The sequence below is a fragment of the Dipodomys ordii genome, unplaced genomic scaffold (genome assembly GCF_000151885.1).
Source record: "Dipodomys ordii isolate 6190 unplaced genomic scaffold, Dord_2.0 Scaffold123, whole genome shotgun sequence".
Classification (NCBI taxonomy): Eukaryota; Metazoa; Chordata; class Mammalia; order Rodentia; family Heteromyidae; genus Dipodomys; species Dipodomys ordii.
Genome location: NW_012267339.1, coordinates 2506134 through 2578222, shown reverse-complemented (window position 1 = coordinate 2578222; position 72089 = coordinate 2506134). Strand labels below are relative to the sequence as shown.

The window sequence follows — 72089 nt, the reverse complement described above, 5'->3', positions numbered from 1 at the left end:
AATGGCGAGGAAGTGACAGATCTGAATCCCTTAGTCTGTGTTTCTAGACAGACATTGGAGAGTAGGTGTGGAGCCATCCCTTAGCAAATGTTGGTAGCTTGGATTTGTATTTTCACGGTGTGTCTGCAAATTACCACTTGCAGTAATTTAGGGGAGAGTAAACTGAAAAATTGGAAATAATTTTGGATGAAAAGACAATAGTCATATGGTGAGAATCTTTGAATTATTTTACAAGATCTTCACACTACAGCCAATTGACAAAAGCCACACCTCTTAAATGAAGCAATCAGATTGAGGTTGGTGCCAGATGGGATTAATAGACAATATAGTTCCAAGTATTGGTGGGGAATATGGAAATATTGAAACATGAACATCCACAGGTCATGTGGTCCACAGATACAACATCTTAAAGTCAATGTAACAGTATTTAGATACCTAATTAATACCCAGCAATTTTCCTCTTGGATACTATATGTATGCGTGATTGCACACACATACCCACACACACAAACACACACACACACACACCACACACACACACACACACACACACACACACACTGGGTGCTTAGACTTAGTGGAGCCAGAAGATAGAAGAAGCAATTGTCACAAGAAGAGTCCTTTGCTGAGTACTGGACTCCCTGTGATTAAGTAGTTTATAAATTTAGAAATTTGAAAATAATAGTTATAATTTTCTTTCTGTGTTTACTAAATTGACCTAGTAATATTTTTTCTAAGGTATTTCTTTGATTTTGATTGTTTTCTTCAGATTGTGTTCCTCCCTTTAGCATTTTTTGTAATGCTGTATTAGTGATTATGAATTCCTTTAAGGTTTTGGTTTCAGCATCTAATGTGAATGATAACTTTGCTGGATAGATCAGCTTGGGTTGGCAGGTGTTGATCTTCAGTTCTTGGATTATACCATTCCAGGCTCTCCTTATGTTGAAGATTTGTGTGGAGAGGTCAGCAGTGATTCTGATTTTCTTTCCATTGTTATATAACTCCTTCTTTAATTTTGCTACATTTAAAATAAATTCCTTGTTATTCACATCTAATGTTTTTATTTTTACTATGTCTAGAAGTGTTTCTTTTTGAATCCAGACTACTGAGAGTTCTATCTGCTTCTGTTCTGCAGGTGAGATTTTACCTCTCAAAAGTGGGGAAGTTCTCACATATTATTCTATTGAATAGGTTTTCAATAGAAAACTATTAAATTATTTTCCCTCAATGATCCCAATTATGCATGATAATTATGCATGATAATGATGCCAATTAGCAGACTTTGCTAATGCCTGGACTTCTATTTGGTAGGTTCAGAATGTTTTTTCCATATTTTTGACTTTTTTGTTCTAACTCCTCTGTTTTATCCTCAGCTTCTGAAATTCAATTTTCCATTTCACTTCTTCTGTTACCTATGGATTCCACTATGGTTTGCATTGTAGAAATTGAACCTTTTGTGGTTTGGAGATCACTTCTAGTACTGTCCATTTCATCTGGGAGTCTTGTATTTTCTGTGTTACTTCTTCTTTATGCTCTTGAAGTTGATTTTGCATTTCCCCTTTTATTTTGTCAACCATTTCTGTCATCATTTGTTTAATGGTTCTTTTGTCTTCCCTCTCCTCTTCATTTTCACTGGAGTTCTTCCCTTGGATTGTTGTTGGCTGTTGGATTTGGTTTATTATTTTGATTGCTCATGAATCTTGTAATCTTTCATTGTGATTTAGACATTTGATTGAGAGCTTGACTGGGCCATGGTCCCAGCTTGGTCTGTTTGCGCCTGACAAGTGGCAGCCTTCACTTGGCCTGGACTAATTCACACTGGGTAGGCTAGCCTACACTGGGTCCCTGGGCCAGCAAATGCCTGTGTGTGTGTGCTTGGCCCTGAGCTAGTTGGGGAAGCTTGGTCAGGTTTGAGCAGGGAATGGAAAGGTTAGATTCAAGTCTCCAAGACGGACGTGCACCGGGTCACCCCCACTGCCAGACTGTTCCAATCTCAAGGCTGCTCCCGCGGTCAGGTTATTCCAGCCATTGGACTGCTTCTGTTGCCTGGTTTGCGAGGCTACTCCAGGGGCTGGCTGTTCCTGCCTCACAGATCATAGGCCTCTCCAGCTTCCTTGCCACTCCCACTGCTGAGCTGCTGGGCACTCTCACAGTTCCTTGGTGTTAGGTTGAACGGTGGTGCCATGGAAGTTCTCCAGGGCTGAGTATCAGGGTGGTTCACTGCTGGTCTCTGTCTCTCTGTGCACTGTCTGTGCTGTCAGAGTTCTCAGAGTCAAAAAGTTACAGTCTGCTGGTGGGGTTTTGGAGGCCAACGCAGCTGCCAGGAAGCTTTCCCGGGATGGGGACTAGGGGAGAGATTTTTGTAATTTTTTGTCCTTATGTGTAGAAGTTATGAGGGTTCTTTTTTTCCTCTCAGTTTCCATGACTCTCTGCTTCTTTATATATTTGATGTTGTCAATCTTTTGGGGAAAAATGCATGTGAGGAATCCCAATCTCTGTTTGGTTAGAGAGAGCTGGAGCAATTCCCTATTGTTTGACTGCCATCTTACTCCTCCTACAAAATACGGAAAATCAAGAAAATTGCAGGAAACATGACACATCTCTCTATAATAATCCTACGCTTTAATGGACTCAATTATCCAATCAAAAGAATCAGAATAGCAGGTTGGATCAAAAACCAAGGTCCATCCAATGTTTACATTATGCTTGGGGTTATTTTTGAATTGATTAAAGCTTCCACTAATTATGATATATGTATGTTGGAACTATGTCAAAATTAAACAATAGGATATTAATTAGACCAAAGAAGGAGGAATTTTAAGTGTGACAAACAAATCTCAGATACATAGAAAATGACTTCCTCATCTTGAGAATGCACACTCTTAGCAGAAGCTTTAATGGAAGGCACAGTTAATGACATTTATTCATCACATACCATCAGAGGTCACAGTTAGAGATAAGCACTTGATCTAAAAACTCAAGAATGTAAGCCTTTTATACTTAGCCTTTTATGTAGCTATCATTAAGACTTCTTACTATACACTATGGCTGGTCACAGACTGGCCCTTGTAATTGCTGTTCTGTGACCCACATCTAGTTCCATCATATGTTTTGTTAGTCATGCTTCAATCCCCTGTCTGTTTTTCCTGCCCCAAATCCTGCTCTTCTGTGTTTGTCATAGATTTATAGAAAAAAAGTCCAAGGAGTTTTATACTTCTCTGCTCAATTGACTAAAACTTTGTCAACTGAAACACGTTGATCTAGTATCAAAGCACAAACTAAGCATGCATCTGTGCTACTTATTTCTGATTGGAGTGGGTTCATCATGCTCAAGGTAGCTTGGGCAATAGCCTCCAGCTGCCTACATTTTTGCAATAGTTTAGATACTTACTCTTTTACTGTGGCCACATTTTTTACATCTTTTTCTCAGAGGTGGAGAGGATAAGTACAGTTTCCATAAAATGAATTGCACCAAGAAGGACATTCAGACTTTCCCAGTGTTTGAAATCATGTTGGACAATGGTGAATGTAGTCTTGCTCCTCAAGTGCCATATGACTGGCTAGGTTTTCTTGAGAATTGGGGGAGCAGCACACATTCTGATTATCCCTTACCTTGACCCTGATACCTGTCAAGCTTCATAATCAGTTACAGTAGCACAGTAATTAAATGTGCAGTAGTTGAAAAGAGTTGTATAACATCTGATATAAGTCAAATTCTGTTTCCTTAAAAAAGTCTTTTCTTAAGGACTTTACATATCAAGTAACTTTGACTGTCAGTGGTTGATGAGCCAGAAGATCAATATTGGTCAAGTTCACAGAGAAGGATGTGTGGTGACCAGAGTAAGAACTTTTGCTTTCCCTGAAGTCAGAAAGGTTCCACTGGAGTAATTCTGGAACATTCTGTTAAACTCAAGTCAAATAAAAATTGTTCCTATGCACAGAAGGGTGCAAGACTTCTTGGAGTCACCTTTGCATAAGTCACTTTCCTTTTATACTTTGGTAATATTCCTGTCAAGTGCAGAAAGAGTAGGCTGGGTTGACAGTGAAAGTACAACCCTTAGCAGGAACACAAATAAAAAGAAAAAAATAGAATGTGGGTGGCAATTGAATGATGAACTAGATCTTTATAAAAAGCCATGACTTTGTCAAAGATAATAGGTGCCATTTAGAGCTTGTTAATTGTTCCTCATTAAAATAAAAATTGCAAAAGAATTGTCAAGTTAAAAAAACTGAACTTTTTCTTTTCTCTCAAAATACTAACGTGCTAAAATTAGTAACTTACAAAAAGGTCTTATTTCTTTTTCTTCAATCTTATCCTAAAATTTACTCTTGTCAAAGTGATTTTTCTTTATTCCTTTTCTTACCTCCATTTCCATTATGCTATAGTACATGGAGTGTTAAAATTCATATTAGAACTACATATTATGAATCAAAAGAGAACCAATACATATATTTTTTTTCCTTCAGCCAACCATCACTTTCTCCTTCAACTACTGTTTCTTTATGAAGTGTCCCACAAAAGGTTCATGTGTTGAAATCTTGGTTTCTAGCTAGTGTATTTAATTACTGAGAGGTGATTGCATCGTGAGACAGCCTCTTCAGTACATGGTGTTGGCAAAATTGGTTAAACATCTGTAGAAAACTAAAGCTAGATCCCCATACATCACCCTGCACCAGAATCAACTCCAAATGGATAAAAGACTTCGAAATAAAAGCAGACACCCTGAAAACATTACAGGAAAGAATAGGAGAAACTCTAGGCTCCTTGGCAGAGGCTGAAATTTTCTTAATAAAAACCCAGAAACACAACAAATCAAAGAAAGGTTGGACAAATGGGATTGCATGAAACTGCAGAGCTTCTGCATGGCAAAGGACATAGCTAGCAAGATCAATAGAAAGTCCACAGACTGGGAGAAGATCTTAATTAGCCATACAACGGACAAGGGCCTCATATCTAAAATATACTTAGAACTCAAAAAATTAAGTCCCCCAACAACAAATCCTCAAAAAAGCAACTGTCCGATAAATAAGTGGGCTAAAGACTTAAAAAGAGACTTCTCTGAAGAGGAAATAAGAATGGCCAATAGACACATGAAGAAATACTCAACTTCCCTAGCCATAAAAGAAATGCAAATCAAAACAACATTGCTATTCCACCTCAGCCCAGTTAGAATGGCTATAATCAAGAAATCTAGTAAGAACAGATGCTGTAGGGGATGTGGCCAAAAGGAAACCCTACTGCATTGTCGGTGGGAATGTAAACTTACTACTTTGGAAAGCAGTATGGAGGTTCATCAAAAGAATCCACATAGGGCTCCCTTATGACCCAGCAATCCCACTTTTAGGCATTTACCAAACGATCACAAAAAGGCCATATTAAAGCTACCAATGCAACTATGTTTATTGCAGCACTATTCACCATAGCTAAGATATGGAAACAACTCAGATGCCCCAAAGTAAAGAATGGACAAAGAAAATGTGATATATAGATACAATGGAATTCTATGCCTCCATCAGAAAGAATGACATTGCCCCATAGGAAATGGAAAGACTTGGAAAAAACCATATTAAGTGAGTAAGCCAGACTCAAAGAAACATCGGCTCCATGGTTTTTCTTATCTGCAATAACTAGTATATGTCTAGGACAAGCAGAAGAGATCAAAAGTTATGTACATATGATCATATAAGATGATGTTAAGTGAAATGAACCCCAAGATAGAGACTTTAATCTTTCTTGCTGTTCTTTTTAATGTATTTATGTTGTACTATGTGATTTATTTTGTTTCTTTGTATGTTTCCCCCATGGTACAAGCCCTGTTGTCACTGTATTTGATTCCAGTGTCCTGCATCTTGTATATACATTTTTCTAATTTAAGGAGGGGAAGGGAAATAACAAAATGATAAAATAAGGATACAGTGTGACCCATTGTAACAATGAGATGTACAACAAGACACTATGTTGAAAATGAACTTTACAACTTTGTGGGGGAGGAGGGAGGAGTTGGAGAAGTGGTGAAGAAAGGGAGGGGAGGGGAAAAACAAAGACGGGGGTAACAATGGTCGATAAGACATGGACTCATTACCTTGCTCATGTACCTGTAACCCCTCTGTACAGTTTCTTTACAATAAAATATATGTTTAAAATTTTAAAAATTCATATTAAATGTACATATTATGAATAAAAAATAAATAAGTATATATTATTTTCTTTAGCCAACCATCACTTTCTCCTCCAACTATTGTTTCTTTATGAAGTATCCCACAAAAAGCTCATGTTTTAAAATTTTGGTTTTTAGCTAGTGTACTTAATCACTGAAAGGTGATTGGATCATGAGTGTTCTGATCTAACCAAAATATTAATTTATGCCATTATGCATTATTATGCATAAATTATGCATTATTGGAAGGTGATGACAACGCTTGGATGTAAGACCTATTTGGAGGATCCAGGCGTGTTATTTGGGACTTTGTCTTGTCCTAGACCCCTTCCCTTGAACCCTCTGATTCTTGTCCACCATGAGATGAGCAACCATAATCCACCATGCCTTTTTGCCATGATGTTAAGCCTTGCTACAGACCTGGAAACTCTGAGCCAAATGACAATGAACTGAAAATGGACTGTCTCATTTTGTACCAGTAAGTTTTCATAGGAATGAAAGCCTAACTTATAAAACTATCCAGCTAATTCTCTTGTGCTATTCTTATAACTAAAAAAGGTGATTCAATTTTCTGATAAAGAAAAGCAGATCATCAAATTTAAGACAAGTTCAAATTTAGGACAATTTAATTTCCTGCAGAAGAGTGGATCAGTAGCCTAGACTGTATCTTGTTCAAAATCTATTAACGTCATATAACTGCTGTATAAAATATGGATGAATTTAGATATGTCAAAATCATTTTCCTTTTTTGGTACTTTTTGAAGTTTAGCTGAAACAACTTTTTAAACTTAAAATTCATATATCATTACTGACTCACATTTATATCCCATATCCTATTGTTTTTAGACTGTATTAGTACAAACTACCCTGGTAGTTTTCTAAACATATTTAAAAATTATCTCTTGGAGAGATAATAGTTACACTGACCTCTTGAGATATTAATGCCCAGTTGAGTATTTAATATACTGTTCTCTACATAAAGTACTGCTTGCTACAAAATGATGTACTTTAAAAGTCATCATTGCACACACACACACACACACACACACACACACACACACACACAGGGGTACATGTGGATGTGATACCATGCAAAAAACTTAAAACACAAGTCAATCTTAACTCCAAAATCTTTACTGCCTGTTATCCTCCAAACTTCTTTTATAGTTACCGGTGTTTTAATTTACAGCCTCACACCGTTTGGTTTGCTGATTCTGCCAATATTCTACTACTTGAGCCATATCACAAGCTTTCTTTTTTTTCTGGGTATTTAGAAAATGGAGTCTCATAGGCTTTTCTGCCAAGGCTGTCTTTGAACAACAGTTCTCTGGATCGAAGGCTCCTGAATAGCTAGATTACAAGAGTGAGCCACCAACACTTCGTCTGGCTGCTGTGGTTATTTTAAGGTGGAGTTTGCTTTTTTTTATTCTTCTAGCTCAGCCTTGGCTTCAGCCGTCTTAGTTGTCCTTTTCTACATTGATGGGGACTGCAGACATGTGCCTCTGCACCTAGCCATTGTGCATCTCCTGTAGCTGGGATAACAAGCAAGGTAGGCCTATAATATAACAAGGTAGGCCTATAATAAACTCTAGACATCTCTTCCCAAGTAGTTAGGATTAGAGACTTAAACCACCAGTGCAATCCTCTTTGAGAGATGAGGTTTCTTTGACAGACAAATAGGTCTTCTTGCCAGATCCTGAACTTGAATTTTAGGCACTTCCTAAAACTTTCAGTATCTTCAGGCTCTGCCTTTCCAGTTGATTGCAGGACACAATTTCTTTAGGGATTACCCTGTCCACTTGCAGGCAGAGTCTAATATATAAGGAACAGAGGGCTCAGGAGCTGGATAGCCTCTGCTGATGTATGGATTTTTTACATAAAAGAAAGGAAATGTCTTCAGTTATATTACTGTAACTCAATTAATTCTGAACTGTATGTCATCACAATGTTGAGTTTATCTGTGGTGTCTGTCCAAAGCAAGACAACATTATTTTTATAATATGTATATATATTTATATATACATACACACATATAGTAAATATGTTATAAATATGCATGCCATATATATGTAAATATATTTTGTAAATATACATGTTGTATATGTACACAGTATTGTAAAAACCTTTGAAGGTTATATGTATATACTATACATTATAAATATAATATGTAATATATATAATATATACTATTTGAGCCACACCACCATATAGATAATATGTAGATAGCATATATCATATTATATATATGTATAATTTTCCCTTGCATATTTCAGTATTATTTCCTTGTTAACTATGATATGTTATTTAGCAATTATATTTTGAGCTGTTTTGTTCCATGTTGTAAACTCCTCTTATGTCTTAACAGGCCTCTATTTTTCAAGATTTTGGAAATTTTCCTCTATTTGTCAACTTTAGTTAACATATTCTCCTATCCTAGTAGCCCCATGATTCTCAGTTAGGTTTTTTTAATGGATTCTTGAAGTTCTTGTGAATTCCTTTCATGTATCTTTGATCTTATTTTTTTCTGTATTTTATCTTATTCTTCCTATTATTTCGAATTTATCTTTTGTTGAAGTAGCTTTTACTTTATTTTTTATTTCTTGCATTTCAATTTGATCGTATTTTCATATTCTATTCATTTATTGAGATTCTTTTCATTTTACATTGATATATTTACTTATTTGTGAATGTTTTCTTTGAACCCTAAACTGTCTAAATGTATTTTCTTTGAGCTCTTTTAGTAGATTAGATGTTCTTTTAGCATGCTTGATATTCATTTAGCTTTCTATCTATCTTCTCATTGGATTACTTTGTTAGCTTGTATCCTCTTTGATTTTATGAAAATGCTTATAAACATCCTTTTTCATTTTATTAAACATCCTGATCATTTCTTTGAGTTCCATGTGAAAAGTTTCCTTCACTTCAGTGTCACTCTGATTCTTAACTGTGATGTTAGTGGTGTCTGGTGATAGATGTATTTCCTAATATTCTCAGCTTCTTCATGTTTCTGAGACGGGTTTTGAAGGGAAATTGTGTACTAGGCCTTATTCATCTGAAATCTTCCCTTTTGGCTAGTCTCTACATTTTCACAGAGTTGGGTATTAGCTGGTTTGATGTGCTGCTTCTGTCCCTACAATTGCTTGGGGCTGTACCTCAATTCTAACATTTATTTACCCAAACTTCAACCAGATTTTAACAAAGAGAGGATATGGTTATTAATTATGCCAGCACAACCAACAATTACGCTTTCAGGACTTTAAGATATTTTTATTATACTGCTGGGAGGTTACAAAGATAAGAATAGTAGATATAGGGCTGGGAAGGTGGGTCAGTGGTAGAGCGCTTGCCTTACATGCATGAGGCCCTGGGTTCTATTCCTCAGCACCACATAAGTAGAAAAAAATAAAGCCAGATGTGGCGCTGTGGCTCAAGTAGTAGAGCACTAGCCTTGAGGTGACAGCGCCCAGGCCCAGAGTTCAGGCCCACAACCGAACCCCACCCCCCTCAAAGAAAAAAAATAGTAGATATAGAACTTAACTATTGAGAGAAGAGGAATGGTAGATGCTAGTAGGTACCAAACACCACATGTATATGAACAGATTTTGTGGAGCAGAAATTACAGAGGAACAGTAACTTTGAGAGTGATAGCCCACATATAAAAACAAAGCCAGGACTTGAGGGGCTAAATGAGGTTGGAGGAGATGGAGGAGCGTGTGAAAAGGGTGAACATTGATCAAGATGCATTGTAGCTGGGTAACGCCTGTAATCCTAGCTACTCAGGAGGCTGAGATCAGAGGAACACGGGTCAAAGCCAGCCTGGGCAGGAAAGTCCATGAGACTCTTATCTCCAATAAACCACTAGAAAACCAGAAGTGGTGCTGTGACTCAAGTGGTAGAGTGCTTGCCTTGAACCTAAGAGCTGAGGGATAGCGCCCAAGCCCAGCGTTCAAGCCCTACGACCAACATTTAAAAAAATGCATTGTAATTATAAACTGACATTTGAATTGAAACTTCTTTGTACATCTAGTTAATGATAATAAAATTAAAATAAAATAGCATAATAGAGAATGTAAAAAGTAATAACCCAGAGAAAGAGGGAGTTAAAACAATCCATTAGTGAAGCACAAGAGGAAAAAATAAAGAATGAAAGGGAAAAATAAAAACGAAAATAAATTTTTTTCTTTGTTATCAAGATGAGATTTGCTCTCAGCTCTGTTCTATGCTCCAAGAGGCTTAGCTCCTTCTGAACCAGAATGATGGAAGGGTTGAACATTAATCAAGATGCATTGTAATTATAAACTGACAGGTTGAATTGAAACTTCTTTGTACAACTAAAGATAATAAAATTAACATAAAATAACATATTAAAGAATGAAAAAAGTGATAGCCCAGAGAAAGAAGGAATTAAAATAATCAGGTGGAAAAACTAAGATAAGAAAAAAGAGAGAAAAAAGAAGTAAAATCATCTTTCCGAGTTATCAAGGATGACATTTGCTCTTAGCTCTGTTGTATCCTCCAAAAGGCTCAATTCTTCCTGAAGCAGATCCTGGAGGAATCTGGGGTAAGCAAGTGTAAACAGTAACCAACTATGAGAGGGAGAAACAGAACTCTTGCTTTCCCTATTCTAGTTACTCGTAAGTTGTCTTGGTGGTTCTCTAGAATAAGACAGATGGGAGAAAAATCTCTAGCTTTTTTGCCTCTGTGTCACTCTTAATTCGGACATTTTCTTTAGAGATTGTGGTAAGAGGTTTTATTTTTCATTATGAAGTACTGGGAACTTTTTCCCAGTGCTTTTAGCTGGAGAAATGCACCTAGAATCCTTTAATGATCACCTTGAGATTGCCTCTTGAGATCATACCTCCCAGCCTGGCCACCTGTGATTTAGCTACTGTGTAATAAGGGACTCTGTCTTATCTGGTGTTGAGATATGACACTGCACTTTCCTTGTGAGACCACAGGTACTATGTCTCTCCCAGGTCAAGGACTCTGCCTTGCCTCATTCCACTGATTCTCTCTTGTGACAGGGACATCTGCTAGGTTCTTCTGAGTCACTAATACACAAAATATTCAAGAATAACTTAATGCTATGCAAATATTCCCAATGAGTAGAAATGGTCTTCTGCACACAGGCAACAGCATTCAATTGACAGCCAAAGTAAACTTCCTGAAAGAAAGTATGTTTTCTTGAAATTTTTGCCTTTGCTTTTTAAAGTAATTGCACCATTTGAGTCTCCCTTGAATCTCTCATATTTCAGTTCATAAATTTGTGTAAACTTGCATACCAATCAAACTTATAAGTTTATATGTTAATTTGAGCTTCCATATACAAGAGAAAATATGCATTCTTTGTCTCTCTAAACTTGATTACTTCAGTTAACATAATTTTCCAAGTCTTTTCATGTCTTCACAATTGATATTATTCTTTCTAAGGAATGGATGAATAAAATTCCATTGTATATATATATATATATATATATATGTATATATATAATATTTTCTTGACCTATTTGTCCTTTGAGGGGCATTTGGACTGATTTCATACCCTGGCTATGGTGAATAGTGCTGTAATAAATATGGTAGTGCTGGTGGCTTTACTATATCCTGTCTTGGTTTATAATCGTTTGGAGAAATACCCAGGAGTAGAATTGCTGCATCATAGAGTAGCACATGGAAACAGATACTTGAAAGGGGTGATATGGGGTCCAAGAGAGAGGTAAAGATGAACAAAGAAAAGAAGAGTGGTGAAAAAAGTAAAGAATTCAAAATATATCCTACAAAATTAAGAAAATTCAGGGAAGGACTGGGTAGGGAGAGATTATGAGAATGTTGAAAGGGGCAACACTACTGAAGATGCATTGTATTCATAACTGCTTTGTTAAATGACAACTTCTTTGTACAACTTCTTAAATAATAAAAAATATATATAAAGCCAAGAAAAAAAAAAGTATGCTCCTATTGTTTTCAGCCCTTCAGTTCCAAACAGCATTCTCTGCTGCCCTCTAGAGGGTAATGAGCCATTAGAGAGACTGATGGAAAACAAAATAGGTAAGCAAAGGAGAAATTATTTTCCCTTTTCAGTGACAAAGAAAATAGAGCATAGTGTTTGGTGAGTGAATAATAGATTTAAACAAAATGAAATTAAAAGTCTTGAAATACGTATCCATGTATCCAAATTCATTTATAAAATTTAAAGACTATGTGTGTCTTAATTCGAACTGGTAAAGTGTTATTTTTACATTTTAATTGCTGGACGGGGCTTTTCATTTGGCATGTATCAAGGTTCATGAAAGACAAAAATGTATTATCATATTTTTCTTGTAGAGCCTTTTGTTTTCTTATGATGTGAGCTGTCCATGACTTAGCTTTAATATTAGGTTATCAATGATTTGCAAATTTTCATTTTATGAATGATCTATCCAGTATTCCAAATCCTCTTACTCCTTTGTTGTAATTCATTTTTCCAACAATTCTAGTAAGTGGCTATTATAATCCTGTGTTTATAATGAAAAGACTTGGCTATGGAAAGATTAGGTGACTTCATCAATATCCCAGTACTGGTGGTTGTTTGGAAAGTCAAGCTAGGTTGGATAAACTTGCAAACAGACAAATGAAGTTCAACTCTTTTTCTTAATGATTTTTATTGTAAAAATAGTGTACAGAGGGCTTACAGTTACATGAGTAAGGTAATGAGTACATTTTTTACTGAGTGTTGTTACCTCCTCCTTTGTTTTTCCCTCTTCCCTCCCTACCTCCCCAACTCCTCCCTCCCTCCCCGTTATAAAGTTTGTTTTCAACATAGTGTCTTGTACATCTCATTGTTACAATGGGTAAACCTGTATCCTTATTTCAGCCTTTTGTTATTTCCCTTCCCCTCTCAAATTAAAAAGATGTATATACAAGATGTAGGGCACCAACATCAAATATAGTGAAAACAGGGGTTATACCGTGGGGGAAGCAGATACAAAAGAAGCAAAAAAAAATTACATAGTACATTTTAAAGAAGTGTTCATCTTTCTACATACATCATTCTATCACACCATCATAGTCCTTGGGGAGAACAGTGATTTCTCTTTTAAATAGATTGACAAGAACGTAAAATCTGTTTGATATTCTTGCCATTCCTCTAAACTCTATTCGTTTGAAGGGTACCATCATCAACCCATCAACCACCAACTCGTCATTACCTCTCTCTTTGGCTAGATACACCCCATTCACTTTGGCTCATCCATGACAAGGTACTTTTAGTTTTGCTTCTGAATAATTCCATAGCCACTATATTGCCCTTACTTGAACAAGTCTATGCACCAAATACAAAAATGCCAGTTTTAGCTGGGTGCCAGTGGCACACGCATGTGCAAACCCTAGCTATTTAGGAGTCTGAGAACTGAGGATCCAGGTTTGAAGCCAGGCTGAGCAGGAAAGCCCATGAGACTCTTCTCTCCAAGTAACTAGCAAAGCAAAGCAAAACAAAACAAAAACAAAACAAACAAACAAAAAAAAAAAACAGATGCAGAGCTGGGGCTCATGTGGTAGAGTGGTAGCCTACAATAAAAGAAGCTCTGGGACACACACACACCACCACCATCACCACCACCACCACCACCAACAATAACAGCAACAACAAACCCTCCAGTCTTTCCTCCAAACACAAATTTAATAATGGCATTTTAAAGGCATCTCATCTCTAATCATATCATTGTCCTCTTTCCCTTTAAATACAATTCTTAGAGATTTCATCTAAAAGACTGTCTCCTTCCCTTCAGTCAAAAAATAGTCAAGTAGTTGTATCCAGTGAAAGAATTATTTTAACCTTCTAGGGTAAGAAAGCAGACATACAGATGAAAATACACAATATATTGCAAATATTGTGGGTCAATAGTGTAGGCAGTGTGTATCCTAAAAAAATCCAAGAAATTTCCAGATTAAGATTTAAGAAGACAAGTAAAAGCCTGCAAGCAGTACTGTCTTCCACACAGAGCAAGGCACAGAGTTACAAACTTAGCCACAACAGATAATCTTGTAAATGTGACAATACTTTAAAAATTGTCCTCACAATCTCTTCCCCCTCACTTATTTTTGTATACTAATTACACAGTGTAGGATTTCATTTTATTTCCATACATGCTTCTGAATCCTTTTCAAGTGGGTTTCAATCATATGTGCTTCCCTCCCATGTACTCTCTTTTGCTCCTCCCACAACCATTGGTTCTTTCCCCAAATAATCTCCCATTTACGTTCCATTGCATTTTTCTTTAAATTCACTGTCTATGAAAGAAATCATGCAGTAGTTGTTTTCTAAGGTATGCAGACAATGAATAGCAATTAAGTGAATTTCTCAGCAGTAAAGCAATTAGTATTTGTAAAAGGTCCTTCTGGCAGTAATTTATGAGTTTAGATGGAAAACAGACAGAAAATTCTAACAATTTTTCAATTTGAGGATGGTGAGTACCTGAACTAGATAAAATAGACATTTAGAAACAATGGAGATATAAAAACTGGAATGTAAGTTATTCAGAAGCAGAGATCTTTTGCTCATGATGTATCCTGTGTTAGTCAGCTTTATGCTGCTATCATAAAATATCTGAGACAACTGATGTAATAAATAAAAATTGATGTAGGGCGCTGGTGGCTCATGCCTGTAATCCTAGCTACTTGGGAGGCTGAGATCTGAGGATAACGGTTCAAAGCCACCCGGGCAGGCAAGTCCGTGAGACTCTGATATCCAATAAATCACTAGAAAACCGAAGGTGCCTCTTTGGCTCAAGTGGTAGATCCCTTGCCTTGAGCTGAAGAACTGAGGGACAGCGCTCAGGCCCAGAGTTCAAGACCCACGATAGACCAAAAAAAAAAAAAGATGTTATGTTTTCAATCCACAGTCTCCTGGCCCTGTTGCTTTTGGGATTGTCATGAGGTAGCAGATGATGGGAGACTGTATAACAGATGGGAAGCAATGTTCATGAGAGAGAAAGGGCTCCAGACCCAGAATCCAAATCATGGACACATCTTGAATGAGCCAATGATTTCTACTAGGCCTCTTCTTCTTAAGTAGTACTAAGCCATTTGAGATCCTTGGGGAACAGCCCAGATCCCAACTATAGCATAGCCCCCAATCACCAAGGACAGTGACTACCAAGAATAATGTCTTCATTCTGGAGACTGATGCAAGAGAATTGTAAGTGCTAAATGAGTCTGAGCCAACAAACGCAAGAGACTATGATCTCCCATTAACAAGCAAAAAAAACCTGAAAGTGAAGTTGTGGTTCAAGTGGTAGAGTGCCAACCTTGAGAAGAAAAAAGTGAGAGAATAAGCCCCAGTACTGTCATGCATATACATATGCACGTGTGTGCACAGACTCACAAGCATTTAATAATGTTAATAATTAATAATTCCTAAAAGAAGTAACATACAACTATAACAATAAAGAATTAAAATTTATAATATGTAAGATTATAACATGCTTCTGCAATATGGCATTAAAAAATTACATGTTAGTATCATTGTATTGAAAAAACTGTCTAGAGACAAGTGGAAAAAATAATTTATTGTCAATTCTTTTATACATCAACATGGGACATTTATACATTTATGGAATAGACTGATAGGAAACACTAAATTTAGGGACAGACATTTTCACATATAAGTATACTATATTTTTCTGAAGATAGATATTAATAAATTATTAGTGACATTATAAGAGCAATAGGCCTTTTCTTCCAATAACACATTCTATGTTGAAATTATACTGACTTTCCTGAACATGATGCCCTGGATAAAATCTCATTCTAAGCTAAGGAAAGGAAGCTCATTTCTGGAAATAGAAGGTCAAGAATGGCTCTAATAACAGTATCCTGGCAGTGCATTTCCAGCCTTATTGAAAGCCCTAATGTCTACCCTAAGCTAATGTAGTCACTCAACATGAAACAGTAAATTTCAGTAAGAGCTGTGAGTAGCTAAGAAAATTTATGTCATTACTTTATTTTGTTGTTGTTACAGTCATGGGACTTAAACTCAGGATCTAGGTGCTCTCCCTGAGCTTCTTTGCTCAAGTCTAGTGCTCCATTTTTGGTGTTTTTGGTGGCTAACTAGAGATAAGAGTCCTACAGAATTTCCTGTCTGTACAAGCTTCCAACTACAATCTTCACATCTCAGCCTTCTGAGTAGCTAAGATTACAAACATGAGTCACCAGTGCCCAGTGAAATGTAAATTTTATTACAATATAAATGATAGCACTTCAAACAAATTATGATTGCTACATGACTTGAATCCAATGATTTAATCATCATAATGTGTATTATATTTTCAAAAGAAAATTAGCATACTTTAAAATAGTCACTCTTTCCTTAGCATGGTATTAATTCTTACTTTGGAAGTCTGAAAATAAATATCATCTTTTCCTAAAACTTAGATTCACTCCATTACAAAATGATTTCTATAATGATATACACCAAATATGATATAAAGTTTGTTCTAGGTTATAGTCATTAAAATATACATATACATATATATGGAGCATTAAACAGATTTGGTGAAGCATGATTATATACATACACACACAGCAAAATACTCTTCCATTTTATTTAAATTCAACAAATATTTATTGGATGCCTACCACTTGCAGGCATCAACAGTTAAGGTTATCCTTGCAGTAGATTTTAAGACACATGAAATGCACATCATCCACATTAAAAGCCAAACTTTACATAATATATGAAAATCTTAAAAATAATCAAAGCAAAGTGAATACTGAACAATGGATAGTATGAAATTGACTTAAGAGTACAGGGAAAAAAATCAAAGAGGACAGTCAAAAAAATCAGAATCTTATCCTTGGCTTGGTGTCTGGAGATCACAGAATCTTCATCTGCAGGCCTCCATCCCAAGGGAAGAGGTTCAGTTATCATCCTGATTTATTTCCTTAAAAGAGTGGAAGGAATGTGGTTTTAATTTGCAATGATCATAAAATTTACAGTGTCCCCTAAATACAGACTTCCCTCACAATGCTGTCTGTAGGCACAGCCAGCTTCTATAACTCATATGTATTAAAATTATGGGTCAAATTATCCTTAGGACCACCCAACTAAGATGGTCTACATTTACATCTCATTGGTAAACATGTCAAGCTCCTGGGTAAACTGCTGAAAGTAAAACCAACTGAAAGAAGACAAATATTTAAAAAGCTAGCATTCCATTCCCTTCAAGACTGGATTATACAAAAAGAAATATGATCTAGTCTCATCTCTGAAGAACCAGGGGGTCAACAAGAGAACAAATGTCCCTGATTTCTGATATGACTCCCCACACCCCATAGGGAACAGAATCCAACCAGCCATGATCTTGGGGAAGAGGCCAGTATAAGTGGGAGAATGTCCTCAGGACAAAGCGTTCTGGCTAGAGTTAGAGCCACAGTATTCTAAGAATCTAAGGGACTTCCTTCAAGAACTGTTTTGATTCTTTCAAATTATAAATCACTCATCTCACTAGAAGAAACCCCCAAGGGACTTGGCTTTGAATCTGTTCCCATGGGGAGACACTGCAACCCTAAGAAATGTCTTAGGCTTGATGGCTAAGGAAAATGCCCATTAACTGCAGCCCTTCCTTGATGGGTCTGGGGATCTCAGAACCAGTTGAGGGAGTAGCGGAGAAAAGGGCTGAGCTTGTTCCTCTCAGTCCACTTACCTCAGTCATTTTTGAGCTGGGTTACAGAGAAAGAGCAAAACTCAGGTATGATCTATCTACCGTTTTGCTTTGAATTTCATTACCAAGACTGGCAGCCATAAAATGTTCCTTAAAAGTATGCATTGTAACTAGATCATTCAAGCTGCAATTATTTCCACCAAGTTACTGAAGAGTTAATTTCTGAAAGAATTCTTTCCAAATGAAGTCTGTGTTCATTGATTATGGTGGACTCCCTATTTTCTATTCTCTTAGAAATGAGAATTACACTGAGATTAGTCATACCTCTGTCCCTGTGCTTTTTCTGGATAAGAACCAGACTTGCATTGGTTCTTTTTTGCCCTTCATGGACACAGGGCCTCTGTGCTCCAACTGAAATTGGGGATCTGAATTTTCTGGAGACATAAGGCACCTAAAAGACAGGACAGAAGGAATATAGACAGAAATAGAGTAAGGTTGTATAGAGACTGGAAACATTAAAAACATATTGCAGTCTTATTTAAAGGCATTAATGCTTTAGAAACAATGGTCATGCCATGTAAGGATTTCTTATCTAATCATTTAAAACAGAAACAATAACAGTCTAAAAAAACCCAAAAACATCCAGTTAACTCACATCAAAGCATGTTTTCACCACAACTCAGTAAATACAGGACTGTTTCTCTTACCTGTATGTGTATTCAGACACATTAATTTTCCCCTTTTCTCCTGTGGTTTCTGTTCTGCTAGTGAGGTTGACAGTGTTTCCAAAGAGACAGTATCGAGGCATTCTCTGTCCTATGACGCCGGTCACCACCTCCCCAGTGTGTATCCCTATTGTTATCTGCAGAGACCAGAACTTGACTTCAATAAATGTCAACTTACTTACATCTGACATTTTGCTTTCTTTATGTTACAGAATAATGTAGATATGATACAAAACAGAATAACTATGTATGAAAACCACACACCTACTCTTGACTACTCTCCATACCCTTACCAAACTTCTGTCTCCCAAGAGAAATATTTAAAGATGATGATGATTATTATTACTGTTAACTATTAAAGATGTGATTGGAACACCTTGTATGAGATGCAGGAAAGTGGTTAATAAAACAAAAAGGGAAAGAGGTTTGATCTTGTCTTTAGGGCCACGGCACAGGCTAATTTCAAATACATATTTCCCATTTCTATGAAATAGTGAGCTCAACAAAATATCTTGGTCTTTACTCTCAAAATACCCTTCCTTGTTTGTATTAATGATTTACCTGGACAAGGATATGAGTCAGTTCTCCACAAAGGATTTCTATTAATATTATGATATCTTTATACTACCTTTTTATGTACAAACCTGAACAGATTCACCATCTACTTGAACCTGGCCAGCAATTTCCATCATGTCTAAGGCCAAGTGGCAAATGGACCGTGCGTGGTGGATGCATGGCTCGGGCAAACCACTCACTGTCATGTACTTGTCACCAACAGTCTCCACCTAATGCAACACACACATGTACATGTTCAATGGTTAGCATATAAATGATTTTTTCAATTATTCCACTAGTAAAAACTATCTCTCCCAATCCAAATGCATTGAACTCTGACAAAATAAACCCTTATAAATTATTTACAAATTATACATTCTGATCTATGGTCAGGAGCAAGTCTAATTATAGATTTTCTTCTAATACACAATGAGTTTCCCATCTGAGATCCCTGAAAATTTAACAGAATAATTGAATACTGCATTTGTCACTAAAAGAGTGATGGTACAAAACTAATTGGCTAAACCAGGTATCAGTGGCTCACATCTGTAATCCTAGCTACTCAGGAGGCTGAGATATGAGGTGAGGATTGTGGTTTGAACCAGCACAGATGAGAAAGTCTGTGAGACTCTTATCTCCAAGTAAACAGCAAAAAAGCCCAAAATGTAGCTATACTACAAGGGGTAGGGAGGTAGCCTTGAGCACAATGGTTTAGGAAGGACACCCATGACCTGAGTTCAAGCTCCAAGACCAGCACACACACACTCATATATAAAACTGTCAATGCCCAAAGTTCAGTGATTTCTCATGGTTACTCACCATTTATTTTCATGAAATTTTCAGCAAGTGCTACACTGTACCTCAGAAAATGACCACAAAATAAATGATCCTGTGAAATTTTATCACATGCCTGGAGATGGTTAACATTCTGGCCTTATAAAACAATATTCCACTGACTTCATTTGCTAATATTAAATCTGTTTCTACTTGAAACCAATGGCAAAAATACTTATAAATGTTTAGCTGTCAGTTGTTGTTATGTCAAAGTACACTTCAGTCCTAGGACCTTTCTCACGCTCCATGATTTCTTTATGGTGCAAAGCATTTATAGATTTCAGTAAAAGTGTCTTTTGCAGGCACCCACATGAATGCCATGTTTATAGTAAGTATGATTAAACAGTCTGCACAGATTTGGTAACCTAAGTGCAAAGAAGCTGCTGAGCATTCCACTTTAATCAGAGAAGCATCAGCTCCATGAAATGCTTGTTTGGGTTACAAGGAGAAGAAGGTAATTATTTAAAGAAATAGTAAGTCATGATTCATGGAGACTCATTGTACTCAGATGCAGCTATAGTCTGAAAACCATGGTAGCAGAACTTGTAGAAAGTAAACAGAATCTCAGACCCCAAACAGCATTGCCTTGGGTGCTCCAGGACTTGCCTTATAAACAAATGGGTTTTTCCGTGAATCAGTCAGTGTGTCAAATCTGGTGTAGAGATCATTGAGAAGGTTGACAATCTTCATGGCTCCTTCACCAGAGGCATGCTTGCTGCAGAACACATTGAAGCCCACAATGCCACTGAAGAGGATGGTCACATTGTCATATCTTTTGGCAGGCACTGGACGCTTATGTCTCAGCTCATTGGCAACAGATGGAGGAAGGACAGAATACAGCAGTCTGTGGGGATTGTGAGAAAGATGCTGTAAGACATGTTGGGCAAACCTTGGATGCTTTTGCTGTCATAGAGAATCAGTGACATCCTAAAAATAATCAAATATCAGCTCTTATGTGAGTGAAAGGTGACATTAAACACATAAACCATTTGTTCATTTTGATCATATGCTTCCTAGATTTAAGACAATCCAAAATAAAGACAATCCAAACCAAATAAATATTAGCTAAATAAACAAACAAAGAGAAAATAAAAATCAGAAAGGACTAGCAACAGAAAATAATGTCTGTACTTATAGTTCTGTGTTTGCCCTTGCTATGATGATGGTGACCATTTGACAATTGTCATTATCAGCACCTGGAATGTTGTGTGATATAGTGTAATCTTGGAAACCTCTCAGGACTCAAAAGAAATTATCGCAATTTTTGTCAAGTCATAGCAAATGAAGTTGAATTGCTTTCCAGTCATCCCTACCTCATACTCCATGGGAAAGGCAGACAAAACAAAACAGATAGGGATTGGTCCAGATGAGAAAATATTTTATTTGTGTCCATAGATGATACTAAAACTACCACCATGGCATGAGGGTCATGCCAGGAGACTAGTTCAGTCTGTATATAGAGACCAAATCAGAACAGAATCAGAGATCTCTTGGCTCAACAAGAAGGATCTGGAAGAAATGGAGCTTTCTTGTTTGTTTCTTTCTTAAAGTCTAGAGGTAAATTTTAGATAGTTGCAATGGAAGCTCAAACTCTTTTCCAAACCATAGTGAATTTTTTCCAATGTTCATTTTTAAATTCTAAGCATAACACAGTTTGTAAAATGTTGAAGCTATACTTGATTATTAACTGTAAACAATAGAACTATTCAACTTTAAAGAAAACTAATAGTTTCACCTTGAAATACTATCTACCAAAAAACAAAACCAAAAAATTCAGTTCGGGACTGAGAAGGTGGCTGAGTGGTAAGAGAGCTTGCTTACCATCCATGGAGCCCTGGGTTCGATTCCTCAGTACCACATATACAGAAAAAAGCAGGAAGTAGTGCTGTGGTTCAAGTGGTACAGTGCTAGCCTTGAGCAAAAGAAGCTTGAGGACAGTGCCCAGGGCCCTGAGTTCAAGCCCAGGAACAGAAAAAACAAAAACAAAAAGCCTCAATTCAAGTCTATCAATATAAAATTAATCTAAGATTTCCTAAAGCACAATATCTATAAACAGAATAAGTAGACTCAGAAAGTCAAATCAACTTTGAGGAAACCAAAGTCCTATGATACGCCCTTCTCATCTACCTGATAAAAAAAGTCCTAGTAACTCCCAAGGTTGGACTACTGGTCTATTAAGAGATAAACATACTCTGCTACATCTACTTCCCAAGTGCATAATACAGGGTATGGACACCTTGTTCAAGCAGGGCCCTAGAACAGAGCTTCTGGCCCCAAACTTCCACATCAAGGACCAGATGCCCCAGGGGGCACAGAGCCTCTGCCATCTCTGCCAGCTTGCAGTAGATGGAGACCTCTGAATACCGATGTACCAGTGGTTGGCCACAGCCACTGCAGCTGCGATGTGAGAAGAGATAGTGAGTTGCAAGGCCTTCAGCAGAGATGGCCGAGGCTTCCGCCCAGCCTTTTCCAAGGCCACCGTCCAGATAGCTGGAGCCTGTGTCTGACAAAGGGTCCTATGCAGCACTTCCTTCACACTTGTACTAGGAGCCTCAGGGCTGGTCACAGAGCTCACAGGTGCCAAGGCTCTGGATATGGGAGGTCTACAGATCATGCTCCCTGGAGTTACACCTGCCTGCTCTTTGGAATACCTGGTCCTTCAGCCCCCCAACTTCAGGAGACCACACTCTCCCTTTCTGCCCACAGTCCCCAGCCACATCTGTAGCCCTGTACTAATCCACTGGGCACCATGGACTGCCACGCCTCTGCCAAGAAAGACAGATAAAGCAGTGCCTGATACCCAGAGGATAACAAGAGCCCACCAGCTTCCAATGTCCCCAGAGCTGTTGAAACTGGAGTCATTATCCCTGAGCACATGATTGGCTTCAACTTTAAGTGTATGGTCTGACAGCTTCAATATTTACGTTGTTTGTTGTTATCTATTGGTATTGGTGCCTTTTTCTAAGGTTGTTTGATTCTCTATTTGACATTTTACATTTGAAAAAAAAATCTTAATGAGACCAATATATGGTACATTGACAGCTTCTCCCAGTTCTACTAAAAAAAGAAACTAAATTAATGGAAAAATGTTAAAAAGCAAAAGAAGAAAATTTAGGGAGAGGGGAGGTGAGTTAGTTAAAAGTTGTTTCTGTATGGAATATAAAATAAATGCATATTTACCCAATTTATAGTGCTAAGTCTCTAAAGTATTAGTTATCTTTTAACTACTGTTATAGTGTGAACTAGAACTGTCCTCCAAAGGCCAGTGTTGGGAGCTTGCTTGTTAGCCAATGGTGGTATTGGGAGGTGGTAGAGCCTAGAAGAGGTATGGCCTAATGGGAGGAAGCTAGGCAATTGGGTAGAAGATAGTCCCCTTGAAGAGAGTGTTGGGATATAGATATCTTCCTGACTACTTAACATCCATCATGATGTGAGCAGCCTCATCCATCACACTCAGTTATGTTCTGCAAGCAACTGGAAGAAGTGACTATGGACTTAGATTATGAGCCCCAAAAACAACATTAAAAAAAACTTTCCCTGCTTTTAAGTTGATGATCTTGGCAGCTTATCATAGTCATAGAAAATGACCAACACAGCTATAAATAGAGACACCAGCCAATACTGAACCACAATACAAAAGCAAAAGCAAAAGGAAACCTACATGGTTTTCTCCATCTCCAACCAGAGCAGGATTTTGAGTAACATAAACTGACAAAACCTACATGACATTGAAGTTCTTAAATGCAGTCCCACAAGCTCCATATGGAGTCTGATTTTTCATGAAACAAACACACACTTTGTTTTGTTTCCAAGAAATGGTAGATGTCAAATTATCTGCTCCGATTCTTTCCAAAATCTTCCAAGCACATGGTGAACAGTTCAATCTAGTTGTAGCTTAGAATTATGGGGGGAAGTAAAATGACCTCAAAGGAAGGAATAGACCTGCTTTCAACGTAATTATGAAAAGAATCCCAGTATGTGATTTAAACAATTATAGTTAAAGATAGTCGTGTACTATTGTGTCCTCTAATTCAACTATGCTATTTAGAAAGTTAATTCATGAGTTGAATGCACAGCACCTGTTCAGAGGTATCTACTCATGTGTTAAAATTGACCTTAAAATTAAATGGTATTAAAATAAAAAATGAACAGCCAAGATCCTGGTTAAAATCTCTTAAGGAAGTCAGGAATTTACTGCCTTTAGTTAATATTTGGAAGCAAGCCAACTGCTATCAGAATGCAAAAAGTCATAGATGCCTTTCTAATCTGAGTATCAATCTTGGCTACAGTAGAATTGTGATATACCAGGAATAGAAGCCAGACCTCATCTTTAATCACATTCTTACGTGTCGGTCTTTTTCTTTTCATCTTCTAGAGCTCTTAATGTGAGCTGCAGCCTGTCCGTGAGGATTTCCAGTTCCTGTGTCAGTTTGTATTCCTCCCTAAACTGCTCTCCCAAAAGAACGAGGTCACGCGTGGCATCGTGTAGAGGGATGTCACTCAGGTACAGTCCTCTCCTTGTCAAGTCGTCAAGGTTCATCACACTGCCACACAGAGAAATGAGTCAAAGTCAGGCCCAATTCGTCCACATGACCAGTCCTGTCCTAATTACTGCCAGGAGTTAGTCCTGCTATAGACTACCATATAGAAGGTCACACTGAAGACTTAATAATTCAATTAATACAATTACTTTGTTCTATGACACATTCAACAATCTATCAAAATGCAGTAAACTTGAAATACGTTTTTATTAAGTTGTACTTTAAGGAGCCATTTGCTTAAACTGAAAGATACAATTAGAAATTACCCCATGAAACCAGCTCTGGTGCTTATTATGAGGCTGTTATTTCTTTCATTTTCTCATATTTTCCTTATCAAAAAGAAAAATTAATTTTACTGTCTTAAGAAGAATATTGTTCTCTTGAGAAAACAGATTTTTTTTGGTCCATATGATTTTTATGATGGTTGTTTTTCCCATTTAGAAACAATAATTAAAAGTGTACAAGTAGCATAGAGGTTCCTTAAAAGACTCCACATAGTGCTCCATTATAACCCAGCAATTCCACTTCGGGCATTTACCCGAATGATCCTAACAAGACCATACTTAAGCTACCAGCACAACTATGTTTATTACAGCATTATTCACCATAGCTAAGATATGGAACCAACCCAGATGCCCCTCAGTAAATGAATGGATCAAGAAAATGTATATATATATATATATATATACACAATGGAATTCTATGCCTCCATCAGAAAGAATGACATTGCCCCATTTGTTAGGAAATGGAAAGACTTGAAAAAAATTATATTAAGTGAGGTAAGCCAGGCCCAAAGAAACATAGGTACCATGGTTTCCCTTATTTGCAATAACTAGTATATGTCTGAGACAAGCAGAAAAGGTCAGATAAGATGATCTTAAGTGAAATGAACCCCAAGATAAGGACACAAGTGTTTTCTTTGTTCTTGCTATTGTTTCTAAGGTGATTTTTTTGTTGCTTCGTATGTCCCTCCCCTAAAGTATAACCCATCTTTTCACTGTATTTGATGTCGGTATAATTTGTGGAAGGGAAGGGAAAAAACAAATTGTTTAAATAGGGATACAGGTAGACCCATTACAACAATGAGAAGTACAAGATTCTATGTCGAGAAACAAACTTTACAACTTTGTTGGGGGTGGGGGAAAGTGTGGTCATGGAGATGGGAGGGCAGGGAAGGTAGGGGAAAAACAAAGGAGGAGGCAACAAGAAATGTACTCATTAATTATAAGAAATGTACTCATTACCTTGTTCATGTAACTGTAACCCCTCTGTACAGTATTTTCACAATAAAAAAAGTGTACAAAGGGGCTGAATTGTAGCTCAAGTGGTAGAGTGCTTGTCTAGCATGCACAAAGCCCTGAGTTCATACCACACCAGAAACAGAGATGGGGGGAGAGAGTAGGAGGGAAGGAAAGAAGGAAGGGAGGGAAGGAGGAAGGAAGGAAAGAAGGGAGGGAAGGAAGAAGGAAAGAAGGAAGGAAGGAAGAAAGGAAGGAAGGAAAGAAGGAGGAAGGAAGGAAGGAGGAAGGAAGGAAAGAAAGAAGGAAGAAAGGAAGGAAGGAAGGAAGGAAGGAAGGAAGGAAGGAAGGAAGGAAGGAAGGAAGGAAGGGAGGGAAGGAAGAAGGAAAGAAGGAAGGAAGGAAGAAAGGAAGGAAGGAAGGAAGGAAGGAAGGAAGGAAGGAAGGAAGGAAGGAAGGAAGGAAGGAAGGAAGGAAGGAAGGAAGGAAGGCAAGTATATTTAGTCACTGGTGTTAGTGGCTCATTACTGTGATCCTGGGAACTGTTCAAAACTAGTCCTGACAGAAAACTCTCTAAGATTCCACCTCCAAAATAACCAGCAAAACCAGGCTGGAGACAACTAAGATTGTAGAGTACCAACTGAGCAATAGTGAGCTCCGAGTGGTAAAGAGCCTGTCTAGCTAACATGAGTCAATCCCAGTACCAAGAAAAAATATGAGGGTGTTGTTATTAATCATCTTTGATTTCAACAGTATTTTGTATACTTAAGTATTTCTGATATATGTGGGTTTTGTGTGTATGAGTGTGTGTGTGTGCTTGCATGTACGCATGCTATTCTTAATTCTGGCTCTCGCCTGTCTATTCTTGTTTTCTCTCACTAACTTTTCTTGTTGGTTTGACACATTATTTGACCCACTGAGTTCTATTTATCTTTGTAACTTAAGTCATTTTGGAACCAAAATTATAATGTCCATTGGCTCTGTGAAAGTTCTGATAAGTATAAAGTTGATTGTTAAATATATGTCACTAGTTAAAATTTCTTAAGGTTTTATTATTGCTCTTTAATTCTTTAAATGAAAACTAATAATTTCTGTTAAGAATTAATACTTGTTCTAGAAGGGTAAAATTTGGTTATGATTTTACTAAAAATTTTGTATTAACAAAAGATTTCTATTCAAGATATTCTCAGAAATGTTCATAACTCAAAGGAAAATTTAGTATGCCAAAATATAAAAATAAAATAATTGAAAATTTTATTGACAAAACACACTATATTTTTAGATTTTGTTAAAACAAACATGAAACCTAAAGCCCTCTTGTAGGAATAAATCGATCTGGACAGAAACTAGTTTATTTGCTAAATTATAGGCAAGGTAAGTTCACATAAGGAGAAAAACAAAAAGAAATTAAAAGCCTAAAATGGAAATAAGTAGTGAAAATTTTCATAAAATGTATGATACTTAATTGAATTATAAACATTTCATTGCTCTAAAAATTTCTTATTGTTTTAATAAAGTATGAATGCAAGTATTTTTTGCTGGTAGTAGGTGGGATTTGAACTCAGGACCTAATACTTGCTTGCCTATTTGACTAGTGCTCTACCACATGATCCAGGCCTCCAGTACTGCTTTTTCCTAGTTGATTGGAGATGAAGTTTCATGAACTTTTCTGCCTCAGTTTTAAACCAGGGTCTTCTTTCATGTCTCAGCCTCCTGAGTAGCATGAATCACTGGTATCCAGCTATGAGTCCTTGATTTCAACTAATTATCTTGGAATTATTTATTTTGCAAGTAAAACTTCTTTTATTTGCACTTTTGCATTATTTAACATGAGTTCAATTCTTTCTACAACCATAATCAGACACTATGACAATCTATTGGATCCTGTCTGCATGCAGCAATCAATAATACACTTGAAACTGTCTGAGTCTCTCTCCAAAAAAGCCTGTGTCTAATGGAAAGTTTTCAGTCTACAAAATCTCAACCTGAAAAGGGGAAGAAAATATCTGATAGCAGAGGTATTTCTAAATTTCACAGAGTACTAATGTTTTAAAATTTGTACAATTCATAATTTTGTTTCTATTAATTTTATAATACATTTTTATCAGGAAATGTGTCACTGTGGTTCTTATAAAAGGCAATTTTATAATATATACCATATCCTAATGAAAATAAATATTTTTAATACTAAGTGGCCCAAATCCAAAAATGATTAGAGTTGTCTGTAACTTTTTCTGACATCCTATAGTAAAGTTCATTTCAGGTACTAACTGTACCTGTGTATTTATGCTATCAGTCCAGGTGTTTTCAAAATTGTTTTTCCAGACAATGCTTCTTTTAAAGATATAAAAATACCAACTTGGTTAATAGTACATTAGTCAACCCTCATAAGTTCTTCAAAAATAGATTATGAGGTGACATACATATGCATGATTTCTCGAGTTTATTAACATATGTTTGTTGAGCTCATTGCTGTCATGGAGCATTATAAAGCAAGGGTTGGAAAACCTAATTTTACATCAGCATATGCAAGCATAGGGAATAAAATTTTATTATCAATGCATTCTGTATACATATGGTAAATCTTATGCTAAATCCCATTAATATACACAATTAAGATATGTGAATAAAAATATAAAAAATTACATGTTGCTGAATTTATTTAAATTAAGATGTAGACATTAATTAAAATGAATTCCAAAATTATTACCTTGGTGAACAAAGGAAAAGTATGCTATCTGCTTCAGGTAAGTAGATCATTTGACCTTTGAGGCGTAAGCAGCTGATCTCTGTCCCAGTCAGTTCACCTTCACATTCTAGTTTCTCTACATCCAGCAGTCCTTCCTTGAAAAGGTAAGACAGTGTTGATTAGTGCTTTCTTCTACCCGACCATTGAGCAGCAAGGAAACAGCAGACTGCTCACCAATCTCCAGAGAAGTCAGGGTACCAATTAGACCAGGAGGGGGAGTTTCTCCAGGCAATTAACAGTTTCTCCCTTTCAACATCAGGGAGAAACAAATATGCCAGGAACTTCTCCTTTCATTCAGAAGGGCATGCTTCTGGTCATGTATTTAAGTTTCTGTCCCCCTTGACTTTCCAAAAGGACTGCAACATATATTACTGGGTTCCAACAAAAATAAACAGGCTAACCTTCACAGAGCAGCTGACAGTAGTCAGAATCAGGAAGTTGTACACTTAGAAGATTGATTTTGCTAAAATTATCCTAGGAACACAAACTATGAGATGAGGAAGCCATCCAAATTACCAACAAGATTATTTTATCATTCTTCTATTCCCACAAAAAATGGCACCAAGAATAATAAACAACTTAAGGAAGACTAAATCAGCAGCATAGGGTAAAGTTAAAGTCTTTGTTAGTGCTTTGAGTTCTAAAATAAGCATTGAGGCTGAGTGGGGAGCAGAAGGTGTTGGTTTTACTATGTGAATCTCAGATGTACCAGCAAGACACTCTAAAACTTACTTTAGGTCATTCAGACTCAACTTGACTGAAGTCCAAGCTCCTCAGCCAAGCTACAGAGCCAGAGCATTGCCTTTTAAAAGCCATCATTTTTGAGAATTGTTTTTATCACCCTATAACCTTTCCGTCTCGTTGAACATGACAGTTGATACTTTTTCTTCCTCTCCTTTTCTAATTTCTAACACACCTTACTTATTCATATTTAACTTTTAAAAAAAGGCCTTGATTACCTTGCTTCTCAACACAAACACTGTATTGATGTGTGAAAGGATCCCATGGAAACTAATGTCAATATGAGGACGAACCAGAGAGAAGACAGAGAGAAGACTGCAGTTCCCAGGCTGGAGCTAAAGTGGAGGTAAAGAATAACGGGCACTTCATTAATTAAAGTGACTGTTATAATTTGAGGTTCACAAGTAGGTTAAGCAAATCTATATTAAAAATAGAAAAGGTACTCCATGAACTTAGATTTTCTTTATGCCATACAGTGATTACTTGGACATCAAATTACTGCAAAAGGCCAGGTGCCAGTGACTCACACTTGTAATCCTACATACGTGTTAGGCTGATAGCTGGAGACCCCAGTTCAAAGCCATTCCAGGCAGGAAAGTCAGAGAGACTCTTCCTTCCAATTAACCAGCAAAAATTCAGAAGTGGAAATTAATTCAAACCCTGATATCGACACATGCATACACACACACACACACACACACACACAATCACACACAAAAACATACACAAACACAAACTCAAACACATACATACACAAAACAGTTATATAGGCAAGAAACTTTATACATCTACAGTTACCTGAAATTCAAAGGTAAACTAATACAAAGAAAATAAACATTTTTCAAAAGAAGAAAGAATAAAATATGAAAATATATGTTAAATGCCTATGCCTTAAATTTAATTTAAATATAAAAACAACTGCAGACACTTCCTTCATCAAAAGAAGGTTGGTAATAACAGCCATGAGTGACATTAATTGGTTGCTTATGATGGTGGGCCAGGCACTGGACTAGGGGTTCTTCGTGTGTTCTCTGCTTGGGTCAGATCAGAGGGAAGAAGGGCAGAGGCAGAGTGATTCAAATACTTGGGAGCAGTGACAGTATAGCACCACTCTTCTGCTGACAGATTTACGGATTTCCAATTTGGAAGAATCCCGAATTCCAAGTAAAAAGTGCCTCTATCGACATGCCTCCTAAAGCATTTAGTGGATGAAAAGAAAAGTATGGTTTTAGGAATAAAAATCTAATGTCTGCTGTAACCATATTTGGTCCTTTGTTGCTTTTTCTACCAATTATCTCTATCGCTTTTCACTCTTTAGTGCCTTTCTTCTCCCTGAAAATGTCCATTTCTGATTATCTAAGCAGTTTTCAGAAGGTAGTGTGGTAGAGATTTACTCTCTACATGAATTCAGAAGTTAGAGCTGGTTGCTATTACAAAAGTTTTCCTTTGCTCATGAAAAGAAGTCTGTCATTCTCATAAATCTCTTTTCTCTGTAATGATTAAAGTGGAAATAGACAAAAAGTGTCCTGGGTAAGGTATGGAAAGTCTAAGCACAGTGAGGTTAAAATCCTGGCAATGTGATGTGTGATGTCACCTGGTACACACTCAGAGGGTGGAGTCCATGAAAGGTCGGGTGTGACAAGTGTTAGATTCTGTGGGTATGTGTAGTGTTTTACCTGGGGGAGCACTCGGTATATGGCATTGCCACACTGAGTGACTACTAGGTCCCGGTCAAAGATGATGTGAAACGGAAAAGCTTTGCAGAAGGTATATGGGCTGATACGTGACTCCTGGGTGCCATTTTCTTCAAATCTGTCAAGGTCCTCATAAAAATCCTCTTCTTTTGACTCCTTTTCTTCAATTAAAAATTGAGTATGATCACATTCTTCATTTCTTTGCTGAATAACCTGAATGTCAAAGGGAGGAAGCTATGTTAACTGTTGTATTTCAGTTTACTTAAAATACCTAAATAAGCTGGGCACTGGTAGTTCACACTTGTAAACTCACAAGGCAGAGATCTTGGGTTCGCCATTCAAGGCCAGCCCAAGCAGGAAAGTCCATGAGACTCTTATTTCCAATTAAGAACCAGAAAACCAGAAGTTGAGCTGTGGCTCTAGTGGCAGAGTACTAGCTTGAACAAAAAGTCCCAGAGACAGCACCCAGGCTCTGTATTCAAGTCCCAAGACCAACACCCACGCACACACACACACACACACACACACACACACACACACACACACACACCTATATATAACTGGGAGATAACAAGGGAAGAGGTGGCAGTTTCCAGAAAGAAATGAAATTAATCTGACTTATGAAACTGTAAGCCCACTTACATCATCATTACAATAACAGTAAATAAATTTTTAAAAAGAATTTGTTATGAGAATTACATTCGAAAGCTAAAATTACAATTAGAATCTGTATAAATCACTATACATGCCCCAAATAGAAAAGTATTTGTATCCATTGACCTATGAAATGAAAAGATGGAAATTTTTATAAATTGCCAACCTGGCCTTTTGGTTAGAAACAGTGGAAAAGCACTCCCTCAGCATGAGGCACACTTATTCAATGAGTAATATATAAAGCACAAGTATCACTTCCTAGTGTGCAAATAAGAGCTATTAAGACAATAGAAATTAAAATATAGAGATGAATACATTAAAACTTCTGTGATGTCATTTTTAATACATCACTTGTCAAGAATTTAAAAAATCAAGCCAAGTAGTGTCTCAAGCCTATAATTCCAGCTACTTGGAATGCAGAGATGAGGGTAAGTGAGGAAAAAAAGAGTTTGCGAGACTCTGTCTCCCTAAATGACTGGTTGTAATGGTATACACCTGTCATTCCAGCTACAGAGGAAGCCCAGTGGGTGAGTGCAGAGGTGCTGTGATCCCAGTGAAAAAGGAAAGTATAAATAGGAGGATCATGGTCCAGCCTAGCAGGGGTTTGTATCAAGACCCTATATCAACAATATGCAACACAGAGAGGACTAGCATCATAGCTCGTGTGGTAGAGCTCCTGCTTAGCAAGCACAAGGTCCTCCAAAACCCTTAGTACTATCAATCACAAAAAAAAGAAGAAGAAGAAGAAGAAAGTACTGCCTCCTAGGTAGCCAAAATAGAGGTTCTTTGTATTCACTGTGTCTCAAGCTTAGGGACACTGCAAAATGGTACTGTGGACTGAACTAAACACATAAAGCAGCTTACTGGGAGACCATATGATCAACGATAGGAAAACATTGTGATACTTCTTGTTAGACAATTGTAATATATGAAGTACATTGAAATTACCACTCAAAACTAACGACATTTGTTAAGATGCTAAACTAAGCTACTTTTGCGAAACTACCTTGATTTTTTTCTTTTTTTGGGGGGGGGCGTCCGGTTGTGGGGCCTGAACTCTGGGCCTAGGCGCTGTCCCTCAGCTCTTCAGCTCAAGGCTAGAGCTCTACCACTTGAGTCACAGCCCCACTTCTGGCTTTTTTTCTTTTTGCTTATGTGGTGCTGAGGAATCGAACCCAGGGCCTCATGCATGCAAGGCACTCTACCACTCAGCCACCTTCCCAGCCCCAACTACCTTGATTTTTTAAGCCACTTTTTCCACTGATCAAACAATCTAACTATATTTCAGTGCAGACAAAAATATGCACAATGAAAGAAAAAAGAAATCTGAAAAATCTTTTCTAACTTGACATGAATTTTCTGTTTGGCTATACACTGGATGGTTCTCTTGCATGCCTCAACCAACACCTCAACCAATCATATGTTCTTTTGCTTCCCAGCTGGCGAGCTCTCACATGGAAAGCAAAATAAATCTCCCCTTGCCTCAAGCAATGTATAATTAAAAGTCTTCTGCCCTCCTTGTAAAAAAAAACACCCTACATAGTACATTCCAACACCAAATATAAAATATTGCTTGGGATTTTACCAGTCTGGCTTATACATGCTTCTTATGAATGCCATTACCAGCTATAACTCCAGAAAAATTCAGACAGTAGCATTTGCAATATCAAAAATGTCATCAGTGTTCAAGACAGCTTCTATCCTTGATCCTTACCTTCATGTCTATTTCAGTGCCATGTATTTGTTGAGCAACAGTTTTGATGATCCCAATGACAATATCCTGCAGTCCTTCTCTCTCTGAGTAGTAGTGCAGAATAAGTCCTTTGCCCTTCTCCGCATCAGTACACCTGAAGGAAGGTGCACGCATGCCTGGGTAGATGGTAGCAAGGTGATCGTGCAGAGCATCAAGGTTCTGCAGTAAAAAGGAGAGAATGACGAATAAATGATACTTCCATAATAACAGCACAGTTCTGCAATGCAAGAGATGGAAACAGTCTTTAATCTGAATTTACTGGGTGGGTCAGCAGAGTAAACACATACATAACATAGCATTTACTGGGATCTGTTAGGCAAGTACTGTAGAGAAGTTGAAGGGAAACTAACATAATTAAGACAGAGCATTTGAAGAAAAGACAAACAACAAACAAGTGGCACATAAAAAGAAATGCTTTCCACAGAACAAAGAAGATAGTTATGTGTGAAAGCAAAAGCAAGTGTACATACAGAGGTTTAGGACAGGAGTATGTATAGGTTGTGTTAAGTAAAGAATGCCCCAAGTGACCTCCTCTAAGTAACCTCCTTCTTTTTTATCTACTACTATCAATTTATGTTTAACTACATTGAAGTAAAAAAAAGTATTATTTGTGGATAAATTAAAAAATACATTTTACAAATTAAAGTAGTATAATATCTTCCTATTCATCAAGGTAAAGAGTTATGGAAACTCAGGAAATAACTTTAATCGAAGTGTTAGAGAAGTATACCACTCACTTAGAACATGCAAATTTCTTAACATCTTGTACTATATAATAAAATGTAAAACTCGTTTGTATAAAGAGGCCACAATAAGGATCTAAACTACATATTTAATTTGGTTCAATATGATGCTGTAAGTAGCACTTAGTTTGCAGTTTGTCAGTGTATCAGTGTGGTCATGAAGGCTGATACTTTGATTCAAAAACAAGTTTCAATGACCTTCTCAATTGGATAAATCTGATTTCTTTTATATTGCCTCTATCACACTGCTTTTTGTTTTCTTTTTTTTTTCAAATTCTATCTCTTAAAATCTAGTCAGGTTAGTCCCTAACCAAACCATCAACTTATCCTGATTGCCTCTAGCAGCTTCTATGACATGTAGATGTAATCCAAGATGATGACACCAAGCATTGGAGAGTTTATATGAACCACAGATATTATATTTCTTTTTACTTGGTTGATCGTATGAGGGTCTATTCCTATGACAAGTTCTTCACTGAGAAGAAAAAAACTGAGGGCTGCTGTCCACAAACCCCTAGATTACTTGTCATTCTACTGAATTGTGAAAAATCTTGTGAGAGAAAATTTCCTGAAAAAATGTAATTGTCAACAAAGTTGTATTTTTTTCTCCATTTTCCATAAAGTCAAAATTGAACTTTAGCTACATTAAAGACATTTTTCTATTATAGTCCAGTCTGATTCCTGGATTGTATGTAGCTCATTAAAAAGAAAGAAAATGGTCTCAAATAGGTAATTTTTTCAGTATTTCTTTAAAAAAAAGCTTAAATATTTAAAGATGTCATATGTCCATAAACACTTGTAGTTGTTTCCATTTTCTATCCTTGGTATTATCAGCCAGTTTCCCATGAAGTCAAGACAATGACATGCAGCAATGCTAAATGGCATCATTTGTGGTTACCTTGGACCTAATGGAGGTCAGATTCTGCAACTGATCACTCCAACTTGTATATGCTGGATCATTAAAGATGCAGGTACTACACCATAGAGTGGTTTGAACCATTTGCTTTAATGATTGAACTGAGGACTGAACTCAGGGCCTATATACTCTACCACTTGAGTCATGCCCCCAGTCAATTTGCTTTTTGTTTTAGAGATAAAGTATCATTAACTTTGCCTTAGTAAAGTTACTTCTACCTCTTTGAGTAGCTGAGATTATAGGTATGAACCACAAGGCCTAGCCTTAGAGTTATTTAATATGAATAAAAATGTGAATAGTATTAGAATGTTAAAATTGATAATAAAATATTCCTTACATCGTAAAGGCAAGTGGGAAACTAAAAATGCTGAATAAGAATGTTCGAGTTGTATGGATTTTTTTTTGTGGTCACCAACTCTACAGAGATCAGCTGTTTTATTGAATTTGCTACTAATTAATTGGACAAGTAAAGTGCTTTTCTGAAGCATGAAAGATTTAGCACCACTTAATGTCATATTGATTTTCTTTAGACAGTAGCAAACACAAAAGATACTCTTGGGGTTTCTTTAGTTACAGCTTCCCTCACTTGTTTTTACTGTCTCAAAATTAAAGTGATTACAACTTGGTTATTCTAAGTAATGGGATTAATAATTTGAAATGAAATTATTTTTGTTTGAGTCAATTTATATTGCTAATAAATTTGACATTTTCATATTTGGATTATAATTGTTGCAGCAACTTTAAAAAGTCACAGACATGATTCTCAGAAGAACAAGAGAAAAATCATTTGTAGACTGGATAGTCCTGTTCCAGCAGAGTTGAATATTCACATGACTATAGTAAAACATTCTGAGGAATCAAAGTTTGCCATTAAAACCAAAATTCTGGAGCTGGGTGCTGGTGGTTCATGCCTGTAATCCTAGCTACTCAGGAGCTTGAGATCTGAGAATCACAGCTTGATGCTAGCCTAGCAAGAAAGTCTGTGAGGATTTTAGTTCCAATTAACTATCCAAAAAGCTAGAAGTGAAGCTGTGGCTCAAGTGTTAGGACACCAGCCTTAACCAAGAGCTCAGGGATAGAGCATAGGCCCTGAGTTCAAGCCCTGGGTCTGGCACAAAAAACAAACCAATAAATTAACAAAAACATCTGATATTGTTTTAATTCTCTGAGTGACCTTGGAAGCATCCTGGGTGCTTAATGGCCAAGTATACAGAACTGTACATATGCATAAAAGCCAAGGAGACATGAAAAAATGTCAAAACATATTCTACCACATAAGGAAAGTGCCAATAAACAATGAAGCTTAGCAATAACTTTGGCAATGTGGCAGGACACAAAATTAACCTATAAAAATCAGTAGCCTTTCCATATATCAACCATATACCAACAATGCACAAAAAGAGAAATTAGGAAAACAACTCCATTCACAGTAGCCTCAAAAAAATTCTAGGAATAAGCCTAACCAAAGAAGCAAAAGATCTTTATAGTGAAAGCTATAAAAATTTGAAGAAAGAAATCAAAGAAGACACCAGGAAATTCCATGTTCATGGATGGGTAGAATTAATATTGCAAAAATGGTTATACTGACAAAAATGGTATACAGATATAATGCAATTTGCATCCAATCCCAATGAAGTTCTTTACAAACATAGAGAAAATAATCCAAAAATTCATAGGGAACAACAAAAGACTTTGAATAGCCAAAACAATTCTAGGCAAGATAGTAATGTTGGTACTATTACAATCACAGACCTGAAGCTCTACCACATAGCTATAATAACAAAAACAACTTGGCATAAAATAAATCCAAAGATCAATGGAACAGACTAGAAGACCTGGAAATAACCCATATACTTACAGTTATCTGATATTGATAAAGGTGCCAAGGATATCTAGTGGAAAAAAGCCTGTTCTTCACTATTCTATTCAGAAAACTGGGTATCCATATGCAGAAAACTAAAAATTAGCCCTGTTTGTCACTGTAGACAAATATCAACTCAAAGTGGATCAAAGATCTCATCAAACCTGAAACTTTGAACCTACAACAAGAGGGAATAGGAGAAACACTAGAACTGATAGGCATAGGCATAAACTTTTTGAAGAGTCCCAGGATCACAGCAAATAGGAGAGAGACTGGACAAATGAGATTACATCAAAGTAAAAAGTTACAGCACAGCAAAGAACTTAGTTACTAAACCAGAAGGACAACCAACAGACTGGGAGATTTTTTTTTTTTTATATTGTGAAAATACCATACAGAGACTGGGAGATCTTTACCAGCAATACACCAGATAAAGGCCTAATATTCAAAGTATACAAGTCACTCAAGAAACTAGCTCCTCCCAAAGCAAATAAACCAATCACTAAATGGGCAAAGGAGCTAAGGAGAGACTGCTCAGAAGAAGAGGTAAGAATGGCAAAGAAATACATGAGGAAATGCTCACCGTCCCTGGCCATAATGGAAATGTAAATCAAAACAACTCTGACATTCCATCCCATTAGACTGGCTGACATCGTGAATTCCAACAACAATAAATGTTGGCAGGGATGTTGGGGGTAAAAGTGAACCACTCTGGATAGCAGTCTGGAGGTTCCTCAAAAAAAAAAAAAAAAAACTAAACATAGATCTTCCGTATGAGCCAGGGCATCTGCCCAGAACATCGCAAGCTAGGATACCATAAAGATACTTGCACATCCATATTCATTGCTGCACTATTCACAATAGCCAAGTTGTGGAAACAGCCCAGATGTTCTATAAAAGGTGTGGTACTTATACACAATGGAATTTTACACAGCCATTGGAAAGAATAATATTGTGTCATTTGCAGGAAAATGTATGGACCTAGAACAAATCATGTTAAGTGAGGTAAGCCAAGCACAAAGAGAAAAAAGGCACATGTTTTCTCTCATATGTAGAAGATAGATATAAAATACACTGGGACATAATAAATTATACATGTCTGTAGGTATTCACACACAGTGAGACCAAAGGAAGAGATTCTTAGGAGAGGAACAGAAAGGTACATGCCTATGTACATCTGATTATACAAAGTAATATTTATCAAAATGAAGTCCAGGAAATGGAAACAAAAGTTTTTTTTCTTTTTTTCTTTCCTTTCTTTTTGTCTTGTTTGTCTAGATGTCTTTGGTAGTATAAGGGGAGGCACAGAAATGGAGAATGTCCAAACAACAAATGCAGCAACAGTACTTGCTGGACCCTATGTTGAAAATGAACTATACAGTCTGTAAGTGGGGACTGGAGGGAAACACTAAGAGACAGAGAGAAGGATGGGGTGACATCCTCCAAAAGGCAAAGTACTCTTTGCCTGACTTACGTAACTGTAACCTTAATGTTTTTTTTAGCATTTTCAAATAAAAAAAGAAGCAAACCTGAAATATACTTGCACTCATTTTCTTATTGTCTTTATACAATAATTTTTAAAAAGGATACTTTATTTTGAGATATCAATCTAAGATTAGTCTGAGGATGTAATTCTTAGACCACAATTAAAGCATTTGTAAATGTCTTGATATCATTTACTGTTTCTTTTTCCTCTTAGCCAAATTGATGTAATTTTTCTACAGAGCAATTTTGCTACCTCTTGTCCATTTCACTTTGTCAAAAGAGAAGCTATTTACAAAAGAAAAAGTAGTTCTGGTGCCTAGGAAAGTATGCTTGGGTTCCAGGCTTAATGTGCTCTACAGATTTAGAGAGAAAATCTTTCATTATACCTTTGAGAAATTATAAAGTCCATACTTTTGAAGATTATGCAATGCTTTCAAATAAATGTAAATTTTATTTTTGTAATAAGCATGCCAAAAATAATCTCCTTCATAATAAGGAAGACAAGATCTGTAGAAATCCTTAGATAATCCTCAGGAATAGAAAAATATGAGCGCTGCATAGAAAGTTTTAAGGAAAAGAGATTTTTAGTTTTCAAGAGTGTCCTAGTAGATGGAAGAAAGGGGATGCAGTATATTGACCTCATCCCTGAAACTGAAACCTGAAATCAGTCACTGAAAATTCTCTGTTCCTCTTTCTCTCCCTCAATATTTTGAATGATGATTATGTAGCATGGAAACATCTCATGAAGTTTTCTAAGAAGTCATTTTAGAATTTGATGACTGAAAACATAGTGACCTCAATCCTAGATAATACAAAGCAGAAAACAAACATAAGGTATAAAATCAGAGCAAGTAAGTTATGCTTTCTGTCTTTGCTTCTGGGAGCTATTCCCTAAGATATAAATACTTTCCAAATGAAATGTTCAGAGTCATTAAAAACATAAAAAAAGAAAGCCCTATATGAAAAAAAATACATCAGAGCCCTGAAAATTATTTAAATAGGAACAGTTGTCCATCTATATATAGTTATATAATCTTCTCAAGAGGAATTTTTTGTATGTATTTGCTGGTCCAGGGGCTTGAACTCAGGACCTGAGTGTGTCCCTGAGCTTTCTTTGGTGAAGGTTAACACTCTACCACTTGAGTCATAGCCCTACTTCTCGCTTTTATGGTGCTTAATTGTAGATAAGTGTCTCACATAATTTCTTTCCCACGGTGGCTTTGATTCCCAATCTTCATATTTCAGCCTTCTGAGTAGCTAGGATTATAGGTGTGAGCCACTAGTGCTCAGCTTCAAGAGAAATATTTTAACCAAAAGAAAAAAGGAAATAAGTCAAAGAATTATATCTCTGAAAAAATCTTAACAAATTCTTGGGTTTTAAACGCAAGTTAAAAATAAATAAATAATGATCCCTCATCCAAGAGCCCATCATGTCTCACACCTGTAATCCTTAGAAGGCTAAGATTCAGAAAATTTCCATTTGAGATCAGAGAGAGCAGAAAGTTCTGGAGACTCCATCTTCAAAATAGCTGGCAAAAGGCTGGACTGGAGGCAATTCTCAAATGGTAACCAGCTGAATGAGAAAGTTAAGTGTACCATCCCTAGTACTATAAAATAAGAAAGATCCCTCACATATAATTACCATATAATGCCACATTTGACAATCCATATTTTTTGAAATTTTGATACCATATACTAGTTATTCAAATAGATGAATCATCCAGTATTAAAATATTTATCATTCTTCACAATATCTTAAAAAGTAAAACTAAACCTCATATGTAAATTTTAAAAAAATGTAGGTTGTAGAAATTGTCATTTAGGATGCTGAGAAAAATGTTTCTTTTGAAATTCCAGAGTTAAAAATAAAGGGAATTGTACATTCTTTTCAAAGAAACATAAATAATTTAAGGAAGTATTAGAATTTTACAGCTGTTCAGGAAAATCCTCATATTTCCCAAAATAACTCTTAGCACAAACATTTAAGAATTAGATAACTCATCAATCCTTTGCTGCTGGTAGGCTGGCCAAAGTACAATTGTAGCTTATAAGCCAAAAATCTAGAGACAACAGGAATTGAAGAAAGTCTCATTGCAAATTGAACACAAACACTAGTTGAGGAACATATATGAAGTTATGTGAACTGGGTGAATAAAGGAAATTACCACACCAGGATCAACTGCTTATGCTAGTGGTTCCAGCAAATAATGTAAAAGTAGTGCAATATTCAAATGAGATCTTTATATATTTCAATGAGCTCATAATTTAATTCCTACTGGTTGTTTTCTAAACTTGCATTTTGCTTATTTATTTATCAATAGTCAATGTGACAGCCTTTGATGTTTATTTTAACTTCATTTGCCTCTAAAATTCTTGTGCTGATAAAGAATAAGAATGTCATAATGTAATGCCACTGAAAATGGGTGGGTAGTCTTGCTGTACTAACTTGGATCTCATTCCCAGAGATCCTATATTGTGCTATCCTTAGGATTTTATAAAAGCTCTTGACTTACTGTATAAGTATGAACACATATACTATCATAGACATAAAGGTAAAAAAAGAATCTTATTATTCCAATTATCCATTGCTCTATACTAGATGATGTCAAAACTATAATTGCTCACAACAATAATTTATTATTATCATTGACAATTCTGTGGGTTGCTTGGCTACCTATGGAAGTTCTTCATGGACTTGAACTCACAGAGAAGCTGGGATTGATGATTAGCTACAGTAGACTAGTTTTCTTAGATGAGTCACTCAATGTCTCTGAGTTATAGTTGGGTCTTTGCTCAAAGCTCAACCAGGCGAGGGGAATTACATCTCATGACAGGTTCAGGCAAAGCCATGTTATAGAATGCATATGAGCTGCAGATATTGTTGCAGCAATCTTCAGAGAACATTACTTGCCACTAGAAGTAGTCAGGAGCATGAACTGTGGTGGAAATGCCATCCATTGAGCCTTCATCCCTTCAAGTACTTTCTCCTGGAATTTATAAATCCTGTCTGTATTCTACAGTGGTTTAATTAATATACTAAAAGACTAGGTAGAAATTTACATAGGCTAAGCATGAAACCACATATTTCAATGTTGATTTAAAAACAAATATATAAATGGAGGGAAATCAATAAAAATATCAATGTATATTCTACAAAATTTAAGTAATGTAGGGAAGTGGTAGGTTGGGAAGGATGGGTGACAATGTTGAAAGGGGTGATATTAATCAAAATGAATTGTACTCATAAACTGCTTTGTCCAATGGCAGCTCCTTTGTACAACTAATTAAAGATTATAAAGGTAATAAAAATATTTAAAGTAAATCAAAAAAGAAAATCTTACTGTAAATTTGGTGTTTAAAACCAATATATGTAGATAATATATGTAAAATCCAGCCATCAGAAAAAAATTTCTTTACCGTATTCAGATAAATCATTTTTCAATTATGCATTTTTTGCCAATAGCCTATCAATGGATAGCTTAACAGAAAATACTAGAAAAATCAGATCCAAATTTCTACACAGAAAAATGTTTGTAGAAAGTTTCATATGTTTTATGTTTCTTAGGTTTTACTGCTGTATCCAACTGGATTTGGGGCTACTTTCTGGTTTAAAATAGGCAAAATGAAAAAAAATAATTTAAAGGTAAAAGAGAAATTATATAATCATGGTCATAAATTTTGTATAAGAAGCAAAATCTTCCAAAAAGAAAAGACATGCTAATATCACTTATTTAAATTAACTAAGCAAATGATAGTCAGTGGGAACAAAAAGTACTTTTTTGGAAATAAACTACAGACACTACCTACATTGTTCTTTGTTTAATTTTTTACTTGTTTGGTGCCAATATTGTGGCTTGAACTTAGAGTTCTGCATTCTTGAATTTGTCACTCAAGGCTGACACTTTTCAACAAGAGCCATATATCTGCTTCTGGCTGTTTTCTGTTTAATTGGAAGTAAGCATCTCACGGACTTTTCTGCCCAGGCTTGGTTTAAATAGATCTCAGCCTCATGATAGTTAGAATTACAGGCATGAGCCCCCCCACTGATGTCTGGCTCATATGATTTCCTTGAATTTTGGATACGAAATTACAGTAAGGGATATGTATTGCCTCCTCTGTAGCTAGTAGGATAGGTGTGAGCCATGGGTGTGAGACATGATCAAATAGTCTTCCAGGCTGTTTTCACAAAGTTATGTGTTGCTTACTCCGAACTAGTAGAAATTTTAGAACAAAAAATTATCACAGACTCAAGACATGTACCTTGAAAATGGACTAATGAACAGTGATTAACCTTTACCAGGTGGAAAAGAGACTGATCTATTTTGTATTAAACTTCTATTTCAGTTTATGCTTCATCTCCAAAGTTGTATCAGAGTTCATACGGATCATCCATAATAAAATAACTCCTCCTGAGTTTGTTTTCTACTGGTGTTTTCTTTCTATGTTCGTTCCAATAATGAATTATGAATTCCTTCTTTAGAAAGATGGTCACTCATCTAGACACAATCTGTGGAGATATAGCCAGTAAGGGATTATGCATGTCTTCTTCAAGTTTACATTCCAGTCAAACAAACAGGAAATGATAATGTGACATGAGAACTACTGTGGGTGGGAAAACAGTTCTCTGAAAGCAGGAGAAAGACTAAGCTCCCAATTCACTTGGATGGAGATTGGAGAGAGGAGAGGTGTCTTGGTAGAACCAATTTGACCTGTAGGTGAACTGGATGTAGGGAGGTGAGAAGGAGCCAGAGGATGTTCCAGACAGAGCAATAGAGTATGTACAAAAGAGTGAAGCAAGTGTACTTCACAACAGACTTCTGGAGTCTCACTCCAGCTGCATAAGATCAGATTTTAAGCAGGCTCTCTAGAGCTGACTTGAAGGTGTTCAGATTTCAGAGACTAGGGATAGTGGTCCAGATATTTATACTGACTATTCCTAATGACATTGAAGAACAGCAGTAGGACGATGTGTCAGGGCAGTGAGGATGAGGTGGGAGTTGTTGGGTTTTGGTGGAGGCAGGGGTTTTGGAGCTCGGTGCAAAGAGCCTTGTGCTGTGAAGTGGTGTCTTAGTCACAAGCCCCAAATCGAGCAGCCCTGACTTTCATCTGCTGTATGCACTGAGGTTCCTTCAGATTTGTCTCGTCAAGGAGTTCTCCTATTAGTCAAAATATGCAGTGTACATGTGCAGACAACTTGAGGGGATGAGTGCAGTTCGAACAGAGGGAGGGATGATGCTAGAAAGAGTGACATAGATCAAGTTGCATGGTCCTCAAATTGACATGCTGAATAGCAACCCATCTGAACAATTTCTTAACAACAATAACAATAAAGAGTTCTATTTTTTTTGAGGGGGAGGGGTACGGTCATGGGGCCTGAACTCTGGGCCTGGGCACTGTCCCTCAGCTCTTCAGTTCAAGGCTAGCACTCTACCACTTGAGCCACAATGCCACTTCCGAATTTTTTCTTTTTGCTTAGGTGGTGCTGAGGAATTGAACCCAGGGCCTCATGCATGCAAGGCAAGCGCTCTACCACTGAGCCACCTTCCCAGTCCCAGAGTTCTATTTTTTTTTAAGAGAGAAGATAGGGGAATCAAGACAGAGACAAAGTTCTAAAAAGTGGTTAAGAGTGGCTAAAATCAGAGAGAAGAGGTGGGATGAACAGAGGATAAAAGTAGATTCCATTGCTGTAAATGTTTAATATTTCCAACCACAAATGAAAAACCAATCAAAAGTGTAAGCAAGAAAATGCTATGGTGAGATGTGTTTATATTTCAGATGAATCACTAGCGTTCTAGGATGGATAAGAGACCGGAGATGTAAGGAAAACAAGGCGGAAGACTTATTTAATTTCCAGATGACTTCCCAAGGATGTGTGGGAGAAACATAAAACACAAATGACTGAGTTCTCCAAATCTAGTATTTAGTAAATACAGCTAAAGGTTCTTATGATTGATTAAAACTAGGGAGTGGAAAAAATATAAAAGCTTTTAAAATGTCTTCACAATGAAGGCCAGTTCACCTTACTCTCTACTCAATGGTTGAAGTGTTCAGTGAAGAATGTTTGATTAATGCATGAGAAGTTTTTGTGTGTGTGCTAGGATTTTAAAACAATGTATGAAAAAATCAATTGGTTTATTGTACAGTTACTTAAATAGAAAAACGACTGCTTAAATGTTGTTGTCTTAGCCTAATCATAACAAAAAGATCTATTTTTAAGAAAAACATTTTTAACATACTGGATTTTTCATGATATTAACAAGAAAAAAATCAAAAGTAGATAATGTTGATAAGTTGGTGTGTGTATATGCTGGTACTAGGGCTTAAACTCAGGGTTTCTCACTCTCACCTGGGTTTTTCAGCTCCTGACCAAGTGCTATACAAGTTAATCCATCCCTCTACATCCTAAAAACTCTGTCGTGGTCTAGATTCGTATTTTCCTCATTGTTATCATTTAAAGCTCAAATGGAATTTAAAGATATATTTGTTAAATTTTAATGTAAAATTGGATAAGAGCTATTTGGTAGTCTTTTTTGCTCTGTGGTAGGAATCTGGTAACTGTTGTATTTCGTGGATCTTTGGAGGACACAGATGCAGAGCTCAGAGTAAGTAACATCTGTGACTGCTATAGGTCTCCCTGCTAATAGTTCAGATAGGTGGTCACAATAAGCACAAGTGGAAAACTTCCTAAAACTGTTTCATTCTGGGTCTTTGAGAGCAATGACATTGAGAATGTGACAATGGTCAATATCAGAAAAAAAAAAAAAAACAGGAGAGGAGCTGTGTGCTGGTGGCTCGTGCCTGTAATGTTAGCTACTCAGGAGGCTGAAATATGAGGATCAGGATTCCCACCTGGGCAGGAAGGTCCATGAGACTCTTAACTCCAACTAACCACCAGAAAACTGGAAGTGGAGCTTTGGCTCAAGTTGTAGAGTTGTGCCTTGAGCACAAAAGCTTAGGGACAGCCCCCAGGCCCTGAGTTAAAGCCCCACAAACAACCAAAAACTAAAATAGGATGGGTATTTAATTATTTATTATGGAATTATTACAATTGTATGCTGATGTATGCAAATCAACAGTAAAATAAAACAATTTAAGACTACCACCAAATCTAAATTCCCTCACAATTTTTTAAGTATCACATCTCAATCCATTCAAACAGTTTCTTAAATACCACCGATTCCACTTTAATTTCTGGACATCCTGGTAGCAGCTTCGTTAGAAAGAGGAATGTTTTGTGTTTTTTTTGACACTAGTTTAGTAAATCCTTGGCATGAACTGAAAACGAGTTTCCAACATGATTGAATACTGTTTTACGTTTCTAAGAAAAATGTCCCAGTGTAAACAACAGACATTTTGATTAAACACAAAAGTTCTTATTTTGGCTGTTAAATAAATAATGCAGCTGGCCTGCAAGTAGTTTACATTCCCCCAACGCTGGGCTTGGGTTCAGCTGGTACTGGGCTGACATCATTTTCCAGCAAGATCTGGCTGCTCTCTGCAGCTAGCTTAGACATGTTCTCTGCAAACAGCTCCATAATTTTCAGTGTTAAGACAGTGCAATAGGAGGGTCTCACAAATGCTCAGCTTAAAATAGAACTGTAATTCCAGAAATACGCTCTCATTTAATGTGTAAATATATATATATATATACATATATATGCATACATACGTATATATAGAGATACAGATACGTATGTGTGCGCATGCGTGTGCACGCATGTGTGTGTGTGTGTGTGTGTGTGTGTGTGTGTGTGTGTGTGTGTGTTTGTGGTCTGTATGGCTGTACTGGGGCATGAACTCAGGGTTTGAATACTGTCCCTTAGCTCTTTCTGCTCAAGGCTGGCATTCTACTACTTGAGCCACAGCTTCACTTCCAGACCTTAGGTGGTTTATTGGAGGTAAGAATCTTATGGATATTTTCCGGCCTGTGCTGGCTTTGAATGGCAAACCTGGCTTTGAACCACAATAATCATCTATCTGAATAGCTAGGATTACAGGCTAGGGTGGCCATTGCCAGGCAGTAGTAACCACTTTTTGTGTGTGTGCCAATCCTGGGGCTCGAACTTAGGGCATGAGCAGTGTCCCTGAGTTTCTGTGCTCAAGACTAGCACTGCACCACTTGAGGCACAGCTCCACTTCTGGCTTTTCTGGTGGTTAATTGGAGATGACTTTCCTGCCTGGGCTGGCTTTGAATGGCAATCTTGAGATCTCAGCCTTCTGAGTAGCTAGGAAAACAGACAGGAGCCACTGACATCAGCTTCTAATGACAACTTTTAAGGTAATTTTAACAAAAACTACAGTATAGGATAAAAATATTTGTGCTTTTGTTTTTGTTTATTTTAATAAACAAACCTGAAACTAGCTTTATAAACTTTTCTACCTTCTTTATATCTAAATAATATGCGATATCATCAGTGATCAAACGTTTTTTGAGGTGAACATAATTAGTGCTTTTTTCTGTTAAAGCGTTTAAATAAGAGTTCATAAATTCTATTTAAATAGACTAAGTTATAGGAATACTTTACAAACAGAGTATAAGACTATGTTATATGTTTAAAGCACAGAACTATGCCACTTGAATACATAATCATAAAAAGGCAGTTGAATAGATCATAATCAACCCTGAGAGATTTTAAAAGAACACTAACATATGACTTGCATATTTAGTGTCAGCAGCTAAGAATTAAGAAGACATATGATATAATAGTGCTAAAATAGGCTGGGAAGGTGGCTCAGTGGTAGAGCACTTGGCTTGCATGCCTGAGGCCCTGGGTTCGATTTCCCAGCACCACATAAGCAAAAAAGAAAAAAATCTGGAAATGGCGCTGTGGTTCAAGTGGTAGAGTGCTAGCCTTGAGCTGAAGAGCTGAGGGACAGTGCCCAGGCCCAGAGTTCAGGCCCCACGATCGGGCCCCCCCCCCAAAAAAAGTGCTAAAATAGAATAATAAATATGATTTTATGTGAATATGTCACTAGGGCTCCTTTTAAGCATTCTGTATAGCTAACTAAATAAAAGTATTCTTAAGAACCACAATTTCAAGTGGCACTATTGTAGCCCAGGCCTATCATCCTAGTTACTCAGAAGGCTGATATCTAAGAATCACAGTACAAGATCTGCCACTTAACCAGCAAAAGGTTGAAACTAGAAGCTTGCCTCACGTGTTTTTAGTACCAGTCATTAATGCAAAAGTAGAGTGAGATCTGGAGGCCCTGAGTTCTGATTTCAAGCCCCAGTACTAGAACAACAACAAGAACAACAACAAAAGGAACCACAAACTCAGCTGCGTGTTTGTGTGGCCACACCTATAATTTAGCGATCTGAGATTCAAAGGATATTTGCCTGAAATAATCCTACAGATTTCACTAGACTCTCCAAAATAACCAATAAAAAGCTGGACTACCTCAAGTGGAAGAACAACAGTCATGCAAGCCAAGTATGAGATCTTGAGTCTAAATCCTAACACCACAAATATAAAAAATAAAAACTTCAAAACGCACAACTGCAGAACCTCTAATCACTCACCTGCAGAAATTCTCTCACATTGGATCCCAGGACACGCAAGATGGTGTCATAACCAGATTCTTGACAGAAGACAAAAAACATCTTCCCAAACATTTGGAGGATTTCCCCAGCATTGAGATCTGTTTTGTAGGTTTGAGGCGGGGGGGCAGGGGGAGAGAGGTGGAAAACACATAAAATAAGTGAGATGCTGTTAATGAGAAGAATGAAGGTAAGGCCATGATTTAAAATATCCATGACTCTGTGCAGTGTGAATTTGGATCAAGAGACAAAAACTCTAGCCAGTACAATACAAGGGACACAGTATTTGAAAGCACAATATCTTAACATTATTGGTGTCTCTTTGTACTTAACTAGCAATGTAACTATTTCTCATCATCTGTAACTACTTAATTTTGTTACTATAGAAGCTGTTTTAAATAATCAAGAATACTCAGAACAATATTTTGAAGCAAAATTTCTTTCATATAAATATATAAATTTACATGAATAAATATATAAATTTATATATACATATATATAAATTATACAAAGGAGGAGGCTGCAATGCTTGATAAGAAATGTACGCATTATCCTGCCCATGTAATTGTAACCCCTCTGTACAGTATGTTCACATAAAAAAATTTAAAAAATAAAAAAAATTTCTTTCATATAAATATATAAATTTACATGAATAAATATATAAATTTATATATACATATATATATATTTAACAAGTGAGCAGAAGCAGTATGTATATCAGGATCCTGCTTTTCTGTATTGTCATTCTTATTTCCAAAAGTTTCAGTTATAAATATTATCTTATTCAACATATGGGTGCAACAGTTTATAAAAAGCAACTTCTCTTATTGATTGTTTTTTTCCCTTTTCATTATAATTTTATTGCCTTTAAGTAGTTGTACTAAGGAGTTAAAATTCAACATAAGTATAATACAGTTTGATCAATATCATCCCTTTCATTATTCTCCCGATCTTTTCCAACTTCTTTATCCCCTCAGTTTTCCTAGTTTCATTTTTAGATATAAACATTAAATATGATTACTGCATTCCTCCATTTTTCCTTTCCCCATTAATCCACTCCTCTTCCATTCATCCTTCCCTCCCCCAACTAAAGTTGCAGCTTCCTGCTATTCATTTTGTTAGTCTGCAAGAAGTTGTTCAAAGGAGTAACATTACTGAAATATTTTACTTTTGCATTGTTACTATTTTTACCTTTGCATAAGTAACTCAAACACTACAAAAAAATCTTTATATGTGAATCTAAATGAAAATAATCTAATGGTTTTTTTTGGAAAACTTCCTTCAATGTTGGAACATAGTTTTCAAAAGACTTTGATGATACAAAGTCATTCTCCAAAAAAGTCATCTTAATTTATCATTAGATTAAAAATTTGTATGATATCCCTTTTAAACTCCACTTCTAACCACCCTGTTTTTCAGGTTTACAAATGTTCAAACTTTGTCTCATCTTTGTGTCAAATTATGATTACTAATGAAGCTATCTATTTTGCTTTGCATTGTTAACCACTTACTATCTAATTCTTTTATTCCACTAAATGAAGCTAATCAGATTGATTCTATTCTACATGAAGTGTAAACCAGGATAAACTTAGAAATATGAAGATTACAGATGATACTTGGAGAGAAACTAACTATTCTTTTTCCTGAGAATTGCCTTCTTCTGTTATAAACTCTCTCTGAGAAAGGACTTTTGGCTTTGTCTTTGCCAATGGTTGGCACAACTTATGAGAGCCAAATACACTTGGGTGACTACTACATTATTGACACCATAACTGAAGTTAGCATCCATATTGTTATTCCTTCCTAGTGGATTGCTTTGTAGAGAAGGAAAGAAAGCCCTCTTTATATTTTCCATTCTCTAACGATCTTGTGAAATAAAGCATGGGACTCAGCATACTTTGTCCTAACATTGTATGCATGTGCAGTTCACAACTTGTATTTCTTTACACTTGATCTTGAAGGATACATTCTTTGAGCTACTCTATGTAACTGAGACAAAGAAGGAAAGTGGCATCCAACTTACTGAGGACTTTACTTGCAGCAGCAACCAAATCATAAGTTTTGGAATCATCATATATTATTCTGACAAGAAACTGTCCTTCTTCATCTAACTGGGCCTCTTTTCTGGAAAATAAAATTGTGAGAATGATGAGAGCTGGGAGTTGAAATACAATAGCAAACACACTTAAAATCAATATATAAACTTTTTTTTAAGGTCATGGGGCTTGAATTCTGGGCCTGGGCGCTGTCCTTGAGCTCCTTGGCTCAAGGCTAGCGCTCTACCACTTGGGCCACAGCATCACTTCCGGTTTTCTGGTGGTTAACTAGAGGTAAGAGTTTCACAGACTTTCATGCCAGAGCTGGCTTAAACAGCCATCCTCAGATCTCAGCCTGCTAAGTAGCTAGGATTATAGGCGTGAGCCATGGGTACCTGGCCTAAACAGTGTGTTTATATCTGAAATATGATTTTTTTTAGTTAGTCTTTTTAAATTAACATTGTGATGAAAAAGAAATATGACCCATCCTTCTCCCCAAAATCAAACTCTATACTTACCTATATTTTAGTAAAACAAGTTTCTATAGTACTCCAAAGTCCAATATAATGACCTGTGTTAAATATAACCAAGGATTTTCAATTTGGGTTTATCACATATTCAGAAGCTGATTGTGGAGTCCCTCTAAATTTGAGATACTGTCAATATAATTTTTAGAAAAACACACATTCTTGTATTTTTGGAACATACAGATTATAGGATGGAGATAGAAAGAACATAGAATTGGGACTTTTGGGCATGATGACAAAGAACGCCTCCCTAAGCACCTGGCATGTAAGCTGCCATTAGTAGTCTGAGGACGTGTATTGTGGGCTGCAGGAGACACAACAGCGGCCAGCTGAGCTGCTAAGGGAGCAAATTAGGAAGGTTAGAAGGGGTTATGGGACCTGGCCTGGATGAACACAGAGAGGACCAGTACAGGTGAGGAGAGGCGAGGCTTAGGCTGCTGGGATACGAGCAGTCACAGAGACTGATGGCCTGTGGACAGGATTCATCTGTTCACTGCACTGAGAAAGGGCAATGGTTTGTAGCATGCATTGTGAGACCAGTGAGGGAAAATAGAGCAGGCATGGGCAGTGTTTCAAAGCCAGGTGAATGTAGAAGATCAATTCTGCATACTTTTCTCATAGATTGGATAAGGAGTGTGAACAAAAGAGAAAACTCAGGACTGACACTAGGATTTCTGGCCCTGCAACTGGAAGGAAGATGTCATCAGTAGCTGAATTGAGAAAGATTATTAGGGGTGGGCTTGGGTTAAGATCAAGAGTTATGTTTTAAACATGAAGTTGGAGGTGCCAAAGGGGACTGATAAAAATCATCAGCTATATTCATTGCTTATTAAACACAGTAGCTCAAAAATAGACACAATGTTAGTGGAGGGAAATTATAGTTAACATTTTTAATAGTGGTCATGGTTCTATAAATACATTTATTTTGATAGGATTTGGAAGACTTCTCAAAACAAGTGTCCAAAAGAGAGGGCTAAAGCATGGTTCAAAATCTCTCCAAAAGTGAAATCCACAGAACTCATGGAACTTGGCAGTTCAGTCTGACTCTAATCCCACTCACATAAATCATTGTATGTAGACAGAATACAAGGGGAAGTGATCAGAGGAGTCAAGTAAACTTCAAGGCAGACCACTGTCACCATAACTCTCCTCAGAAGCTCAGAAGCTCTTTTTCATTCAAAGAAAAGTTCCAGTGGTGGCTTGTCTTCTGTCAAATCTGCACATGAAAATATTCTTCAAGACGCTACCCTGTATATTTATTTCTTACAACTATGCGTAGCTGGAGGTATAACTCAGTGACAAAGCACTGGCAGGCACAAGACCCCAGATTCCATCTCCAGCACTTCAAAAAGCAACCATGATTTTGTTAAGTTCAGGGATATGAATTTTAAAGTCCACAATTTCATAGCTGAGTGAATTTGAGAAAACCAGATTTCATCTGATTAAAACCTCTTTATTTTCCTAAAATGGAATAGCAATATAAATCACCTCCACAATTGTAAATCTAAACATAAAATGTAAATTTAGTATTCTTTTTTCCAGACATATAACTATTAATGGGGACTCAGCTTATCAATGATCTCTCAAATATTTCTTTCTTTTCCTTCTCTTTCTTTCTTTCCTTCTTTCTTCTCTTTCTCCCTTTCTTTCTTTTTCTTTCTTTCCTTCCCTCCCTCCCTCCTTTCTTTCTCTTTTTCTTTCTTCCTTTTTTAAAAATTTTCCTATGTGCTGAACTCAGAAGGGCTATGCACTATGCTCAAAGCTAGCACTTTATCACTTGAGCCACATTTCCACTTCTGGTTTTTTGGTGGTTGACTAGCAATCAAACAAGCCAGTTTAGGCTAGCTTCAAACTTGAATTTTCAGATCTCAGCCTCCTGCGTAGCTAGGATTGCAGCCTTGAGCCACCAGCACCCAGCCTCAAGTCTTTTTGGAGCTATCCAAAGATATACAATGTACAAGCTCTCACTTCACTTTTGATGAATGCTATTTTAATTTCTAATCATCAAAATACATAAAACATGGGAAATAAAAACTGAAAAGAAAAATGACATACCATTTCTTGAGAAAACCTCTAATAACATCATATTCAAGTTACTCAAGCTTGAATATACTGGCATATGTAACATACTGCTTTAAAGCTATTTTTTTGTGGGGGGAGCATCATGGTACTTGTGCTTGGCACCTGGTTGTCCCTGAGTTCCTTTCTTCAAGGCTAGTACTCTACCACTTAAGCCACAGCTCAACCACATCTCTACTTCAATGATCTGATGGTTAATTAGAGTTGAGTCTCACTTCGCTGTGTGAGCTGACCTTAAACCTGGCTTCAAACCTGGATCCTCAAATCTCAGCTTCCTGAGTGGCTAAGGATCACAGATATGAGACACCAGCCCAGCCCCAGCCCCCTTTTTTTTCACTTAATCTGAAACATACATTTTCATTTTCTTATGCCAGGGTATTTATTTATTTATACATTTACTGAATCAGGATCAGAATCTTTTATGTAGCCTGGCTGGCTTGAACCTTTATTCTTCCTGCCTCTCCCTCCAGAGTGTTAGGATTATGGGTATGCACTATCCCACCTGGTAAGAGAAACCTTTTCATGACATTACACTTAATTCTTTATGATGACCACATAAATTTGCATTGTCTATATATAGTGAAGTGCTGGTAGTGAGTTAGGATGCTTTTATCTTTTCTGAAAGTAGAAACATCATTGTGATGAATGTCTTTGTAGCTAATATTTCTATGTAAATCTAGAGTACATTTCTAGGCATAAAATTGCTGGCTTAAAGCAAGACACAGAGAACCTAATAATTATAATTTTTCATTAACAGTAGTCCACAGATGGGGATTTTGAAGTCTCTGATTTAGAACCTATTCATAAAATACAAATAAACTGTTAATTAAATAAATAAGAAAATGTAAATTAATTCCAGTTCACTATGCTCAGTTTCTTTTTCCAACTGGAGTAAATCTGACTCCATAAATTTCTGAAATAAATGTTGTTTCTGCAATTCCACACACTCTAGGGCAACTATTAAGTTAGACAGATGCATCTACACATAGAATTCACAGATCATTTTCATGGAATTAAAGGAAAGCCTTTTTCAGATATTCTCTAACCATAAGCTAGGTCATCCCCACTTGTTTTTACTAAAGTGAAATATTTTATCTTTTGAGAGTTACTCTACAAAATTTTCCTTTACAGTAAATTCTCTGGGAGCAGAAACAAAAAACTAAACTACTGTATATGGGAACAATCATCTCTTTAAAATTTTGAGTTTTCAGAAAATTAATTTCATTAAATCATTTGTAAATATGTAGGATTGATTATTTTCATGTATCTTAGAAACTTTTGAGAATGCTGGATTGCTCATTTTTCTCCTTCCCTACTTCTTTCTTTTCTTTCATTTTCTTTTGTTATCTTTCTTTCTTTCTTTCTTTCTTTCTTTCTTTCTTTCTTTCTTTCTTTCTTTCTTTCTTCCTTCCTTCCTTCCTTCCTTCCTTTCCTTCTTTCTTTCTTTCTTTTTTTTGTTGTTGGTCATAGGGCTTGAACTCAAGACCTGGGTGTTGTCCCTGAGCTCTTTTGCTCAAAGCTAGCACTTTACCACTTTGAGCCACAAATCCACTTTCACTCTTCAAACTCACATTTGTCTTACCCTTCAGGTAGCACAGAGATTGTAATGAACACTTAGTACAAGAAACATCTGACACTATTCTTTGACCGGGGGTGGGGGGGGGTAGGGATTTTACTGGTTTCTTTCCTGTTACATACTTCTCTCCACAATTTTGGAGCCTATTTTTTTTACCTGCTACCTGAAATCACAGAAGACAAACAGGAAGTAAAGCTAAGATGTAAACTAATATTTAGATGATGTAGACAACTTTCATAATCCAATTTATAGTTCCTCATAATCCTCTAGAACTTGCTTTGTTAGCCTCTAACTCTTATGCTATTCCTTAAAAGCAAAGAATAATTTATCTTTGTATATGTGTGTATATTATGATATATATACTTATATATTACATATTATACTCAACAATCCTAACCATTTAAGATTTGTTTACTTAAAATACAGAGTGTTTTTGAGGCTTGAAAGATCCAAGTCGAGTTATGTACACTAGCCAAATTTTCTAGACTCACTCAGTCTTTCAAAATTATTTTGGAGCATCAACTTGAAATTGTTGCATTCCATGAAACAAATATGTAATTTCTCCACTAATTAAAAAACAAATTATATATAAAAATGTATATGAAAGAAGGACCACTGGGTTCTTTGAAGTACAATTTAATATCCCCCAAATAAAAGACCATAAACATATACTTTCATTTTTTCAACTATTTCTAAATTACAAAAAAATTACACAGAAAGCTGCCCATTTGCTACCATAGGAAAACAGGGTTAAAAATACTAATCAGATTCTCAAATGGGAACAAAATAAGAAGTAATCATGTTCTATGTATTTATAGTCACATAATGGTTTTAACATTGAATATGTATGTGATTTTTTTTCCCAATAGCCATTTCCTTTTTCCTAGTCATGCTTCAAGGTTGTTATTTGTTGGATCTTAAATGAGTTTACTTCTATGAATTCCATTTTCCCCAAAATAGTAAGAGATGTACTTATTAATTGCTTAGGAACACTATAGGTTAACACTACTATAAGGTAACCCAAGTGTCTGGAATGAGCAAGTGCAAAAAATATGTTAATGTTTTAAAATGAAGGAATAAACTAATTACATCATTTCTCTTCACATTTTTCATGTTGCTGGAAAATACTGATAGTTTATTTTCAGTCAGTCAATATGCCACTGATCATAGCTTGCATAAGTGACACAAAAGCAACATGATTTGTTTGTATAATTTACTTATTTTGGGTAGTTTTGGCTTTGCATTCAGGGTTTCATGGTGGCTAGGCAGGCATGTTACCACTAGCCATACTCCCAGCCTTCAGCAACATTACTCTTGCTAGATTACTACTTTATTTTTTTCTTAATATAACCAGCCTCGCTCTTCATAGTTATATTACCAGTTCTGAAAATACATCCACAGAAGTTTAAAATGCGCTTTTTCATAAGCTTCCCTAGACAGATGAATTCACTTAATCATGGCGTGTGTGTATATGTGTGTGTGTGTACCTGTGTCTATGCACTTCATAGTTATTGGTACTGAGGGGAGCATATTGATGAACAGCTCTTCTCAAAGCAAAGAGCTTGCTCAAAATTTTGGAGGATCAGACTTTTTGTGATAGATGTGCAGGTTGGTAAATTAAACAACCTTTAAAATACTATAATTAAAATCACCTGTCCAAGGGCTGGAACATTATAGAAGGCAAAAACCAAGACAGTGCTCGTGTGTGTGTGTGTGTGTGTGTGTGTGTGTGTGTGAGTGTGTGTCACAAGTGCAAGCAAGTGCAGGGGACAGTTTGTGTGTTTTTGGTGTTTTTATTTTTAGTTATTTATGTATTTACATCTTCTGATATTTTCTTGTTTTAGTTTAATTTTACTGTAAAGGTGATGCACAGAGGGGTTATAGTGACAAACATAAGGTAATGAGCACATTTCTTGTCAAACTTCCCTCATTTTTCTCCCAATTTCCCCCTTCCCTATTTCCCCCCACAGTTGTACAGTTCATATTGTCTTGTGAGTATGACTGTTGCACTGGTTCACCCTTTGTCTGTTTTCTCACCATTTTGTTACTCCCCTTCCTTTCCCCAAATTAGATAAATGCATATACAATGCCCAGGGTACCAAAGTCAAATATAGTGACAATAAGGGCTAAGCCATACGGGAAAAACACACACACACAAAAAGAAATCACATAGTACATTTAAAATAACAACAAGAAAAACCTTGTTTCCCTATCTTGGAGTTCAATATGTACAGAGCTATTGAGCTATTCTGCTCATCCATGAGGATTACCCTAGACATATACTAGTTATTATAAATGAGGGAAACCATGGGATCTATGTTTCTTTGGGTCTGGCTTACTTCATTTAATATGATTTTTTTCCAAGTCTTTCCATTTCCTTAGTTTTTATAAATAAGAATAGAGAGGTCCTTCCCATTGGGAGACAGCTTACATCAGGATAATTCCCAATCTACTTTTGTCCAAATCAGTGCTCTGTTCTCTTATTTGTCAAATAAGAATGAAGAATGGATCCCTTTGCTACAGTGCCATGTAGGTTCAGTGGGTACATGGATATGATGTATTTGGGGCACTGTAGAAATATATGGTAACTTTCAATCTAAGTGAGTTACTACATTCAGCATGAGACAGCATAGTGAACATTCCCATCTGGTTTTCTAATTTAATTTCAGTATGACAAATATTAATCTGCAATCTGCGGCACAAAGTTTAAAAAACATCTCAAGAACCTGCTTTTAGATTCAGGCTAAATTCATAACTGGAATCCAATCCACAATCCAGTAAATATCTTGTGATATATGAAATTGGCAATGCCAACAACAGCAATCTTAATCATTGTAATATGTTCACAAGAGACTGTATAAAAGAACTACATTCCAAAAGGAAGTAGTAACTTTCATTTCTTTATCTTCAACCAATACTGATATAAAAGATGTTCACTTTGTATAGTAATTTGATTTTTCTATGGTTAACAACAATGAAATATATATTGGAAACTGTTCAAAGGCTGGGTTTACCTTTTTTCACCATCCCAAAAAGGCTGGATATAATAATGAGATGGACTAGAGTAATTGTTTAAGAATGTATACCAATATGAAAGCATCAAATGGTATAGTTGTATGCCTAAGTATATACATTTTTTATTTTTCAAGTATACCTTGATAAAGATGGGAAAATGTCTATCTTAACAGAGCTAATATTTTATTAAATCTTGAAAGGTGATCATCCTTCTGACATTACATATTATTATTGCAGAAAAAGTGTGTGTAAAGACTATTCTCTATAGTCTGGAAATTAAGAATGTGAATTTATAAGTATACATATATATATATATATATTGTATGTGTGTGTGTAAAGCATGACAATATTTTGTGAAATAGTACTCCTGAATGCACCGTGAGGGGAAATTACATTTGAATATGAAATGTTTCTCTTAAGTAACATTTGTTGTTCCTCATGATGTTGAGAGGTATATATGTTGATAGGAGGAATGGGAAGAGTGAAGAAAAGAAGGGGCTGGTAGATGAGAATTAATAGGATGTAGGTTCTGAAAAGTCTCCATGATTAAAAGATTTGAAGATTAACCACCAAGGATTTCAATAAAGCAACAATTTAATATTTCATGACCCCACTGCCAATGAATGGTAACTGGATAAGATTATGTAATGATACCAATGTCACTGCCCAAATAGAGAATGAAAAACTTCAGAAGGCTGATCTTCTACCTTGATTAGAAACTGCTAGGACCCCAGTATCTTTTGATAATGTTTGTGTAGGAAAAGCTCTCTCTTTTGCTAGGCACAAACTAGGAGGACACTATTTAATTTTCCTGGGAAAGGAAACAAAGTAGCAAATGCAAAAGCTGCAAATCCTCTTAGTCATCCAAGTTGTCACTTCTGAACTCAGCCAGTTAGACTTCTGTGGAGTGCTCATTTCCTTAGGATGCTTTCCTGTGGATGTCTGCATAGTATCAGCCCCTAGCTATGGTTTGCCTTCCAGCACATGAAAAGTAAAACATTTGTCAGAGTCCCTGATTCTGGAGAAAAGAGAAGAGAGCAGAAAGAACATTGTTCTTGCAAACAGTAGCCATGTCTAGTTAATGTTCACCATCTGGATATAGTAATGATGAAAATGTAGATTTCCTGCTTTCTCCTCTGATATGCTGAGCAACAATGAAATATGTGTTCTGAAAGGTCTCCATGATTATATGAATTGTAGATGTGATGTGTAAAGCCCTTCTTTAATATACAAAATTAAATGACATGCTTCTATGAACTGTTTTAATTCACAAAGATGCAGAATGAAAGGAAATTAAAGTCTCCAAGACCAGCCTTGATTTCTTGGGCTAGGTCAGAATGTAAAAACACAGAAACAAACCAAGAAAAATGTCTGAGTTGAAATGATGACCTGGTGTCATGTCATTCCTAGCACTGTCCCAGTTGAGGGCAGGTCCATGCCAAGAGCACATGGTAGGTGAGTGATTAGTGAGTTTATCAGCTAAATGGCTGTATGTTCCTCTATCTTTCTAGCTAACTAGAAAAGATAAAAAGGTCTGATTTTGACAAGCATATAATTTGCTTATATTTGGAACTCTTTATTCAATGGTTTATTTTTTCTGAGAATGTTCCTGGGTATGAAAATAAACCTAGTTTCAATTTTAAAGCTTATTATAAAAGATCCTAGCTTACAATTGTATTTTATTTTATTTTTTTAATCTTTTTTATTGTGAAAATACTGAATTGTATTTTAAAAGAAGCATTCAGCCTGATATCAAAAAAGCAGTGAGAATATCTACCTTCAAGTTACAGTGCTGAAGTTTCAAAACGAACCATCATTTAATCTCTTGGAAAGTCAGATTTATTGTATAAAAATTACTGACCTAGAAAGTCATCTCTTCTTTCAAATAGATGTAACACTAAACAATTGAAGTTATGGATGAAAAAATTCAAGTGTAAATATCTTTATAATAAGCTGGGTGCCAATGGCTCATGTCTGTAATCCTAGCTACTCAGGAGGCTGAGATCTGAGGATCCCAGTCCAAAGCCAGCCCAGGCAGGAAAGTCCGTAAGACGCTTATCTCCCATTAACCACCAGAAAACTGGAAGTGAAGACTAGTCTTGAGCTGAAGAGCTCAGTGAGAAGGTCCAGGCCCAGAGTTCAAGCTACATGACCAATAACATAACTTACCATTATCATGTTAAAACAGAGCTGGAGGTGTGGGTCAGCAGTAGAATTCCTACTTAGAAAGTGCTAAGGCCCTAGTTAAACACTCCAATACTGTCAGGTACTAGTAGCCCACACCTGTAATCTTAGCTATTCAGGAGGCTGATATTTGGGAATCACAGTCAAAGCCAGCCTGGGTAGACAAATACCACAGACTCTTAGCTCCAATTAACCAGCAAAAACCTGAAAGTGAAGATAAGACTCAAATGGTAGAGTGCCTGGCTTGAACAAAAAAGGCAAACAAGAGCATGAAGCCCTGAGTTCAAGCCTCAGTAACCAGCACACACACACACACACACACACACACAAACACAGTATCTCTAAAATAAAATAAAACAGACGTAGGCTTCTCTCTACTTAACCATGAGTACAGAAAGGTATAGAAATTTAGTTCATATTTATGAATGTGAAAATCTGATTAAAACATGGCAAACTATTGTGAGGCATTATTTGCTTTAATTTGTTTGAAGAATAGTAAGAGCATATATTACATTTGGAAACAGCAAAGAAGGATGTGGGCAGTGAACAGGCCTGAAATATGTAGAGAAATAATATAGGCTAAAGAAATAAGACATACAGAAAACCTAGTGAGAGGCTATTAGTGGAGTATGAGGGAAACTAGGAAGAGAGAAAATGAAAGAGGGACTAAATTAAAATTCAAAGTACTGTTACTAATTCAATCAAGCAAATGAAAGCAAAAGAATATTGTCTCAGCTACTAGAGAGGTCAAGTTGGAGGTCTGGGAGCACAAGGCCAGCTCAGCCAAATTTGACAAAGCCATATCCTAAAATCTAAATATAAACAAATGGGCTGGGGGCATTACTAAAGGATTTTTACCTATCATGTGTGAGGCTCTGGGTGCAAGCCCCAGTATTTCAAGAAAAAGAGGCGGGGGAGTAAAAGAACAGGAAAATGTCAATGACTTAATCACTTATTCTAGAGGGATATGAAACACTTAGACTGATGTAGTATGCAAGATGAAATTAATCATGGTTACTACTGCTATTAATGTTGTTGTTTGATGCTTAGGCTCCAACCCAGGTACTTTCATTCCAGATGCAGGCAAGCCCTCAACTACTTAGCTATGCTCTCAGCCCTGGGTATTACTTCTAAAAAGGACCTTCATCACTTTTATGAGAGATGGGGAGAATAAAGTTAGAAAACTTGATTCTAAAGTGACATAAAAATTAAAAGCAACTATTTGTTAAGCAGCTATTTAAGAACTGTGTTTTGAAAGGTTTGTTGTTGTTGTTGTTGTTGGTTGTTTGTAATAAGGCTTGAATTCAGGGCCATTAGATATTTCAATCAAGGCTAGCACTCTACCACTTGAACTTCAACTCCATATCTTTAGAGGTTAACTAGAAATAAAATTCTCATGGACTTTTTTGCCTAGGCTGATTTTGAACTGGGATCCTCAGATCTCAGCCTCTTGAGTAGCTAGGATTACAGCCTGAGTCACCATGTCTGGCATGCTTTGTAATACTATTCAATATATTATGACACTTCAATACATTAGTGATTATTTTTCCTTATGCTATATGTGAAAACTTTAGGCAACTTGCAAAGCCCACACCCATTTATGCTTGTTTGAACCACAACATTTATTCATAATTAATAAATTCAGATGGAACAGTTAATTTCAAAACTGGAGGCCAGTCTACATTATTCAACAATTAAGCTGCTGTTTCCATGCTTCCATATTTGAGTTACAGACAAGAAAGTTAAAAAAAAAGACTAAAAATATCCTAATATCTCTAGACCTTTCAAAGGCAAGTATTACATCATTTGCTTTTCTGTCCTCAGTACCTGAAACACCAAATTATGCTACTTAAAGATGAGCTTAACAATGACTGAAAGAGAAAAAAATCTATAAATGAAGTATGCCACCCTGCTGCAATCAGACAGCCATAGAATCAAATAGGAATCCTTTCCACAAGGGAACATGGTGACAAACTTTCAGTCATAACACTCTCAAATATACATATTTCATACACAAATTCAGATCCAGATATTTATCTCAAATCAGAACAGGGCATATCAATACTCTTGTGTAGTTCTCCAGATTTTAAGGATGGACAAATAATTGTAAGCTTCAGAAAGAAGGCTTTTTGTTTGACTGTGTGTTAACTGCTTGTGTTGTTATGCTGGGAAAACAATCCAGGGCCTTAGATGTGCTATGTATGCATTGTTCCACTTTTGTTTGTTTGGCCAGTTCTAGGGCTTGAACTTGGCCTGGACACTGTCCCTGAGCTCTTTTCCTTAAGACTAGCAGTCTACCACTTTGAGCCACAGCTCTACTTCCGGTTTTCCAGTGGTTAACTGGAGATCAGAGTCTCACAAGGACTTTTCTGCCTGGGCTGGCTTTGAACCGTGATCCTCAGATATCAGCCTCCAGCATAACTAGGCTTACAGGCATGAGCCACCAGTAGCTGACTGATAGTATTTGTTTTGTTTTTTAGTATACTTAGTCATTTTTTTTGGGGGGGGAGCCGGTCATGGGGCCTGAACTCTGGGGCTGGGCGCTGTCCCTCAGCTCTTCAGCTCAAGGCTAGAGCTCTACCACTTGAGACACAGCACCACTTCCGGCTTTTTTTCTTTTTGCTTATGTGGTGCTGAGGAATCGAACCCAGGACCTCATGCATGCAAGGCAAGCGCTCTACCATTGAGCCACCTTCCTAGCCCCCACTTAGTCATCTTGTAGTGTTGTTGTTGTTGTTTCTTTTATACTAGTTCTTAGGCTTGAACTCAGAGCATCAGTGTTTTGCTCAAGGCTGGCACTCTAATCCTTGAACTCCACTCCATTTCTGGCTTTGGGGTGGTTAGTTGGAGATAAGAGTATATACAGTGGAATTCAATGCCTCCACCAGAAAGAATGACATTGCTCCATTTGTTAGGAAATGGAAAGACTTGGAAAAAATTATATTAAGTAAAGTAAGCCAGGCCCAAAGAAACATAGGTCTCATGGTTCCCTTATTTGCAATAACTAGTATATATCTGAGACAAGCAGAAATGGTAAGATATGTTGATGTTAAGCAAAATGAACCCCAAATTAAGGACTCAAATGTTTTTTTTCTTTCTTGCTATTGTGTCTAACATATTTATAAGATATTTCTTTGTTGCTTTGTATGTCCCTCCCCTACAGTATAACCTCTGTTTTCACTGTATTTGATGTTGGTATAATTTGTACAGGGGAAGGGAAAAAACAAATTGTTTAAATAAGGATACAGGTAGACCCATTGCACCAATGAGATGTACAAGATGTTATGTCAAAATTGAACTTTACAACTTTGGTGGAGGGGGGGATGAGGAGAGAGGACATGGGAAGAGATGGGAAGGGGAAACAAAGGAGGAGACAACAATATTTGTTAAGAAATGCACTCATTATCTTGTCCATGTAATTGTAACCCCTCTGTACGGCATTTTTACAATTAAAAATAAAGAGTATCAAGGACATTCCTGTCTGAGCTGACTTCAAACCACAGTGCTCAGATCTCAGCCTCCTGGGTAGCTAGGATTACAAACATGAGCCACTGGCCCTCAGCCATGTTAGAATTTTTACCTCAGATGAATTTATCTTTATTAACCATATGCTCCTGTTCAGTTAGAAAACCTAAAAATGAACTCAATAATTTCATTCAACATCAACTTTAACCATAGCTGGCTCAGGAAAAACAGATATATCTAAACTAAGTATTTGGATGCTATTTTAATGTGAAGAAATCTAGACTGGGTATTTTCTAAATTGATGATGGATTTTTCACATCATCTAAGAACTGCAATCCTTACAAGGACCAAGAATACTGAAAACTGAAAAGCAATTGACAAAATGAGATTTTAAGTAAAGTCTGGGATCTCTTTATTTCTTCCACTTGGGCTGATATAGTGCAGAAGTGAAAGTGAGTGATAAACAGCTTGCATGGTTTTCCTTGGTCCAGGGGCTAACAATGGTGTTTGGGTACATTTTAATAATTATATAGATAACGAGACAATATTTTTACTTAGCCTACAATACATAGAACATTTTCTACCTTTCACTTTAAGAGAAATTTTCTGTCCCTTGGTCTAGGTAATTTTTTTAAACAAAAATGAAATTAAAGCTCTTGAGAAATTATTGTATTGCCAGTAAGAGGATAAGTGGATACTGAGTTTACTATGAAACATTTTGGCTCCTATCCACTAATAATTTTCTGTCTGGAATCTGTTACTTAGGGTTTTATTTGTCATTAAATGTTTGGCATCTTTCTTAGAAAGGATGGATGGCTATTTCCTACTAAACTAAACAAAAATAAAATGTGTTATGTAACATTTCATAAGCATTCATTTAGATAGATAAACAGAAAGGGAAGATAGAGGAATCTGGTACTTACTGAGGAAAAGACAAAGAATCTTTTCTCACACATTCAATTTATCATCAAATGCTAAAAGTGAAAGTACCTTGGCCCAATGACTAGAGATTACCTCTGGACAGTCAGGCCAAATGGACAGGATGGCTCAGAATTAGGGCAGCAGTCTTTTCAGTTGTACTATCCATCCCCAGACCATGAACATCTCAGCTCTGGAAAGCAAATAGTCTTTCAGCAATCATTTAGCAGTCGCTCAGGAATTCTGGCCTGAAGACCACTGAGTAACTCCAGTCTCCTCAGGACAGAGCTCAACCCTGCTGTCTAGCTCAGATACTAAACTGAATCAAAATTAACCCCTGAATGGCCAACAGTCCTTCCACTAGCAGTGCTGTCATTGCTGACACTTAATCTTTCAAGTAATTTTAAAGGAAGAATATCTCTGTGATCTGTTTCAGTTTTACCAAAAAAAATTCATAAGACTAGAATTATGATCACTTGAACAGTCTAAGAATATTAATGGTGACTCACACCTGTAATCCTAGCTACTTAGCAAGCTGAGATCTGAGGAGAATGGTTTGAAATCAGCTTGGGAAGGAAAGTCCATGAGATTCTTATCTCCAGGTAACCATCAAGAAGCTGAAGTAAAGTTGTAGCTCTAGAGATAGAGTCTTGAGCAAAAACACTAAGAGATAGCACCCAGGCCCTGAGTTCAAGCCTGAGTATGGGCACCCACACACCCCAAAAAAATACTGTTTAGTTAGGACTGGTGACTCGCATCTGCAATCCCAGCTAGTAAAGAATTGGAGGTCAGGAAGATCTCAGGCTAGCACATCTAGCCTAGTTAGTGCAACCCATTTCAACCAATAAGTCAGGTATGGGGCTTCATGTCTAATCTTAAATATGTGAGAGGAATAGTTAATCATGGTCTAAAGCTAGCAAAGATTCCACAACATAATACTCTATCTGAAGGCAGCTAAAGCAAAAGAGTTCTGGTGGTGTGGCTCAAGTGGTAGAGTAATCATCTAGTAAGTAAAAGACTCTTAGTTCAAACTCCAGTAGCAAGAAAATAAGGAAACTAAATTTGGAGCTACTTAAGTTAAATGATACCAATGTTTAAATCAAAATTCATACACACTTTATTAGAATGTGACAATAGTCTCAGCATGCTTTGGTAGTTAAGTTTTCATTGATGGAATTTGTATATTTTTAGATTTTTATCTCCCCTAAGGAAAGTATGTCTAATATAAACAAATTTCTCAATAATTTAGTTTTAAAAGTAATCTATGTAGCATAATTTCATATTTGTGTATTTACCAATTATCTAAATTGATAATGGCCAAGTCAGGCTATCCCTTGGCTTTTTCACTCCAGCCATGGTTTCATTTCTTGATTTTGTGTGTGTGTGTGTGTGTGTGTGTGTGCGCGCACGCGCGTGTGCGTGCATGTGTGTGTGTGTGTGTTAAATTGGAGTTTCACAGACTTTCCTCTCTGGGCTGGCTTGTAATTATGATCTCAGCCTCATGAGTAGCTAGGATTATGGCTATGAGCCACTGGCTCTGAGCTTTGTCAAGCATTTTAAATGTGATTGAATGACATAATGACCACCACAACCGTCATCTTTTATTATGCTCTTGAAATTCTAATCATATTTATTTTTATAGTATATCTATGAGAAATTTGGACATTAAGATCAACAAACATGGGGTTAAGGATGGGTTGCTTACATAAATGCACAAATATGGTGATGTAAAAATAGTGTTGTTTATAAGTTGTACTGTTTACAACTTTGTTTCTACCAGACAAAATAAACAATATAAAGGTTTTAGAAATTTGGAAAGAAAACTTCAGTCTTGAAGTCTCCTAGAGTGCCTAGATTCCCATTTGATGCAATAATTTGCAAAATGCAACTTGTTTGTATGAGATATATAAGCCCTCCATGGGTAACAAAAATGACTCATGGAACACGAAGGAAATTACTGAATGCAACAGGCCCGGAGGAAGGATTCATTGCATTTAGAATCTTTCATGGTTACAAATAATGATAAGCAATCACTGTCATGCTATTGCATAATAAAGCCTGTTAACATTGATTCTTCTTGATTTCCTTAGGAAAAAAATCAGCAAAAAAAAAAGAAAGAAATTACAGTGCACAACAAAATCAGAGCAACTATTAAAAACAATTAAAACTGTCCACCCAAGTAACCCTTCTATCCGCTACATGGACTGTGAGAGTTTGACATGTTTTTGGTATGGTGAGTGAGTGGGATCTCCAGGAGAGGGGGAGGGGGCTGTTTCTGTTAGGAATGCTGAACGCAGAACATGGGAGGGTCCAGAGAGATGCTGTGCTCTGCGTCTTTACAACAGGGTTAGATCCTCAAGTGGGTGTGGTATTTCTGTTCCCACCAGAGCATCAGGCTCAAATTTCCAGACTGAAATTATAGTTGATCCCTCCACCTCAGAACTGCCAGTAGAAAACAAATCAAAAACACTCCCCATCCCCACAGCTCCTCCCACTCACAAGATTTCATGAAGTTAAGCAGAAAAAACTCCAGTTTCACTTGATTTCAGGTTGAATAAATGCATTTGATCACTTGTTCAAGAACTACCCTGAGTGTATTTTAAATATATGAAAAGGTGGGTGCGTCTTTTGTGTCTTTTGATGATGTGTACATCATAAAAAGGTGGGGGGGGCCACGAAGGAACCAGGTCTTCCATTTGTTTGGAAGGCCTCTGTTTAAACCTACGAAATCCCGGAGGTGGCCCTGTGCGTGGGAGCTGAGCATCCCACGGAGCCTGGGAGCCTCGGGGATTCTGGAAGAGCAATTCCCACGCTCTGGCCTGGTCCGGACGCAGCATGGACCCCAAGGGGCTCCTTCGGTGGCTCACCCCCGCGTAGCCCCGCCCCGGTCGGCCCCCCTCTCCGGGTCCCAGCTCCGGAGCGTGGGAGTGCAGCTGCGGCGGGTAGAATCAGGCGGAGGCGACGCGGAGGATGCGCACCCACCAGCCTTTGGGAAGCCGAGGATGCAGCGAGGCTGGGGGCAGGGGGAGGGGATTCCCCAGGGGCCGCCTCACCCTGGGACACAGCCTCCCTCTCCCACGCATGCTACTCCTGGCTGGCTGGAGCAGGTCACTTACTTGATATCTTCCCACACCTCGGGGCCGTAATTGCGGATGACCAGCAGCTCCAAGGCGTGATTCACAAATCCGTACTGCAAGGAAGCGCAGGGAGAGATGGAGCGTCAGGGGCCCGCCGCGGTGGGAGGGGGTCTGGGAGCACGTCGTGGCTCCCCCAACCCGTCCCCTCACCCTCGGGCTGCGCTAGGTTTAGGGCTTAGCATACGCTAAGATGAGTGGATCGCCGAGGGGGACACCTCCTAACCCGGGGCAGATAATGTCACCGTCCACCCCATTCCCACGCCATCTTCTTGGCCCTGCTCACCTGTCCGGGTTTGCTCTGTGGACCGCGCGCGCGGGGACGTGTGCCCGGAGCCTCGCCAGCCTGGGCGCTGGGTCTCCCACGCCCTCTGGGCCTGACCCAGTCCGGAACACCTCGCGCCCGCAGCACCTCCCCTTCCCGAGCACGCAAGGCGGGGGCACCGCACCCGGGACCCCGCTGGGAAGCAGAGGCATGGATCCTTCGGGCTACTAAGGCGGCCGTTCCCACCTGGGTTGCCAGGACCCGGGCTCAGAAAGCGGCCAGCCCTGGCGCCCCCAGGGACCTAGAGTCACCTCTCCGCGCTTCCCGGGGACGGTCAAGATCAGCCCTCCCCAAGGTCTACCCAACCTGCCTGAAATCACTCACCATGGTGTCACAGCCGGAGCCCCACGGGCAGCATCCACGCACAGGCTCGGCCTAGGGACCCTGGCTACCGCCGCGACAACGCAACCGGGCTGGGGAGGCAGCATAGAGCTGTTGGGAGCACCTCAGCCCCCACCCGCCTTGATTGACAGGTCTCTTCAACCAATGGCTAGTCGAGCCACAGGGGCCGGTCGCTGCTTTCCAGTCCTCAACCAATCAGGGTCAGAAGAGGGAAGTAAGCTGCTTTTGGTGCTTTTACTCTCAATGCCTTCCCTCCCCCATCTGGTGACAAGGCCTTCATTTGAGGCCCTAACCAGGAGGACTGGAAGCTCTAGCAATGCTCTTTACATGAATTCCGTTGAAGGGGACAAAGAAACAGGGAAATGCAGTTGTTGTGATCTCACTACACGTATTCTAATGGAGAGATTGAAAGTTCTGTCTTCTGGTGGTGCTCTCTCTCTCTCTCTCTCTCTCTCTGTCATGAAGTCTTTAAAAGAAATATGTCCATGTGATGGTCAGCCTTCTGGTGTTTATCACGTTCTTGAAGACAAACACTTCCTCTGTGGCTTGGTCTTCCAATAGTTTACGGTTAATGGAAAGTTAAAAGTATTGATGAATGTGTTTTACTTTTAGTGAATGAGTCTTCAGCGAGCCAACCGAAATGTTCAGTAACATTTGGGTAGTTTGGCGAGCTACATTGAAGATATCCAACTCTGTCTTTTGTAAAGTATACAGGATCCATGTACATTTTGGGTTTGGAAAGTGACATCAGTCTCTACATCCAAGTCTCTAACCCTCTAGAACTGGTCTTGGTTGTTTCTCCTAGGTAATTGTTGAACTAGAAAAGATGCAGTATGAAATGCGGACTTTTAATTAATCATCCTTCAATCTGTATCTTAACAGGGCAACATATTACTTAAAGCTTGGAGTCTTAGAACAACGAGGTCAGAAGAACAGAGGCACCTGGATTGTAGCTGTTAGGCAGGTTTAACTTCCACACAGTGTAAGGTTGAAAGCAGGGTCAACCTTCTTGATAGGACCTGAGAAGCCAGGATGATGTTCTAAAATATGAATGATTTCTTGTGAGAACATTCTAAATAGGGCTAGAACAAATGTCAAAATAATAACAGTGTATTGCTGCCAGATGTTGTTGAAGGTTACTGGTATTGAAATAAAACAAAGCAATATATAATCTAAAATTTTTCATCAATGATTTTATGATAAAACGAATTATAATAGTTAATATAATGGAACATCTCACTTTATGCAACTATTGAATATGAAGGCATTATTGCTGGGTACCAATAACACATACCACTTACCTAACTACTCTGAAGACTAATATGCATAAGGTTATGGTTTGAGGCCAACCCAGAAAAAAGTTCACAAAAACTTGTCTAGTGAAAATGCATGGATATGCAGATACATACCTGTCATCCAGTTAGCTCTAGAAGCACAAATAGAAGGCCCATAATCCAAGATTATCTGGGTCAAAAACATCAACGACCCTAACCAGAGGATAAAAGGCTAAAGGCATGGCTTAAGGATTATAGCACCTACCTAAGAAACAGAAAGACATGAGTTCAAAATTTAAGCTAACCTTTAATATTAACCTTTTCATTTTCTAAACCACTAAATTTGCACATCACACTACTATGAAGAAGCACAGGATATAAGATACATCATGGTAAATAAATATATATTGTTGTGTAAAGAAAGATATCAAGTAGAATCACCTTCAGTTTTCAAGTCATTCTATAGAATATGCAAGGTGCTAGCTGGGTGAAAAGAAAACATGTACAGCCACATACATTTCTATAAGCACAGCCTGCTGGGTGAAAGTACAACAAAGTGTTGCTATAGCTGTTGGCTGGAGGGATCAAACTTTTGCCTTTTATTCTGTAGCCTCTGAATTTTTTCACTCTCATAGATGTAACAATTTTAAAATGTAAAGAAATATTTTAAGCCATGTTTTTGTCTAACTTTGAACAGCTGTGTACCTATGGTGTCCCATTGGTGCTTTCATATTAGACTTTACCTACCATCCCAGAATTTGCTCTCTGGGGATAAAGGGTGAGGGAAAAACTGAAGAATAAGCATTCTACTAGTCTCTCTTTGTGTCAATCTTTGTTTCTGTCTGTTTCTCTGCCTTTCTGTCATTTTAACATTCACCCTTTCTCCAAAGTCATTTGTCCAATTACTAGTTTTCATTTATTATGCTCTTCCACAAAACAATTTTGCATTTGTAAGTAATTTTCACTATTTTTTGATTATCTCGTATTTATTCTAGAGCTATAGGAAGTTCATGAACCCATTGCTGGCTTTTTACTTGAGCCACAAGATAACACAAAGGATATGACATTCAAGATCAAGAGGCTCCCTCAGGGGGTGATCACCAAGCTTCTACAAATAGCAGATGCATTGTCATACTGCTGACCAAGGACTACAGAAATAATACCATGAAGTGCTTTTGGCCATATTCTTAGAAACAACATATTTCATTATCTTTTGTGTTTCAAGCTGAGGAGAATCAATTGAAGAAAAAAAGGAGCAGCTTAAAGCATGGTTTAGCCAGCTTGAAAGTCAATATTTAACTATTTGGAGATCATCCAATAAATGAAAAACAAATATATGGCAATATAAAATGTCAGCTGAAATAATACAATTTTAGTTAATAAAAATAAATTAGGAGGTTTGATACTAAAACATACTGTGACCACTATTTTCAATTTTCTGAACATGATAACACTTTACATTGAGGATAAAGAAGACATATTTTCGGGTATTAAGCTCTGCTTGCATTCTTTTAAAGCTTTGATGCTCATCCCACTTTTTTCTGTAATGGAAGCAGAGTTTCTATGATGGATGTTTTTGTGGATCAATGAGCTTTTTAATATCAACAATTCCTCAAATAATGATTTACTTTTAACTCATATGCTTGAATACATCTCTCTCAGAGCCTCATTATTGGTTTTTTTTGAAACTCTTTTATAGAGATACACAAAATTTATACCTTTAGGAATTTTTACTAAATGTTACTTGATAGTTAAAATGAAAAGCTCAGAATGCTTCCAAAATAATAGAAGGGTGCATTCTAATATTTGATAATGGAGTAAAAATCATAGATTGGAAAAAAGACAACCTCTTCAACAAATGGTTTTAGGAAACTGGAAATCTGAATGCAGAACAGTGAAACTGGATCTCCATTGGTCACTTTGTACTATATGAATTGAAAAATGGATCCAAGACCTCTTAAATCCATGAAACTACTACAGGAAGGAGGGAGAGAAACAAAACTTCTCTGAGTAATACGTTTCAAGGGCTCAGCAAATCCAAGAAGGAATTAACAAATGAGATTGTATCAAACTAAGAAGTTTCTGAATGGCAAAGGACAGAGTTAACAAGATTAAAAGGAAGTCTACATAATAGGAGATCTTTGCCAGACATATGTCTGACACTGACCTAATAATATCCAGATTATACAAAGAGCCCAAGAAACTCAACTCTTAAAGAATCAATAACCCAATTAATAAATGTTAAATGAGCTAAATAGAGAATTCTCAGAGGCAGAAGTATAAATGATGAACAGACATATGAATAAATATTCAACATCTCCGGCCATAAAAGGAACACAAATCAAAATAACACTGAGATTCCCTCTCACCCCAGTTAAAATACAAATAACAGATGCTGGCACAGATGTAGGTAAAAAGTAACCTATTATACCGTTGGTGGGAATGTGAAATTGTTTAACCACTCAGCAAAGCAGTTTGGAGATGCCTCAAAAATTGAAATATAGAATTACCTTATGATACTATTCTTTGGACATTTATTTAAAAGGTTACAAATTAGGATACAATAAAGCCACCCACACAATCATGTTCATTGTTCCACCATTCACCAGAGCCAAGGTACAGAAACAACCCATATATCCTTCAATGGATGCATGGATCAAGAAAATGTATAATATATACACAATGGAATTTTACCCATTCATTAGGAGGAATGATATTAAACCGGAGGGACTTGGTAAAAATTAGGGTGAGTGAAGTAAGTTAGGCCCAGAAAGACAAAGCTTTCATATATAGAAGCTAGAACTAATATATAAATATACAAGTAAACACAATGAGGCTGTATGCAGTCGTACCCCAATTTATTAACTGATATATAGTATTTTCAGTAGATAATTTGAATAGCATAATTAATTCCCTAGAAAAACTAATTCATAGCCCAACAAAATGACTATCAGGAAACGCACTTGAAAAGTGAATGGAGTGGGTCAAGGGATGGGGTAGGCAAATGAAGAGAGGAAGGCAGGGAAATCATTATCACAACACTTACTGCATATGTATGAAGCTAAATCATTGAAAGGAGGGCTTGGGTTGGGAGGGATGTGCGATAATTATGAAAGGGGTGACATTGATCAAGAAGTATGTACTCATAAATTAATTTGTTGAATGCTAAATGTTTTTTACAACTACTACATGGTAATAAAATAGCTTTATTTCTTAAAAAGAAATAGCCTATTTGAGAGGTTCCCTTAAGGCATACACCCTATTACACCCTATTAGCAATTTTACCATTTCTAACTGAGCACACACACACATTGTGTGTGTGTGTGTGTGTGTGTGTGTGTGTGTGTGCTTGGTTAGACTTTTGAAAATGATATTGAATGTTCTATGAAG

General features: G+C 37.0%; 1 protein-coding gene across 1 annotated transcript; it reads right to left on the bottom strand.

Moving 5' to 3' along the window:
• Positions 1-16300: 16300 nt before the first annotated feature.
• Positions 16301-67496, bottom strand: Gucy1b3 (guanylate cyclase 1, soluble, beta 3). Its single transcript, XM_013029857.1, has 14 exons — positions 67408-67496; positions 66741-66814; positions 49848-49948; positions 47807-47925; positions 33240-33437; positions 30854-31084; positions 29396-29512; positions 28398-28531; positions 24255-24452; positions 20515-20752; positions 19164-19304; positions 18502-18656; positions 18119-18245; positions 16301-17074 (listed from the first exon to the last, which is right to left on the bottom strand). The coding sequence occupies exons 1-14, from the start codon at positions 67408-67410 to the stop codon at positions 17051-17053; spliced, it is 1860 nt and encodes a 619-aa protein (XP_012885311.1). The 5' UTR covers positions 67411-67496; the 3' UTR covers positions 16301-17050.
• Between the last annotated feature and the right edge of the window lie 4593 nt (positions 67497-72089).

What these genes read in the sequence shown, in the direction of transcription:
- Gucy1b3 (XM_013029857.1), bottom strand. An exon ending in CTTTTCCTTTGTTCACCAAG is followed by an intron (nt 24,453 to 28,397) that starts GTAATAATTTTG and finishes TCTGTGTGGCAG; the next exon opens with TGTGATGAACCTTGACGACT. An exon ending in GAAAAGAAAAAGACCGACAC is followed by an intron (nt 20,753 to 24,254) that starts GTAAGAATGTGA and finishes CAATCCCCACAG; the next exon opens with ACTGCTGTATTCTGTCCTTC.